Raw genomic sequence first — 72,089 nt, 5'->3', positions numbered from 1 at the left:
AAGAACCAAGGAGCAGGTCAACATGGCTCTTTACTCTACATGGAAGCTAGAAAAAAATGACTGCACGACCAAGGATCTTCATCCTGATTTGAGAATCTGGCACAAGATTCTGCTAAACTGCATAAATCAAAGGCCGAAGGGAAGCGCTCCAGATTACATTAACTTCACCCAGAAGGTGTTGCTCTTCTTTATCAAGGAGCATCGCAAAGTCTGCCTGCCCTACTTTCTCTTCTCCTATCTGAAGGAGTGCATCAAGAAGTCAAGAACCACTGCTTCACCCAAGTCTGGAATCAAATACATACCATTTGGTAGACTGCTTTCTGACTTCTTCATAGAGAGCAAACTGATAAGGACTCTGCAAAAATTAGGATGCACTGAAGACTTGACAACAATTACTGGGAATGTCTTCACTCCTACATCCATGAAGAGAATGGGCCTGATAAAAACAAAGGCTGAAGTTAAAATTGCTGATGCAAGACCAAGAAGAAGAACACATCTGAAGGACTACCCCCTCTGGTCCAAGACTGATGACCCAGAGGCAATCAGAATCTACCTTGATGATCTAAGGCAGCAAGGCTATGAGATTGATGTGGATGAATTCTTCGGGAATCTTCAAGATCCTCTAGACTTTGAGTCTCCCAGGAAGAGGAAGACTAAGAGAAAGCAAGTTGAAGCCTCTGAGTAGAATGATCCCTCTGATGGTGATGACAATGATGATGATGAACCACCGCCTCAGAAGAAGGCTAAGAAGGTCAGGATTGTGACTCAAGTCACTCATCTGCAACCAACTCAGGAGCTTGTTAGAACTGCACCTTCTACCAGAATCACAAGATCTGCAGCTAGAGCTTCAAGTAAGTTTGTTATTCTTTCAGATGATGATTTAAATTTGCTTGATGCAATTCATGATGAAACCAATCCTGAACCCACACCAATCAATCAACCAACTTCTCATCCTTTACCCCCTAGGGCCTCATGCTTCCAACCTTCCATTGAGGAAGAACCCCTCTGGAAAATGCTCCAAGCTAACAAACCCTCTGCTTCCAACTCACCCATTATTCTTCCATACAATCCACAACCCTCTGAACTAATAATTTCTGAAACACTAGCTCAAGAGGTACCAAACCCTGAAAAATCCAACTCTGAGCCTCAACCGTCTGATCATTCAGATGAGGAACACTCTGAAAAAGAAGATCTCTCTCCTTGTCCAACTATTTCCAATCGTACCAATGTTCTTTTTTCTTCTCCTTCCAATAAATCTGAAGCTTCTAGACGATTCTTTCAACTTGTCAGAGAAAGAGTTTCAGAAATTCCTGAACATATTCTAAATGTTCCAAGTCCAAACCGCTCCTCTGGACCCAAGCCAAAACCTCTGGTTGCTCCGGATTCCCCAATCCAAGCGGTCCCTCTAACTTCAATGCCTCCTCCACCACCTCCTCCTTATTCTCCTCTTCCAGAGAATGATGAGTCAGTCTCAAACCATTCCCCAGACAAATCACCAAACCCTGAGACTGAAACCTCTCATTAAAACCCTGAGACCAATATATCTGCACATCAGACTCTACAGATTGGCTCTCCCTCTGAGGTTGGAAGTAGCAATCACTCTTCATCACCTGAACCAAACCTCTCTCTTGTTCCCTACACCTACTCTGGACCAAACACCCTCCTTGATTGCATCAACTCATTTAATCATGAAGCATCTTTAAGGGTTCGCAATGTGCATGGTCGTACTGACCTAAGTGAGCATCCAGACATGGTTGTTGAGGACTGGGATCATCTATATTCTTGGATGGTTGTTCAAGTTCCAGTGATGGTTGGTTTCTAAATGCTGAAAAGAATAAGGATGTTGAAGCTGCAAATCAACGCCTCAGAAGAAGAAAAGCTTTGAATGAACAGCTTGTGAGAGAACAGCTCTATACTGTTATTGAAGAAACCAGAAAGAAGAAGGAACAAGAAGAAGAAGCTGCAAGGATTGAAGCAAAACAACGTGAAGCTGCAAGGTTGCAAGCTCTGTAACAAGCAGCTAAATTACAAGCTGAGGCTGAGGCACTTATAAATCAAGCACTTAGAATTGTTCCAGCTACTAATCTTGCCTCACATCTGCTCAAGTTCCTCACTCTGATCAAGCTACAACGTCTGCTCAACCTCAGTCAGATTCAAGGATTGAGATCATTGAACAAAGGCTTGATTCTCATGAAGTTCTTCTTAGAGTTTGAAAGAAATGTGCTCAGAACTTGTAAGGAGGACACCTAAACCCTAGCTTTAGGAACTCTCTTTTCTTCTGTTTTTCCTTACTATGCTTAATTGTTTTCTTCTTGAACTATGTTTCTTTATCTATGTTTATTTGTTTGCTTTTTGAACTATGTTCCTTTATCTATTTTCTATTTATTCAATTATCGTTTTCATTATGTGTTGCATAATACTTGTTCATCATAAAATTAATTTTCACTCATAAACATTAACTAACAAGCAAACTTTTTATTCATTAATAAGAAACTACATACAATGCATTAATACACTTAAAAGGGAGGATTTTTCCTCAATTTTCTACATTGCCTACGCATTGCTGCTTTCTCAAGCTCCAAACGATACTGCCTATGCTCTAAGAGGACTAAAGCTCTGGCGCAGCTCCTGCCTCTCAGGACCCACCGCCACTGTCTCCAGAGCCGCCTCTGTTGCTCTGATTTCCTCATACAGCTCCAGCTCCTTCTGGAAGCAGACTTGCATTTCCTCCACGAATCTGAGGAAGCTTCTGAGGACGTCGTCCATTTCTGGACTCAAGCTCATGCTTAACAGCTGGTTTGTCAGGCCATAGACGCTTGGTTCCTCTGGATGGCGAACATTGATGAAGAGATCTTCATCAAAGGCCTTCTTCCTCAACTGCTCGATGCATGCTATGAAGGTTGCCATTGCAATTTTAAGTTCAAGAGAAAATGAGATGTGAAGACTGATATGGTTTAGCCGCTATTTATAAGCTAAGTTCAGTCTATAGAAGTTAATGCTGAAGTAGTTTCTCGAGGATTATTTATTGGTAACAGATGTTTACTTTAACTCCTTGGCCAGTGGTAAACGTTCAACCTTTTCATTTAATCTTCTGCATATGCATTAATTAAACACGTTTTTCTTTAAATCTTTTCTTAATTTCTTTTCCTTTTCTCCATCTTTTTACACTTAGACCTTTCCTCAAGGGGAGTACCCTGTACTTCAAGCTAACTTTTTCACACCCCGTGCTTTTTGCTTATGACAAAAAGGGGGAGTATAACCCAGTTTTTTGATGTGTAAGCTATGCAAGTGTGATTTCTTTTTCTTTTGGAGAATTTAAGAGTTCCACTCTTATGACCATAGATATGTCACTGGGCAAATACAAGGAATACATTTTCACTGCCTCCGAAGTGATACTAGTTGACTCTGATACCTTTACTCTGCTCATGACTCTGAATACTTATGCGCTCTGATTATTTCATTTTATCTATGTCATAAATTCCTATTCATAACCCTTTTATTAGGCTATAGGCTTAAATAACCTTTTGGTCCTTGAAATTGTAAAGGGAATCAAATCTGGTCCTTATAAAATTTCCGCATCAAATTGGGTCCCTAAAATTATTTTTTTAATCTAATTAACTCCTTTTGCTCAATTTTGACCGGTCAACAGTCCAGTGGCAAGCCTAGTCAGCTAAGGACGGCCACGTGGATTTTTTCACATCAATTTTAGTCCCTTAAAAAGTATTTTAATCAATTTTAGTTTCTGTTCTTCCACCTTCATGTTCTTCCACTTTCACCTTCTTCCTCTTCCTCCATAACTCAAATCACATAAATTCAAAAGGAAGAACAAGGTGAATGTGATAAACATATAGTTTTTTTTAGGGTTTTGAATTTCTAGGTTTAAGGATTTGAGTTATGGAGGAAGAGGAAGAAGGTGGAAGAGGAAGGTGGAAGAACAAGGACTAAAATTGATTAAAATAATTTTTAAGGGACTAAAATTGATGTGAAAAAAGTGCATGTGGCCATCCTTAGCTGACTAGGCTTTCCACTGGACCATTGACTAGTCAAAATTGAGCAAAAGAACTTAATTAGATTAAAAAAACAATTTCAGGGACCAAATTTGATGTGAAAATTTTACAGGGATCAAATTTGATTCCCTTTACAATTTCAAGGACCAAAAGATTATTTAAGCCCTTTTATTATTTAGCTCAAAATCTAGATATTACTAATATTTTCATTAAGTCCTAGATTCACGAGTGAATTCAGTTTATTGTTTAAGAATTGTTCATCAAAATACTTGGTTTTGTCATCATCAAAAAGGGGGAGATTGTAAGATCAAGTTTTGATCTAGTAGTACAACTCTATGTTTTGATGATTACAAGTTAACTATTAAGTATGAACAATTATGGTACTCTAACGTTGTTTTCTGAGTATTCAAATGAGAGGCCAAGACTCTGGTTCTACTTCACATGATTCAAAAGCACAATGTTCAAAGAGTAACCTCTGCAACGCTTTCGCACGTACTATGTTCAATCTGAACAGTAGATCAAGCTTCAGAAGATCTGAAGATCATAAAGCTCTGATACGGATTCAGCTCACTAGAAGCTCTGAAGGATCAGACGCTCTAAAGGATCAGAAGCTGTGTAGTGAAGATTCTGAAGTCCAAGAGTAAGCTTGCTCTGAAGACCAAGTACTTCTCCTCTGAGTCCAGAAGCAGAAGGTACAAATGTCAGAGGATCCAAGCTTCCCTCTGACTCTGATCATCAAGCTTCACAAGTTCCAAGATGAAGCATCACTCTGATCAGAAGTCAACAAGGATAAAGGTCATGTCGTTATCCAAAGTACAAAAGCAATTGTACCATTCCTGACGACCTTACCTAACTGATTTAGCCACAGCAGAACCTAGAAATTCCAGATCTGCCCTCCAACGGTAGCATTTCCATGCAATGTTCAAACCCTAATCCTTGGAGTATATAAAGAGGCTGAAGATTGAAAGATGCCTCCTAAGAAACTTGTTCACGCGCAATCAAAATTCAAATATCTTCTTAGCAATCTTTCTTCAAATAGAACTAAGTGTGTTTACTATTAGCTTTCTAAAAAGCATTTATTTGTAAACCCAAAACCTTCAAACAGTTGTTTGATTTACCTTTAGGAGATCAAGGTTGATCGGATCCTAGAGAAGACTAAGAGAGTGAATCTTAGTGTTAGCTAAGTCAGTGTATTGTTAGTCACTTTGCAGGTAGCAAGTGCAGTTGTAACAAAACTCTGATTAGTGGATTGCCTTCATTCTAAGAAGGAAGAAATCAACTTAACGGGTGGACTGGATTAGCTTGAGGGATTCATCAAGTGAACCAGGATAAAATCATTTGTGTGCTTTCCTTATCTCTTATCTTTGCACTTTTATCATTGGTGATTGAAGAGATTTATTTAAATCTCAAGTGGGTTGAGCTTTTAGTTTTAAAACGCTATTCAAACCCCCCTTTCTATCGTTTTTCATACCTTCAATAATATGTCTTTTTACTTTTACTTCTGATTTAAGCAACCATTGCTTTTGTAAATCGATTCTTCCCCAATCTCTGTGGTTCAACAATCTTTTATATTACTTCGGGCATTCTGTACACTTGCAGAACACGTATCAGTATTCTTTGCCCTTGTGTCTCTAGGAAAATGAGTATTATTTTAGAACTACCTCTCCAGGCATTGAGTATTCTTTGACCTTGTGTCTCCAGGAAAATGAGTATTATTTCAGAACTACCTCTCCAGACATTGAGTATTCTTTGCCCCTGGCTCTCCAGGTAAATGAGTATTTTTTCCCTGCCTCTCCAAGAAAAATAGGTATTCTTTATCCCTGTCTCTCCAAGAAAATGAGTCTTGATCTTTATAGGACCTAGTATTACCCAGGCATGGACATCTAGCATTGCAAATACACATTGGCAATGGTCTAAAACCATCAATTTCCTCCCATAAAGTCTTCAATTCAGTGAAAAAATCAGTAACAGTTGAAGATCCTTGCCTCAAATTATAAATTTTACTTTGCAATTCTGAAATCCTAATCAAATCTACTTGTGAAAAACGTTCTTTCAACTCATTCCAGACATCAATAAAATTCTCAATGTAAACCATATTCTGCGCAATTGAATATGTAACAAAATTTATAATGCTTCCATCGACGAACCAGAACTTGTTCTTGGAACTCAACGCCCTTCGCATCAAACGCATCCATGTCTGGTAATTTGCGCTTGTCAGCTTTGGTGTAACGGAAACTGTAGAAGGTCCATCTCCTGAATGAACAAAATACGGACTTAGAGGATCAAGTGAAGGATCAAGAACTCCATTTTTGATACCACAAGATTCTGCTTGTCCATTATTTCTCTTCCTCGCCATTGATGAATCAGAGTGAATCGCAGCAGAGATCTACGCTCGAATAGCGTAGAGCTCTAATACCATCAGAAATTTCAGAGAAAAGATATGGACAAAAGAGAAATTCTATTAATTGAATGAAAAAGTGAATACAAAGTGTTTGCGAAATATATTTATACTATCCACAAATAAGCACACTATAACTATCCTATAACCCTGCTACACTCTATACTAATCCCAAATCAGTTGGCCATAAACGCCTCCATAACCGCCTCTTGCTAAGCTGACACTACTGAGCTGTCCAATGATTGTAACTGCATTGTTGGCAGATGCTGCAGGTTGTGAGTGTGTGTTGAGTCTTCGAATTGTGCATTTAATAGAATGCCCTAAAGTCGTGTGATGTTAATAAAGCTTCGGGGCCCTACAGTTTCAACATAAATATCTTCAAAAAAATTGGCCAGTTGTAAAAGGGGATGTAATCAAGCTTTTCAATATCTTTCATGCTTCTGAAAAACTCGTCAAAGGGCTGAATGACACCATCATAGCCGTAATCTCGAAGCATATTAGACCTCAATCTCGAGAATGCTAGGAGAATAGTACGGGTGCCTTGGATGATGATCTGTCATTCCTAGAATGGTGGAGGTCGTGCATTGGGGTTCCTGTGATGGAAAAATAAAGCCCTCCTTTTGAAGTGGGCTTGGCGGTTTGGTGTTGAAGGAAGGGGACTCTAACGCAAAGTGATAACGAAGAAGTATGGAATGGATGGAAGATTATTATTCATTCATTTGGCTGCAATTGAGAGGAAAAACTGGTCTTACATTATTAAAGATATTGTAAGCTTGATCCAAGAAGACAATATGCTATCAAAAGGGTTGAAATAAGGACTTATAGAAAGGGTGGGTGAAGCGAAAGATATAAGGTTTTGGCTAGACCCTTTGGCTGATTTTGAACTGCTTCATATAAAATTCCCCATCATTTTTGCAGTTAAGGTCCAACAAATCAGCAATTATTGATGACATAAGGTTATTCTCTCAAGGCAAGTGGATTTGAGATTTGGGGTTCGAGAGAAAATTCTTTGATTGGGAACTGCAGATCTTTTTTTTTATAGGCAAATGTTATTGTTAGAACTAGAGATCTATGCATACTTTCTTAATACAAGCAATGCTCTTTTTCCATCTCCGAATTAAGTTGACACCATTTTCTAGTGCCTTGATGACTAAGGAATTTTCTCTATCAAAGCCCTATGCAATTGGGCATAAAATAAGGTGTTTGAAGGGGAAAATTATTTCATTCCACCTAAAGTTGGACTCCTTTTCTGGAAAGCTTGCAATAACAAAATTGCTTCTAAAAATAATCTTTTGAGAAGAGGGGTTGTTTTCGATGATGGTGCGGTATGTTTGTTGTGCGTAAAAATAAGCTTGCAATAACACTTGTTCTTACATTGTGCTCATTCTTGGAAGTTGTGGTGTGATGTGCTATTCCGGAAAGGCTTTGACTGGGTAATCCCTACTTCTTTACATGACTTGTCATTGAAATGGAGCTCTCGGGTAGTGCAATCAGATGTGTTGGGTTATTTGGACTGATTCCCTATGGCCTTTCTTGGTCTCTATGGTTGGGGAGGAATGTTGGGATCTTTAAAAGGGAAGTTTTTTCCAGCCAAGAGGTTTTGGATATGCATTTGTTGAGAATCAGCTGGTAGATTAAAGCGGTTTGGAAAGAATGCCCTTATAGCTCTAATTAATTGTGCTAGAATCTCTGACTTATCAAGTTAAAGAAATAGGTTCCAAGGCAAAGACTAGCATTTTCTCACCACCGTATTCTGAAATTTGATGTTGACGGTGCTTTGCACGGTAATCCGGGACAGTGCGGGGTAAGAGGCGCCTTAAAAGACTCAAGTATTCAGGAGTGTTAGATGAAAACAAGAAGTTTTAAGAATGAATACCATCTATATAAATGAATGAATGAATGTGTATTTATAGGCTGGACGTACACGTAGTGGTTATTCCAAAATGGATCGCTCAGCTCAAGTATTTAGGCGAACCTTTTGTAAAGTTCAAACGCTGCATACATCGTCTATCATGTTTTGAATGATAACAATTTCAAGAGAACCTAACCAAATTGAAATACTCAAACACTAAATGTGGTTTTCTTTTAAGGAAATATCTTTCATGGAATCACATCCTCATCGTCTGATGACAAAGCACAAAGACTATAAGCATCGTCAAATCAAGTCAAAATGCAAAGGAGGTCAAAGCAACACAAGACCAATACAGACAAATGTGTGGATCGTTCGGACGATAGAAGATAGAGTAGGAGCATCGTATGAAAAAAGGATAGAATAGAAGACAAGAATGACCAAGACGTCAACGACGAAAGATCGAGAAGATAATAAGAGACAAAGCATCAGAAACAGAAGGTGAAGAAACTTCAGAGCGTCAAGATGAGCTGTGCAAAGAAGATCGAAGTAAATGGATTGTTTGAGAAGATTACAGTCAAACGAAGATCAGCGTCGTCTGTCTCATGTGAATTTGAAGAAGTTGTCAGAAGAAGGAGCAGCATTTTCAAATTCTAATCCTCTGATGATCAAGAAGAGAAAGTATGTGCAAGTAATCACGTGACCTCTCAGAAAGCACATTCACCTAGGAAATGATAACAACGTTGTCAACATCAGCTTCCTCTTTCTCTCTTACAAGGACTGGAACAAGGCTCGAGGAGCTACCTACTGCTGATACAGATACACATTGTTGCAACCAGTATTATCAAAGAAGTAAAAGGCATTAAATGCACCTGATGAGATGACTGTTTGATCCAATGACTAGCTTTCAAGTTGCTCTACACGCTCCAACGACTCTCAACGCATCCATGAATTACTTGAAGTATAAAAGGACGACTTGAAGATATCCATACTTGAGAAAATAAGCTATAACTTTTCATCTGAATTATTTTCTTCTAGAAAGCTCAAGAGTCAAATCATTTCCATCATCCAAGAGACAAGAACATCAGAGTCAAATCATCTACCCAAATTCTCTCTAGAGTTAGAACACAAAGTAGTGCCTAGAGTCAGATCTCAATGAAATACTTTGTTGTTCACTACACTGTAAAAGTCTACAATCCCCCTTTTGAGAAGAGAACCCTATAGAGCCAGACGCTCTGTAAGACCCAAGTTTTTAAGCTTGGAATAAGTGGAAGAGACTTCCATTCACGATTAGGCTTGACGTATCGTGAAGGAAAACCTGAACAAGAGTTTATCGAATGGAATAAATTTATGAAAGAGAAAGTTCAGGAAAAGTCTAAGGATTGTATCGAAGTCGATTTAAGTTATAGCACGACTAATATCCGTTTTAAAACCTAGGACAAGAACCTTAGGAAATCAAACTATGTTCCACCCTTGGAACACTGTAGGAATTTAGTCCAAAAATCTTCAGAGAAATGTTAGAACTTTTCTTTTTCCATGTATCACAATCGTTTCGAGGCGAAACTCTAGGATCTACGAACGTCCGATTCCAATCCTCGGAAGTTTGCCGAAACCGAAACCCTGGTATTTCAAAACCCTAGAATCAACCGACAATGAAGACTTTTTCTATTCAGAGCTTCAAATGAAGATTCCACACGCGTACACCCATTTCTCTTGATGATTTCAATCTTTCTTCAGAAGGAAGTTTTCTATTCCGACATTCAATGCAAAAAGTAACTTATCGGGTAAAATAGTTTTACACCGACTTTGCATTAGTCACCTAAAATACCAGGAAACCTCTGTTGAGTTTTGGATTTATGTCGCCAAAACCTATCTTAGAATTCACGGAGAATGAAGCCGGAAAAATCAGATTCGCGAAACTTTCATTTTCCCGCATTTTTTCAACCTCTATATATAGCATTAAAAACAAGCCTCGAAAACCAAAAATCATACTGATATTTCTTTGAAGAATTAGAAGATTCAGCGGGGATAATATCGTGTCTAAAATACGTTGGAATCAGTAGGAAGAAATCGGAATCACTCTTATATTCTTTTTTTAACTCTATGAGTTAAATCCTCCGATATCTAAACAAATCTGTACTGATTTACAAAATATTTTCTCAAAATATCTTTGATAAATATCTATTCATCCTTATCCGATCTTTGATAAATATCTACTCATTTCTTGGTTCATGGATCATTTTAATTTGTTCAAAGTGATCATAATTTATATTTTACTATTTCATAAAGTTCCTCATAATTTTTAGTATAGTTATATATCCATTATCTATTTTTCTCTTAATTCTGTGAGCTAAATTCTTCAGTGTCTAAATCAATTTATACCAGTTTACAAAATATCTCCCTAAAATATATATCCATCCTTATCCCTCCACCAATCCGTTCCCATCCTCATTCTGTCGACATCTCTCTCATTACACTTTTTTTTTCATTTTCTTCCTTGACCCATTTCCTACTTCTTCTTTTATATATATATTATGTCCTCTTCTCCTTTCTTTCCATTTTCAATTCTTTCTTTTGCTGCAGCAGACCCATTTCATTTTCTTCATTCTTCCTTTCTCTTCTCCAAGCGTGGCAACACAAGCCACCACCGCCCCTCCTCCTCACCATGGCTGTTATGTCCAGCCAAGAGGCCACCATAATCACGTTCTTCTTCTCCTTTCCACCATGAAAACCATCACCACAAACATGTTCTTGTTCTGCCCCTCCTTCTTCACGCAAGAAAGCCACCATGGCAGCCACCACGTTCCTTTTCTTTCTCTCCATGGCCACCACAAGAAGGCCAGCACCACAAGGAGACACCATCATCATTTTCCTCTCCTTTGCTGTACACGCACACCATGTTTCTTCTTCCTCTATCAACCATGGCAGCACCCCATCATCAACATGTTCTTCTTCTTCTTTCTTCCTCACGAAGCCACCACCGATGGCCACCCACAACACCATCATGGACACACCACATGAACCACCACCATGGGTCTCTCTTTCCAACCGAGAGCACCACCTCCATGGCCACGAAGCAAGCAAAGAGAAACGACAAAGGAACCATGAAAGAAAACAGGGGAGAACGACGTGAAAACGCCACCGCCGCCGGCGTCGCAAACTTCGACCTTCGATTCCGGTGTACTCGGACCTCCGTTCACAGCGAGGTTAGTACCGTTGGAACCCTTGCGGCGTCCACAACAAAACCCATATTCCGGATCGTCGTTTTGCCGCCGTCGACCGCCGTCGCTGCCGCCTTCGGGAGCTCTTTCCGGTCAACTCCGGCGACCGATGGAAAAACAGAGGATACTGCTACGATCCTTGCCGTGAGGAGAGCAAAACCCTATCTTCAATTTCGTATTTGGGTCATTTTATTCGACGACCCCGATAACCACCGTCAACATTCGGCTGAACTTTCTGGGCAAACCGTCGACTCTTTGGGGAAACGGACAGCGCCGTTGAGTTTCTGGCCGCGAAAGGATGAAGGAACAACCTTCCTTTGTGTCTCCGGCGACAGTTCCTCTGTCAACCCCGTGAGCCGCAACTTTCTCTGGCGACTCTTCGCCGACAAGTTTCAAAAACTTGATTTTCGTACGATGAACGGAAGCACCTTGCATCGAAGCTACACAATGGGAGGAATCGAGCAAACATATGCAAATAAAGATGTAATCGGATCGGAGTTGCACCTTAGTATGGAAATTGGCTAAGGTGAGGGCTTCTCACTGAATCTCTAGTTAATGCTTAGGGTCGATGCTTTCGACATTGTTTACTGTTTATGCACTGGATTGTGTGTGATTGGAAAATGTTTTCTGAGGCTTCGGCTGACAATGTAGATGATGAATCTACTGAATGTTTTTGAGATTGACTTATATGCTATGTGCTATGTGGGTAATCTAGGATGTGTGGTACATGCCTTATATGCTAAGTGCTAGGTGGTTATTGCTTAATATGTTGATATATGACATGTTGATTGACTGTGATGATCTAATTATGCTTTTGCAAAGAAATCTGAGATTCTGTATAGTGAGAATAGCGGGCAGGTCATGCCGATTTTATTTTGAGAGTTTTGAGAAAGTTTGATAGGACGAATGAGATTCGGGCCTTGTTATGATGTTTATGGATCGAGACATTCTCTGGAGTCATTTGGGGATTTGGAGATCCCGAGAACTTATAGGATTTACGATAAGACTAAAAAGGATATTATTTTGAAAAGAAAAACTCATAAGACATTAAACAACCTCTAAATCTTCAATTAAAGATAATAAACTCGAAAGGAAGCTTCGGATGCAAATCTTAGTTTTTGGAAAACGAGAAGTGTCGTCGGATCCAAGTGTCGAGGAAGTTGAGGAGTGTTGAGTATGTTGATGCTCTTGTGCTGTTGGAGCAGCTATGTGTTGTTGGGCTATCCTGGGGATAAGTCCGGGAAACCGTTAGTTTTCGAGAGTGTGATACTCTGTGCTCGTTGAGCAGTTGTGACCATCGGATTGAGATGAGTCGGATGATTTGGAAATCATCATGAGTACCCTGTTGATGTGAAGAAGTGTCTTTTGTCGCAGAATCGACTTTACCTTAGGGTAAGCTTTTAGAGACATTAATCTAGCTAGAACACGTGGCGACGTGTCGAGTGAGGTCGGAGACGTTGTTTGGCTAATCACTGCATTGCATGCACTCATTAAGTGGTTTAAACACGGCGAGATACCGGACCACGGCGGATTCCAAAATTGGTTATAAGACCAGGATTTCCGCGTAAGAGCACTGCTAGGTGACTCTTAGTAGCAGACCGAAATGGCAGACCTACGGGTTATGGCTGATCTGGCTACCTTGGTTTGGTGTAAGAGACACGCGGGCAGAATGGTCCCACCGTTGCTGGTGCTAGGATTGATCCGGTTTATGTCCATCCCAGAGGCACGCGAGCAGAATGGTCCCACCGTTGCTGGTGCTAGGATTGACTCGCTTGATGTCCATACCTATGTTTGGTGTAAGAGGCACGCGGGCAGAATGGTCCCACCGTTGCTGGTGCTAGGATTGATCCGTTTGATGTCCATCCGTTTCCGGAATGCATTTGGTTAACTGGGTTAACCGCCATATCATCTCATGCAACATGCATTCTGACTTATATGATGAGTGTGTTTGATACTTGTTAGTTCTACTTGATGCATGTTAACTGTGATTTACAGTCGTTATATTCTTTGTGGAATAATGCAACCCTAGGATGTTATCCCTAGTTATAAGCCTAAGTGGCTAATCTTTTATCGGTATCTATTGGTGGTATTATTTATATAATTCTTTGGAGTTGACCCTCGCGTCTTCTGTGTGTGCTTTGGCGAACAAACGCCCTTTGTCAGATGTCTTCGGCGGGCTGATTCATGATGGTTCATCCTTCGGGAGGAACTAGGGTTGAGATGCGGGAACTGGAGCGTATCGCGGTTGCGAGAGGAGGACGGATGGTGTACATAGACTAGGTCGATCTGGATTTCGAATTCGGACGATGATCATGCTAGCATGTAGGTTTTAGTGCTGGTGTGAGCTCCTCGAGATGGGATTAGTGTAGGAGTAGAGTCTTAGCTCTGAACATCATTTGTTTTCTTTGGGAACAGGGTAGTTTCCCACCTATAGCTTTTTGTGTGGTTTCTTTACGGGAATCACAGAGAGTTGGTTGGACATAGGAGATCTTGTTTCAGGCCGATGGGCCAGCTCATTCTCAGTTTTGAGGGATGGTGTTGCGGACACTTCACCCTTTTCATTTGGTTTGTATATATTGCCTACGGGCGTTACACTCTCTTACCCGTCACTGGAGGTTTACTCGTGACGTGGCTAGCTATTTACAGCGGGGGCCGTCATATATATTGCATATTAGCTTTATTGCTTTTCGCATTTGGGTTTTATCTAATTCAGTCTTGTCTTAGTTATTATCGAAAGAAAAAAAATATTCACGTTTTTCCGCATTAAGTTTATTTTGGTTACTAAAGTGACGCCACCGAAATCGGGGTGTTACATTGTGGTATCAGAGCACGGTCGAGTCTTTCGGGAGTTGTTGGGGAATAGGTCTTCTATGCTAGGTTGTGTGACTCTGCAAAGAGTGAAAATTGAATGTCTGCAAGCGATTTTTCGCTTAGAATTGATTGAAGTTATTGCTTAATCATATTGTATAGCATGTTAGATGCTATCTTATGATGAGTACTAACTGTTTGATTGACTTAACAGAACCTAGATGTTATCCTAGGAATGGATTGGTTGTCTCACTATCATTGTCTTTTGGACGAACAAAAGCAAAGGAGCAAGTGGTCGAGCCGGACAGCATAGAGCTGAAAGATGATATGTTTGTTGAGACGCCGTCGGTCAACATTGAGACTAGAAGAGTGAAACAATCGAGGGGAAAGCAGAGTGCTTTAGTAAAAGTTATTTGGAACGAAGACACGGACGGTGCTATATGGGACTTAGAGGAGAAGATCAAGGAATAATATCCGGAGCTTTTACTGAACCCTAAGTTTCGAGGACGAAACTTTCTTTTTGGAGGGTAGTAATGTAAGACCCAAGTTTTTAAGCTTGGAATAAGTGGAAGAGACTTCCATTCACGATTAGGCTTGACATATCGTGAAGGAAAACCTGAACAAGAGTTTATCGAATGGAATAAATTTATGAAAGAGAAAGTTCAGGAAAAGTCTAAGGATTGTATCGAAGTCGATTTAAGTTATAGCACGACTAATATCCGTTTTAAAACCTAGGACAAGAACCTTAGGAAATCAAACTATGTTCCACCCTTGGAACACTGTAGGAATTTAGTCCAAAAATCTTCAGAGAAATGTTAGAACTTTTCTTTTTCCATGTATCACAATCGTTTCGAGGCGAAACTCTAGGATCTACGAACGTCCGATTCCAATCCTCGGAAGTTTGCCGAAACCGAAACCCTGGTATTTCAAAACCCTAGAATCAACCGACAATGAAGACTTTTTCTATTCAGAGCTTCAAATGAAGATTCCACACGCGTACACCCATTTCTCTTGATGATTTCAATCTTTCTTCAGAAGGAAGTTTTCTATTCCGACATTCAATGCAAAAAGTAACTTATCGGGTAAAATAGTTTTACACCGACTTTGCATTAGTCACCTAAAATACCAGGAAACCTCTGTTGAGTTTTGGATTTATGTCGCCAAAACCTATCTTAGAATTCACGAAGAATGAAGCCGGAAAAATCAGATTCGCGAAACTTTCATTTTCCCGCGTTTTTTCAACCTCTATATATAGCATTAAAAACAAGCCTCGAAAACCAAAAATCATACTGATATTTCTTTGAAGAATTAGAAGATTCAGCGGGGATAATATCGTGTCTAAAATACGTTGGAATCAGTAGGAAGAAATCGGAATCACTCTTATATTCTTTTTTTAACTCTATGAGTTAAATCCTCCGATATCTAAACAAATCTGTACTGATTTACAAAATATTTTCTCAAAATATCTTTGATAAATATCTATTCATCCTTATCCGATCTTTGATAAATATCTACTCATTTCTTGGTTCATGGATCATTTTAATTTGTTCAAAGTGATCATAATTTATATTTTACTATTTCATAAAGTTCCTCATAATTTTTAGTATAGTTATATATCCATTATCTATTTTTCTCTTAACTCTGTGAGCTAAATTCTTCAGTGTCTAAATCAATTTATACCAGTTTACAAAATATCTCCCTAAAATATATATCCATCCTTATCCCTCCACCAATCCGTTCCCATCCTCATTCTGTCCACATCTCTCTCATTACACTTTTTTCTTCATTTTCTTCCTTGACCCATTTCCTACTTCTTCTTTTATATATACTAGGTTGGTGCCCGTGCGATGCACGACACATTTTTTTTTTCATAAATTAACAAATCTTAAATTATTATCATGACAGAAAAAAATATTATATGATTATTGCAATATTAAATATTATTCTATTGCTATATGTTAATATTACGATGTTATTTTTATTACTCTAACATTGTTAAAAATTTAACACAATGATACAATTACGTATTTTTAAATTCGATGTCCCCCACCTACTACCAACTGAGTTATCTCGCGAACACATAACATAAGAAATAATATCAAATATCATTGTTTTCAAAAAAAATATCAAATATCATTTATTGATCTACGTCGTAATTATTATTTACTAACAACTTATTTAATATTAAATAAAAAATATTTAATACCAGCTTTATTCTTGTATCTAGATTATATTCCATCACATCCTCTCCATAATATTTTTATTCTAAATCCTCTCTATAAGATTTAATTCGATTACAAATAGAGAAACGAAGTTTTCTGATGTATAAAAAAACATAGAAAAATGAAGTTATTTCAGTATGTATATTAAGATAAATAATTCTTAAATTTATGAGTTTCATATTTTATTAAAGATAAGAATGCTAGCGATTGCAAATAATCAAGAAGTAATTATAAAACATGTGTATTGAAAGAGAAAAAAACACAAAAATTGGCAGGCACTCAATTATGTTAATCAAATAATAAATAATATAAATCAATCAATTTTGCAGATATTTATTTAATTTTAGGTGAATCAATTAAATATTTTTAGCTCAACCACATTAGGAACCAGAAGATGGGCCCTAGATTGGGCCAACAAAACAATTTTCAACGATTGCAGGACCCAAAAAAGATAGATATTTAAAACTAAAAACCTAATCACGTCAGAATCACCCAATCTGTCTATCGCCCCTAACCTCACTCCTCCTGAGCTGCTTTCAGCCGCAACAGTACGCCTTCACCCCATGTTTGCCGCTTCTAATTCTCCTCTACAATCAACAATGAAGTACATTTTCATATTCTTCTGATCCGATTTCACAAAACTCTGAATGTTATGTTCTTAAAACCAGTGACCAATTGAATTCAGTAAACAAATTACAATTCAGGTTTTCATCCCAATTCCCAAAACAATATGTTTCCTCCTTAACTGTACAGGGTTTAAGCATTATGGAGGGTTCTTAATTCCCTCGTATTTGTGATTTGCCAAAAATGACTTAACCCTTTACTGCTTGGATTTACATAACAACCATTGTTTCAGAAGAACAACGTACCTTTCTTTTTCTTTTACATAACACATATGTTGTTCACGTCAATCATTGGTATGTCTGTCATTCTTATTTTAGAAATTCAAGCTCTATATAGTGTTATTAATCCAAGTTATGTCATTCTAATGGTTAACCAACATAAATTACAAATTTTCATGAAACCTTTAAGGTCATAATGGGGAATCTAACTTCTTCCTTTTCATCTGTAGCCCAGAAGATTTATTGCTGAAGGGCCATGAAGTCAACAGTTTCAGATTTTCTCCAAGTATTATCCCTGCATATTCAAGATAACATCAGTATTTTTGGTTCTTATCTCCTACAAATATTAATGTCCAAATACGGTGCTAATTGGTTTTCATGTAAGGTTCCTAGAGTGATAATTTCTTTTGCACACGCTGGTACTTACTAAAACACATAACATTTCACTACTACTATTTCTTCCTCAGGTTTTAAAACTGTTCCTTACATATAAGATTATATTACCACATTTTGTTCCATATTTATTTCATTAACTCTCTTACACAAGCTTACTGCCCAATACTAAAATATGTTGTCACCATTTATATAGTAATGTTTAACTAAAATCTTTTCCACATACCACTAACCTTTAATTCCATGTCGATCATCCCAAATTCTTAAATACCTCCTTGTACACGACATTCTTTGTATGCTTCGATGGTGAATTTCCGGTTTCATCAACGTACAGTTTTAAACCATCCCTACATTTAACTCTTGAAATAGCAACGTACAATTGACCATGCGAGAACACAGGTCTAGGCAAGAAAACCCCAACTTGAGCTAATGTTTGACCCTGGCTCTTGTTAATGGTCATTGCAAAGCAAACGCAAACTGGAAATTGCCTTCGTTGAATCTTCACAGGTAACCCGCTTTCAGATGGGATGATACTCATACGTGGTATGCAAACTTTCTTCCCAACTTTGTTCCCATTTAATACTCTTGCATATATTAGCTTAGGTCTGAGATCTACAACAATCAACCTAGTCCCATTACACAACCCACTTGCAACATCCATGTTTCGCATCAACATAATAGGCACTCCAACCTTCAAACATAACTTATGATCAGGTAGACCAGAACCCTTAATGCCGTTTAGAAATTCCATGGTAATCCAACTTGCATCCATCCCAACATCTTCATCCAATTTCACTATGCTATCACAACTCAAATAAACTGTTTCCTTACCAGGTGCTAACGACAAAACAAATTGGTTAATAGTTTCAACAATTTCTAATGTAGGAGCAAGAATTGCCTTGTCAATAAAGTAATCATCTTGAAAATAATTTCTTTCAATATCAGGATAAGTTGACATCACTATACTTGAAATTGGATCCCCTTTAACCTCAACCAATAAATCTTCAGGAACTTCTATGTCACATTCCCCATCATTGTAATCACCTACCTTACCATCACCAACATCAAGTATCCATTGGATAAAACTTGCCAATTGTTTAATGTTTTCTACAACACCGGGTTGTTTCAAACGCATATTTTCTTCTAGTTTCAAAACCTTACAAAATTTCCAAAGCCTGGATGAGTTAATCGTGGCCATCACAATTTCTTCACGATTTGCTTTTGGAATAATGGGAAGGGTCTGCCTAAAATCTCCACCTAAAACAACCACTTTACCACCAAAAGGTTTATGTGCTGCAGATGGACTTCCAAATTTCATAATATCACGTAAAGTTCTGTCCAAGGCTTCAAATGCCCACCTATTCACCATCGGCGCCTCATCCCATATAATTAAACTTGTGTGCTTTAGCAAATCCGCCTTATTACTACCTTGCCTAATATTGCAACAAGTATCATCATTTAACACAAGTGGAATACCAAATAAAGAGTGTGCAGTCCTACCACCAGGAAGTAAGAGAGAAGCTATACCACTGGATGCAACATTCAATACAACTTTCCGCTCTCCTCTTAACCTATATGTTAAGGTCTTCCACAAGAAAGTTTTACCAGTGCCACCCGAACCATACACAAAAAAGAAACCTCCTTTGGAATCCTTCACTGCATCCAAAACCTCATCATATACAATCTTTTGGTCTTTATTTAACTTAATAACATGATCATCGTGCTTCTTCACCATATCATCAACATCAAACATTAACTCATTGAATAATAAAACATTATCAAATTGGGGCACTTCATTTGACAAAGGATATGGCATTGTTGGGAAATCCTTTAGACTTTTTCCATTCCTTACTAAAGCCTTCTCTATTTCAACTAAACAAAGGGTTTTCAACATTTCATCACCCAAACGAAGCTCTGAAATACATAGAAAGTCAAATCAAATTTTGATAATTCAACATCAAGGACATTAAGACAACTCAAAAAAATATAAGGGTTTCCTTACTTAGGTTTAATCTAAATGGATAAAAAGTAGAGTTCATACATAAATACCTGGTTGGCAAAGCAATTTCCTTCTTTGATAAAGAATTCCATCAGCAAGGAGATTCCATATTTCCTCAAAGACTTCACCAGGTTTTACAATAGAGTTCGATTGTAGCAAGAAGACAAAGAGTTCCCTCACAGATTTACCCGCAGACAATTCTGCACAATCAATTATAGCATCTACGAATTCCTTGTCATTCTCAAGCAACCCCAAGGCTACGCAAGCATCTCGAAAGTTTAATTGAAGAATACCATCAACAGTTCGCAAGTCATCAAAACTTGTGCATCCAGATTGCAAGTTCAACAATAATCGGAGATAATAAACCTCACCACAACCCAACGGTATAAAGTTGATCCTTCCTATAGAAAGACCTCTTTTCCTAGGCCGCCACTCAATCTTCTTATCATCATACACAAAATATTGAGGATATTGTGCATAAGTTAGATGCCTACCTTCTTCATATTTCAAGTTAGCTGCCATCCATGCAGTAAACATAGTCTCTCGCTTTTCTGAACGTTCAACCACTGAATCAATTGGTTCATGATCACCAAATAAAATTACTTGTTGCTTTGGTAGATGGAATGACAATCTTTTAACAGGTGGCCAATGTTCATGAATATCAAAAGAAAATGACCGCCAGGCAGATTCACAAGGTGATAAATAGCGACAATCATAATATTGTTGTATCTCATCAACCTCTACAACATCTTGATTTTGCTCACCAGCATTATTCATCGAAACTGTTACCCGATCAACCCCTTTATTTATATATTTAAACAAATATTTGATGCAATTCGATTTGTTGCAATATTCAATATTAATATGGGCTTGATACTTCATTAGTAGCTTAGGATTATAAGGCACAACGTAACCATTATCCAACTTAACACCTCTTCTCTCCACAACAATCCCTGTATTCCTTCTCCGATAAATGGGATAGCCATCAACATCAAACGAAGTCTTGCCAACATATTTTTTGGGAAAAAACTTCGAACACCGACCATTCACCATGCATGGGGACTTCTTTCTACTAATACCACATGGGCCATGAACCATGTATACCGTCACAACATCAAATAACTTTGGACACAGAATTGGATCTGGCAACTCAGCACATATAACCGAATCAATTGAATCAGGTGTTGTTAACTTTGACCCAGCAGCTAACCATATAAGTATATGCGCATGTGGCAAACCACGCTTCTGAAACTCAATAGTATACATCCCTACAAAATACATCATTTCGAATTTTATCCTGCTAACAAACTCTAACTCAAACATTATCCATATTCAACACTCAACAAACATAAAAAATAAAAATCATACCTGCACTAACTTTGCCGAAAATTTCACCTTTCTTCAAATCACCCATTATCTCATCAACTTTCATGCGAAATACCCTACATGTTATGTCCGGGCGATCATTTGCACTCAACCCCCTTTCAGAAACATGTCGTTGGATTTCAGGCCACTTCGGATTACATGTTACTGTAATAAATAGATCTGGATAACCAACATGTTTGCATATGGCCATAGCATCTTGACAATTGTTGAACATATATCTTTTACCCCCAGTAAATGAAGCCGGCAAAACTATCCGAGTGCCAACCGATCCTGGATGAACATCACCTCTATCGACAGATTCTTGCAATCCAGATAAAAAATCTCGTCGAATAGTTTGTTGATTGGCCTTGACATAAGATAATCTTTGAGCTTCAACCATAGAGTAGCAATCCACAAGAAATTGTTGAAACAATCTTCTACTTCGCAAAATCAATGAATCCTCATTCTTCCTTTCATGAATTCTAAAAGCCAAAAATTCACGCATTGATATTCGAACTCTTTTTTTAAATACTCGACGATCACCATCATCACGAAACGAAATATCTTCTCTGTATCCATCCTCTCCATTCGGGAAAAGAAGTGGATATTGTAATGGTAGAAAAGATGTGTGTGTCTCAGGAATGCGTCTAAGAGTCCCATCAAGATCACTTATGACAATATCTCTCTCACAATCAGAAGAATCAAAGTCTCCAACAATAAGTGCAGCTACTTCATCTACAGTAGGTAAATTATAAACTCTTGGATCTTTAGGCCTATCCCTAAACAATCGCAGAGAAATTCGACTCCTTGGATGAGTTTCAATGAAATCCCTAGCCATTCTAAAGGATTTCACCAAACTGTTGAACTCATCAACCATAGCTAATAACTCTTCAATTAGGGATTCTTTTATTTTACTACTCCCATCCAAATTCCTAAAAAAAATCACATCAACAATTTTTTTTTAATAAATATTCCCACACAATAAAAAAACACTCAACATAGGTTGTAAGACCTGGATTTGCCGAACAAGTTAATTTCCGACTCACGCGTAGAATCAGTGTAAGCGTGACAGGAGTTTGATATTTGAGGAAGATTAATGAAGAAGAAAGTTCAGGAATTGCTTGAGGAATGTTGCGTAGTCGTTTTCGGAGTTAGTGCGAGTCGTCTGCACACTTGCCTTAGGGCGAGCGTGTCCAGAATAGGCTATTTCGTTCTTAAAGCAACGTTTTGAGTGAGATTTCGAACTCTCGGAAAATTTAAAGTTTCTCTTTATTTTTCCATCGACCAGCGTTTCATTTCGGAACTCTGGACTGTACGCACGATAGGTTTCACTTTTCGGATGTCCGCCGACGCTAATTTCTTTGCTTCGAAACCCTATTTTCGAGCAATGGATGAAGACTTTTTCTATTCGGGACTTCTAACGAAGATTCCGTCCGCGTTGCCAGATTTGTTTCGACGTTTCCAATCTTTCTTCTGTTGGAAGTTTTGTCGTTTGAGCATCAAAGCAAAAAGTAGTTTTTCGGGGCAGATTAACCGACACCGCTTTTGAGTTTTTCGATATCGTTTTTCCCAAATCTTAGATGTTTGTTTTGAGTTCTGGAATTCTGACGCTAGAATCTCTCTTAGAATTCCACGGTGATCGTGCTGCAAAAATCGGAATCGCGAAATTTTCATTTTCCCGCGATTTCGCCCGCCTATAAATAGGCGAAAAAGCTAATATCCTCTTCATTTTCACCATTTTGGCCGAGAATTGTAGAGAGAGAGGGAGAGGAGAGATTTTCGTGAAATCTTGACCAATCTTCGTGCAGTTCGTCCCTACTTCTAGGTATCAAGGTAACTAACCCGATTCCTACCTCTGATTGTTGTTTCTGTTGCGTTTCTGAAGCCGTTTCTGTGCTCTAAGTTTTGAGCTTTTTCTAAAATTGTCTGATTTCTCTGATTTCTCGCTTGGGTTATGTTCCTTATGTTCCCCTGAGTCTAAAACCTCTGTCAGTAAACTCTGATTGCGATTCAGTTGTCCAGGATCTGAAAAATTGACTCAAAACTCTTTTTGTCTCACATTTCGAAACTTTATTGTCGTAAAGCTATAATCTGACTTCGTGCCTTTAGGATTTGTTGTCACGGATGTCATGAGGATCGTTGCTGTCAAATCTGTTTTCAGAACTGATAACTTTGAAGTTTTGAGCCTTTATTTTGGACCAAAATGCCCCTGGATAGTCGTATTTCGGCCCGATTGTCCGAAAATTGTTCTAACAGTTTCTTTGCCTTAGTTTTACCCTAAAACTACCTTGTAAACTGATTTGATCGAAGAAAAAGAGCCGAAGCTCTTTTCTCCTTATGGCCGTGGGCTATTTCCTAAGGGGGGGGGGGGGAGTTTTTCGTTTTCGAAAACTTGTCCTTTCGTACCCGTTTGTCGTATTCTGAAGCTTTAATGCTTTGTCTATCGTTTATGTATTGTTTTGCGATCGAACTAATCGATTTTGTTTGGATTCTGCTTGGTTTTTCTCCGAGGTTCAGTTGAAGGAACTTTGGAATATTCAGAGCAACTGTTTGAGGAGAACCTTGATTTCGAAGCTGGAACAGCTCGAGGTTAGGGCAACTTACATATATATTAGCTATGAATGCATGATAGGCGTCGATCAATTCGACTTATGCTTTACTTTGATGTTGATTATGTTGATGAACTGATGTTGTGATGTTGTGCTTTGTTGGATTGTGCGTTTTGACGCGACTTCGGAGTGGAGATTCATTGATCTGGTGATCTTTGATGTTTCGGGTTGGATGAACAACCCTAGGCAAGTTCAAACGAGGGGTTTGAGACTTAGCCACTTGCTGGTATTTGTTGGAATTCTTAGACTTTCCCCGAGAAACTTCTTTTGGGTGGTTGGTTTTCGGAAAACCTAGAATGAATAGAATTTTGTAAACTAAAGACTTGGGAAACCTAGATTTTGAGAAATAAACTCATAACCTGACTAATTCAATTCGAAACGTTTTTACTAAATGAATAGTTATAGGAGAACTAAAGGGGAAAACATTTACGAAAGACGGGGAAAAGTCGACCTTTGTTGTGGGTTGGGAGAGTTATCGGAATTGGGGAAAGCCACTAAGGTGAGCTATGGTGATGATTGAAAGTCATCGAGTACTCTAGTACTCTTGGGGAGTGTTGTGGAGCCGTGTTGTATTGACCGACACCTAGTGCTCTTGTTGTTTGGGCTGTGTTGTATTGACCGACACTAGACCCTTGTGTATTTTTGTTGGTGGAGCTGTGTTGTATTGACCGACACTTACTCCGAGTTGTGTTGTATTGACCGACACTAACTCATTGGGTTTGGTTGAGATTGGGTTGTGAGCTAGACACTTTCGTGGTAAGGACGATTCGTTGTTTGGCTAACCACGTTGCATTCAATCGGGTGAATAACGGGAATGGTTCACCTGTGCATATCATGGTGAATAACGGGAATGGTTCACCTTGCATTAATGATGAATAACGGGAATGGTTCATCATTCGGTGAATAACGGGAATGGTTCACCAAGGATGAATAACGGGAATGGTTCATCCAGGATGGATTTCATCCAGGATGGATAACGGGAATGGTCCATCCATAGTGAAAATGCTTCACTTGTGGCGAACGGGAACGCGTCACAAATCCGGATACATATTGTGCATTTCACGCATACATTCATGCTGACTGAGATTGTGTGCTGTTTGTTTATTGAAGCAATGTTAGAGCCATAACATGCTAGGATTGTTTATATGTATATATATCAACATATATCTATACCCCATATCACATGTTGAGTGTATATCTACTTATTGCTGTGAGTTGACCCTAGCGCCTTGGCTTTGTTTGTATGTTTGTGTTTGGGCGGTCGGCCTGCTGCCAGATGTCGATGGTCGACTGGTTCTCGACGGTCTCTCCCTCGGGGGGGATCAGATATGAGCTGCTGGATCGGGATGCCCCACCGCTTGGGTGATCGATGTAGCTGGTCACCGGGCGACGTATCGGGGAAGGGTCATGGAGGACCGGACTGACGAGCGTGGACGTCTGACGAAAGGAGTTCTATGGCGCATAGAGTTGAGCTTCAACTTGCCGACTTCAGATCGTTGTGGGTTTGGCACTGGGAGGTTAGGTTCGGGCAGGCGTCATGTTTTGTGTAGAGCTCTGATTCGTTTTGCTTTTGGGATCGGGTAGGTTTCCGACGCATGACTTTTCATGTGGTTCTCTTACTGAGGGATCACAGTGAGTCAGTTGGACCATAGGGGTCTTTGCTTAGGCCATATTGAGGCCGACTTTCTCCTAGTGGTTTGTAATTATAATTTTCTCACTTACACTTCTGGGTCTGTATATATTTGCCTAAGGGCACACTACTTGGGAGTCACTGCGGGTTCGCGTGACGTGGAGTGCAGCTGAGGCTGTACATGTGTATATATTGTATATCAGTTAGTTTAGTTGTTGGGTTTTGTCTTTACTTCCTTATCGTTTTGATTTAAAGGAAAGAAAACGGAAAAAAAAAAATTACCTGTTTTCCGCGTAAAGTTTATTTTTGGTTACTAAAGTGACACCTGGAAATCGGGGTGTTACATTGTGGTATCAGAGCTTAGTCGAGTCTTTTGGGAGTCTTTGGGGAATAGGTCTTCTGTGCTAGGTTGTGTGACTCTGCAAAGAGTGAAAATTGATTGTCTGCAGAGCGATTTTCGCTCTAATTGCTTGCGTTACTACTCAATCGGATTGAGTGGTTTGTCTAGTGCTACCGTATGGTTAGTACTAATCGGACGTTCGATGGGATATAGGATGGTGGATCTTAACCGGATGGCGGAGGCTACACGTGAGCATCATCAACGACTGATGGCGACAGCAATGTATCAACAAAGAGGAATGAACCGAACAGGAGCTGGGGGACCAATAAGGTCAGGATCTCAAGGCTACAACAGAAGGGAGAGCTACCATCAGTGGGGACCGTATCAGCGTTTCAAGGGAAGAGATCTTATCTCAAGAGTGTACAAACCAACGACTGCTGATAATGGAGGGAAACCAGTTGGTGACAAAGTTGTGATATGTTTTCGTTGCGGAAAGTTTGGGCATTTTGCTAACAAGTGCTCAGTGATTGGACGGAGATGCTTCAAGTGTAACCGAGAGGGGCATCTAGCTGTGAACTGCAAGACCAAAGAAAGTCTATGCTTCAATTGCAACCAACCGGGACATTTCTCCCAAGATTGCAAGGCACTCAAGGGCGAATCATCAGGGAATGTTGGGAAAGGAAAACAACTTGCTCCAGAGGAAAGGATTCATGCCAAGGAGGGCAAGAGCTGAGGAGTGGAACGAGGAAGAACGTGGGAACGATGGTAATATTTTAACTGTTCTTTTATTCTAGAATAACTTACTCTTTTCTCTTCGAAGCGAGTGTGACGCGCCTAACTTGTATTTACTACTTAGACTATGATCTTATGATTATTATCCCTAGTAGGACCTTATTCGAAGTTGCTCGTGTTTTAACTATAGGAGTTACACGAGGTTGGGAATAGCACACTAAGTCTAGAAAGTAGCCTTCCACCGATGCGACTATGAGGAAGCTAGTAGCTGAAGAACGAATCTTAGGGAGATTCCGTATGGGTAGTATACGTGTCATGTTGAGGGTGTGTAGTTCCGTAGCGGGATCATTAAAGGATTTAGTATCAGGATATTTGTGACTACTGGAGGATAGGAACTCATTGACTGTTCCAGTGGGTTTTTCTAAATTTCCACCTTCGATGTATTAGGCCTGATCAACCTAATATTGAGGGGGTGATATTCGGAATCACAGCTGGTTATGGACTTTGATAGAAGGACGGGTAAGATGAATTTGAATTGATTGAGGATTAGTCGGATTTGGGAGGAAAGTTCGTGTTAAGAATTTGATTGTAAAAGATTAAGATTTGAATCTGTGGAAGTCGATGAGTGTCGTATAGACATTGATTGGTTAGTTCGTGTGATTACTCCAAGTAGAGGTAGACTAAGCCAATAGAATTGATGTTGGAAAATCTTTAAGTATTTTCTCGGAAGTTATGAAGTCATAGGTTATGTGATTTCTGACGTGGGATTATTAGAGATTAGATAGGTTGGATTTAATATCAGGTTTTAGATGATAGCTTGATGGTAGCGAGATTGAGAAGAATTAGCTCTGAACTAGATTGTTATAGTCGAGTTCGAGGAATAAGTTTTGCTAAGCGTTTGATTAATATGTGGAGACATTATAGTCTTAAGAGATGAATTTTCGCTTGAAAAGTGTTGAATTAATGATTAAGTTGGAGACAGAAAGTTTTAGCATAAGTTGAATACTCGAGGTTGTTGATATGGATTTCAAAGAAATATGCTAGGATTACTAAGTGAGATTTACTAAGTTGGATTGAAATCTTAGGGTTAAGATTGAATCTTGAGAGTCGAGAATCACGTACGAGTAGGAGATCTTATGGTTGTAGGTGTGACAATAGGAGTTGAATCTTAGAAGATTGAAGACCTGAAGGTGAGTTTCGGGTTAAGACCATTGAGGTGTAGTATAAGAGAGATCTTGAAGTAAGGGAATTCTGGGTTGTGTGGAGTGTTAAGGTCGGTGATCGATTGATGTTGATTATGAGATTGCGGACATAATGACCATGTGATAAGATTTGAATGATGTTAGCATAATAAGTTATGATTATGGATAGCAGGACCAAGTGGTGAGTGTGGAAGCATGACGACACTTATCAGGTCGTTTGGGTAAGTGAAGGAGTTATAGTTTTTAAGAAACTGATATTCATTTAAGAAGTATTGAAGGATTAAAGGTCATTAGAGGACCAAACTTGGGGAAGGTTTAGGTTTTAAATCTATGAATGTCTGTCTAAGGTGTGTAGGACTTGAAGTTTGTCAGAATTTGATTGAGAAATTAAGAAGTTGATTGACGAGATGGTGATGGAGTCACAAAAAGGAAGGTGTTAGTATTAAGACGAATATCTGAGGTTGTTATATTTTGACGAGTTTCGTAGAGTTTAAGAGTCAATGGCTAGTTAAGTCCCTTGAGGTATAGTTATGATGTAATCTTCTAGAGGATAAGTCTCGATTTGTGCGAAGGGTTAGGGATTTCAGTGAGTGTAAATAGGTTTGAGTGAGGGAAGTTTCGAGGAAGAAGACGGTAAAAACGGATTGTTAGATATTAAGAGGAGGATTATCTTATAAGTTGTTGATAAATTGATGTTGAAGGGGGATAAGATTAGTGAAGGACAAGGAATAAGGACATAAGTCGAGTTTTAATTCGAATAGTGACTAAGTAGAAGTTTGATTACTTGGTGTGTGTAAAAATAGTTACGAAGTTAGAGGTGTTTTAATGGACTAGCGGTTTCCAAGGGGGAGGATTCGTCTAGAAGTTATCGAACGAACAAGTGGAGTTTTGGACTGTAGATAAAGATCACGAGGACAAGTTGGGTATCTACTTTGAGATGACAGAGAGGCACCGAGTTTAAGAAGAATTTCGGACGACCGAAAGTAAAGAAGTAAGTGGCTAAGATTGTGCGACTGCACGGAGTGCCAACCGGTATCATTTCAAGCAGAGATCCGACGCAAGTGATCGAGTCAGACGACATGAAGTTGAATGATGGTTTGTCTTTTGAGACGCCGACAGTTAGCAGTGGGGATAGAAGAGTGAAACAGTTAAGGGGAAAACAGATTGCTTAAGTAAAGGTTATGAGGAACAATGACACGGGAAATGCTACATGGGAATTGGAGGATAAGATCAAGGAACTGTACCCCGGACTTTTTGCTGAACTCTGAGTTTCGAGGACGAAACTTTCTTTTTGGAGGGGAGTATTGTAAGACCTGGATTTGCCGAACAAGTTAATTTCCGACTCACGCGTAGAATCAGTGTAAGCGTGACAGGAGTTTGATATTTGAGGAAGATTAATGAAGAAGAAAGTTCAGGAATTGCTTGAGGAATGTTGCGTAGTCGTTTTCGGAGTTAGTGCGAGTCGTCTGCACACTTGCCTTAGGGCGAGCGTGTCCAGAATAGGCTATTTCGTTCTTAAAGCAACGTTTTGAGTGAGATTTCGAACTCTCGGAAAATTTAAAGTTTCTCTTTATTTTTCCATCGACCAGCGTTTCATTTCGGAACTCTGGACTGTACGCACGATAGGTTTCACTTTTCGGATGTCCGCCGACGCTAATTTCTTTGCTTCGAAACCCTATTTTCGAGCAATGGATGAAGACTTTTTCTATTCGGGACTTCTAACGAAGATTCCGTCCGCGTTGCCAGATTTGTTTCGACGTTTCCAATCTTTCTTCTGTTGGAAGTTTTGTCGTTTGAGCATCACAGCAAAAAGTAGTTTTTCGGGGCAGATTAACCGACACCGCTTTTGAGTTTTTCGATATCGTTTTTCCCAAATCTTAGATGTTTGTTTTGAGTTCTGGAATTCTGACGCTAGAATCTCTCTTAGAATTCCACGGTGATCGTGCTGCAAAAATCGGAATCGCGAAATTTTCATTTTCCCGCGATTTCGCCCGCCTATAAATAGGCGAAAAAGCTAATATCCTCTTCATTTTCACCATTTTGGCCGAGAATTGTAGAGAGAGAGGGAGAGGAGAGATTTTCGTGAAATCTTGACCAATCTTCGTGCAGTTCGTCCCTACTTCTAGGTATCAAGGTAACTAACCCGATTCCTACCTCTGATTGTTGTTTCTGTTGCGTTTCTGAAGCCGTTTCTGTGCTCTAAGTTTTGAGCTTTTTCTAAAATTGTCTGATTTCTCTGATTTCTCGCTTGGGTTATGTTCCTTATGTTCCCCTGAGTCTAAAACCTCTGTCAGTAAACTCTGATTGCGATTCAGTTGTCCAGGATCTGAAAAATTGACTCAAAACTCTTTTTGTCTCACATTTCGAAACTTTATTGTCGTAAAGCTATAATCTGACTTCGTGCCTTTAGGATTTGTTGTCACGGATGTCATGAGGATCGTTGCTGTCAAATCTGTTTTCAGAACTGATAACTTTGAAGTTTTGAGCCTTTATTTTGGACCAAAATGCCCCTGGATAGTCGTATTTCGGCCCGATTGTCCGAAAATTGTTCTAACAGTTTCTTTGCCTTAGTTTTACCCTAAAACTACCTTGTAAACTGATTTGATCGAAGAAAAAGAGCCGAAGCTCTTTTCTCCTTATGGCCGTGGGCTATTTCCTAAGGGGGGGGAGTTTTTCGTTTTCGAAAACTTGTCCTTTCGTACCCGTTTGTCGTATTCTGAAGCTTTAATGCTTTGTCTATCGTTTATGTATTGTTTTGCGATCGAACTAATCGATTTTGTTTGGATTCTGCTTGGTTTTTCTCCGAGGTTCAGTTGAAGGAACTTTGGAATATTCAGAGCAACTGTTTGAGGAGAACCTTGATTTCGAAGCTGGAACAGCTCGAGGTTAGGGCAACTTACATATATATTAGCTATGAATGCATGATAGGCGTCGATCAATTCGACTTATGCTTTACTTTGATGTTGATTATGTTGATGAACTGATGTTGTGATGTTGTGCTTTGTTGGATTGTGCGTTTTGACGCGACTTCGGAGTGGAGATTCATTGATCTGGTGATCTTTGATGTTTCGGGTTGGATGAACAACCCTAGGCAAGTTCAAACGAGGGGTTTGAGACTTAGCCACTTGCTGGTATTTGTTGGAATTCTTAGACTTTCCCCGAGAAACTTCTTTTGGGTGGTTGGTTTTCGGAAAACCTAGAATGAATAGAATTTTGTAAACTAAAGACTTGGGAAACCTAGATTTTGAGAAATAAACTCATAACCTGACTAATTCAATTCGAAACGTTTTTACTAAATGAATAGTTATAGGAGAACTAAAGGGGAAAACATTTACGAAAGACGGGGAAAAGTCGACCTTTGTTGTGGGTTGGGAGAGTTATCGGAATTGGGGAAAGCCACTAAGGTGAGCTATGGTGATGATTGAAAGTCATCGAGTACTCTAGTACTCTTGGGGAGTGTTGTGGAGCCGTGTTGTATTGACCGACACCTAGTGCTCTTGTTGTTTGGGCTGTGTTGTATTGACCGACACTAGACCCTTGTGTATTTTTGTTGGTGGAGCTGTGTTGTATTGACCGACACTTACTCCGAGTTGTGTTGTATTGACCGACACTAACTCATTGGGTTTGGTTGAGATTGGGTTGTGAGCTAGACACTTTCGTGGTAAGGACGATTCGTTGTTTGGCTAACCACGTTGCATTCAATCGGGTGAATAACGAGAATGGTTCACCTGTGCATATCATGGTGAATAACGGGAATGGTTCACCTTGCCTTAATGATGAATAACGGGAATGGTTCATCATTCGGTGAATAACGGGAATGGTTCACCAAGGATGAATAACGGGAATGGTTCATCCAGGATGGATTTCATCCAGGATGGATAACGGGAATGGTCCATCCATAGTGAAAATGCTTCACTTGTGGCGAACGGGAACGCGTCACAAATCCGGATACATATTGTGCATTTCACGCATACATTCATGCTGACTGAGATTGTGTGCTGTTTGTTTATTGAAGCAATGTTAGAGCCATAACATGCTAGGATTGTTTATATGTATATATATCAACATATATCTATACCCCATATCACATGTTGAGTGTATATCTACTTATTGCTGTGAGTTGACCCTAGCGCCTTGGCTTTGTTTGTATGTTTGTGTTTGGGCGGTCGGCCTGCTGCCAGATGTCGATGGTCGACTGGTTCTCGACGGTCTCTCCCTCGGGGGGGATCAGATATGAGCTGCTGGATCGGGATGCCCCACCGCTTGGGTGATCGATGTAGCTGGTCACCGGGCGACGTATCGGGGAAGGGTCATGAAGGACCGGACTGACGAGCGTGGACGTCTGACGAAAGGAGTTCTATGGCGCATAGAGTTGAGCTTCAACTTGCCGACTTCAGATCGTTGTGGGTTTGGCACTGGGAGGTTAGGTTCGGGCAGGCGTCATGTTTTGTGTAGAGCTCTGATTCGTTTTGCTTTTGGGATCGGGTAGGTTTCCGACGCATGACTTTTCATGTGGTTCTCTTACTGAGGGATCACAGTGAGTCAGTTGGACCATAGGGGTCTTTGCTTAGGCCATATTGAGGCCGACTTTCTCCTAGTGGTTTGTAATTATAATTTTCTCACTTACACTTCTGGGTCTGTATATATTTGCCTAAGGGCACACTACTTGGGAGTCACTGCGGGTTCGCGTGACGTGGAGTGCAGCTGAGGCTGTACATGTGTATATATTGTATATCAGTTAGTTTAGTTGTTGGGTTTTGTCTTTACTTCCTTATCGTTTTGATTTAAAGGAAAGAAAACGGAAAAAAAAAATACCTGTTTTCCGCGTAAAGTTTATTTTTGGTTACTAAAGTGACACCTGGAAATCGGGGTGTTACATAGGTAATCATAGAATAACATACAATACCTGCAGTGTAACTTTCTGTTCTGCACTTCATTTTGGGTGTCATAAATGTATAACTGCGCAAACTTTGGAATCTCACCCTGATTAGGTATCAAACTCCCAATACGATGATAATTTTGACCACTAATAATAAATTGCGGTGGACCACCCCCATCATTCAATCCAGTTTCGATTTTTCCTCCAAATGATGTGAACGCAAATACACTATTATAAGTTCTAATATTTTCAACAAAATTGGGACTGTTAATATGCCGCCCCATTAATAGATCCCATAATAAAGTAGGTGGTTTCTTGAACAACGGGAGCAAAACCTTTCCTTTCAAACAACATAAGGAAAATTTTGTCGGGTTTTTTTTTCTTCCTTTTCTCAACTCTTTCTCCAAACCAATGGAGAGCACCACAATATTGGCATGTGTATTTCATATCTCCAATATCAGAATATTCTACAAATTTAATAACAGTATGTCATCACAAACAAAAACCATGAATTCTTTTAACAAAAAATAACTAATAATCTACAACTTACCTTCAAACTCATTAGAAGTTATAGCATATGCTGTCTCATTCTCATCTTCACTCATAAAGTCATTACTTTCATCATTGCTTCCATACGAAAGTAGTTCAAAATCATCCTCTACATGAAAAATATTTTAAAAGTCAAATTTAAATAAAAATTTTTAAAAATCAACTACTAATAAAAACATAATTAATACACTAAATACATGAACAATAAAATGGCTTATAAAAAAAACATGAAGAATAAAATAATTAAAAATAAATTCACGTTACTACAACATGGTGACTTTACATAAATGATTTTCCAAGTACTTTGACTTCTAAAATATAGGTTGATCTTATTAAATCTAAAATCTTCCACTACATAAGAAATCAAATTTCATTATTACCACCCAAATTAAATCAAATGATTGTCAAACTTTAATGCATAACAAAATATAATGTGTTTCTTATAAATTCCAAGGTACTATTAAATTATGGAATCTAAGAGCCTTTCCAATTTTTTGGGGTGGAAAGTTTTGTTCAAACATTGAAAACCTAAGAATACTGGTCAACTTAAGATATTCATAATTCCAACAGCAATCTTAAATCTCACCTTAAATAAGCTATCTATTTAATATCAGTTTCTGTACTATTTAGCTATGTGATATAACTTCATTTTTTTTTTTCAAAAGAAGGATCCCTTTTCAGCAACCCCAAAAAATGATCATCAATCTCACTAACTAACAGAAAATATGTTTTCTGCTTTAACAAAATTTGGCAAATAAAATGGAAACTTATTTTAGTCATTATATTTAGACCAAAATACAACTTATGAACCTTCAACAAAGTGTATACAGAAATACATGAAAACACCATGAATTCTGCATAAGAATTACTTCCTAAAATCTGAATAACTAAGGACACGCTAATAATGTCTTATTTCAACATATTATCAATTGCTAAACATATTATATAAACAACCTAAATTGATAATATATCTATCTACTGGATGATGCACTGTTATTATACACAACTAACATGATATAAACCATACCAAGCATATCAATAATCGATGTGGATGAAAACTCAGCAGATGACTTCTTAGGCTTAACTTCCAATTTCGGCGGGTGTACTACAACATAGATATATATTCATATGGATTATCAACCACCAAAAGAACAAAACAAATGAAAATCAGAACCTCAATAGTCTCATCTTAATTTAAAACCAAAAATCTTACCTCCAGCCACAGCCTTGCGTCCTCGGCAGGTTCCATTTAATTTTCATTTCTTCCTAGCATGTTGAAGTTGCGTAAGGTAACCAATATCCTCATCACCTACTTACAATGGTTTCCCATCAGTACAACATAATGAAATTTACCAAGACAAAACTTAATAAAAAAATACTTACAACCACCTCTAGACTGGCTCCCAGATGCATACAAGGACTTCGAATGCTTATTCATTTCTTCCATAATAAAAGTCTTAACCCAAACTGACCACCATTAGTTTATCCATCATCACTCACCCCATCCATATTCCAACCAACGTTAAAATGATATACACCAGCAACAAATATCTACCGTTTATCCTGTAACATTACCAACTTTTATGGGTCTCAACTATAGAGGGATACAAATCAGTAACACAAAACACAATGGAACAGAACCCTTTATATATACTGCCCTCAAAACGATAGATTCATCCATTTCTACTTTATTACCATCAAAAAAAAGTAAATCAACTGTACATACTAAAGAGGCCAGCAGATTAATCAAACTACTACTTTTATATTTAAAACAAAGCTTATTTCATTTAACTTAGATAATACCTTTCATATTGGACAGACCTAAATGATTTTTCTCGCAAAAGATTTATCAAGTACGCAAAATTTCACAAAAGTCAATCACAATACTATAAATCACTTTAATGTTTCACCTATTAAACCAATTTGGTTCAGGCATTAATTACTCATTTTATTTAAAACAAGTTATTAATTTCTTTATATAACTTTAACTGACTCAAAAAGCTTTTCCCTTCATATAGAGGTTTAAATTTGGTCGACGAAATTCAACAGAAATATGATAACAATCTAAACATATGTAAGCCAATAAATAAATTTGGAACTTCCATTGATCAAACTAAAGACTGGAACACTTACATAAATTAACCAAGGATTCTATTTAATCCTGTCATTAGCTAATGACTACACAGCCAAAATATCCACCAAAAAAATCACTGCTTCTATCTTACTATAGAAACCCCACCTAGAATAACCTCCAAGGGATCTTTACACTAATGTATGGTTTACAAAAAGACATACCCATACTAACAAAATATGAACATCCCATTTGTTGCCTAAGTAACCACAGCAATCCCTATCAACTAATCTGACTCAAACTTTCGATCCTTCAACTTAAAATCATATGAATCAAACTCCTCATCAAATTCTTCCTCCAGCTTTCTCTTGTAGGATTTAGAACAACTCCCATGTTCAGTTTTACTCCTTTCATATCCAGGCTTAACACAATCAGGAACCCCAAGCTCAATACAGGTTGTCAGTAAATCAATATCCATATCAATGTCATAGTCATCCACATTCAAAACAGAAAATGCACCAGTAAACTTTGCCTGCATTTCAAATACAAACTAAAATCAGTAGTGAAACCACTAAATAAATCTTTCAAACAACAAACACAGTTAAGCAAAAAAAAAAAGTTAAAATTAACAAACCAAAATAGGAGTCTCAGCAGATGAATTGGACATGTAAGCCTTTATAATATCTGAATCATCACAAACACGTTTCACATGATATGGCTCCTCATAGTTATATAAATTTACCACTTTCTTCTCAACCTTAAACAACAAATCTCTTCCCACCAATGTGTCTTCAATAGTAGGTGCAACTTCAAAGGCATTTGGGTCCTACACATGGCACCATACCAAAACAAAATTCATCAGTATCTTATATCATCCCTAAGGATAAAAATCTACACAAAACTAATTTACCTTGACTTCATTAAGTATATCCATACAAGACTTGTTGATCAGATTTTCAGCTATTAAGTCAGGCATCACAAATTCAGCTAAATCATCCCCATCAGAAACTTGTATCTTTATTCTAAACCTATTAAATATTCAACAACAATTCAAATACTATAACAATAACTTCAGTATTTTTTTTTCAGATATTCAACACTTAGAACTACAACTTTTCATAATTACCAAAAATACCTTGGAGCAACATAATTCACGCGCCTAAAACATCCACTGCAGTAATGATGACCATCTTCAACAATTACAGCACGATGGCACTTGCATGCTAGGTACCACCAATTGTCATCTTGTAGGAGAGACATTATTTTAGCCCTAACAATAAACTCCCCATCCTGCCAAAGACACACAAAAAATATGCAATTAAATTCACCATCCAATCATTAAGATTTCACTTGATTCACACTAAATATATACCTCCATAGTCTCATTCAAAGATCGAACAGACTTCTGTGGGTGATTCTTTATAAAATCATCAAATAATGAAACCACCCCTATGTCAATAACATCAACTCCGAGTTGCTGATTACCATCACAGCCATGCAAAGCAATCCTACTAACAATGAAGTGTACTAATTATTACAAACAGGATAGTTTAACTTCATTCATATTCATGACAAATAAAATTTTCACATTGCATTACCCATTCCAAAATTCCAAAACCTCTGGTATTTGGGGATTAAAACTGAGCCTCGATGCACCAGTCACACCTTGAAGAACAGTTTTACCTATACACCCAAAATATATGTTCAAAAACTAATATTTATCTCAAACAAATAATCCACAAATGCATACACAGATACTCAGTCATACCTCTAAATGTTTTAATTTTGGCAAACTGGAATACCAATATTGCTTCTTCAGTTGAATGCATAGACAGATACTCAGTTACAAATCTTGCATGCTCATCAAACAATACACATTCAATCTTACCCCTGATAAAAAAGTACATCTATTAACAAATAAAGATACCTCACAAAACATTAAAATGAAATCCACACCTAATTAAACAACCAAAACAAAAAAAAAAATCACTATACTTGTCATCAGCAAGCTCAATTATCATCATCTTAGAGGTTGTTGACTTCTTCACACATGTCCTTTCTTCAATAACTGATGTCAACAATCCTATGAAATTTGCAAGGCACAGCACAAACTATAATAAAACCAATCAATCAAACCAATCTAATCTCAAAAAAATTTGGTAACCAGACAAAATAGCATGTTTTTAATTTTCTAATTGAGTCCATTACAAAGTAGACAAATAACTGCAAACAAAAAGAATACTTGGATAAATATTGAAATAAATACCAACTAAATGATCAGCTTGCCCAGAAACAGCTCTAACTTGATCAGAATTCTTCAGTGACAATCCCCACATTGGAATTTCGGTGTTCTCACATTGAACCACAGTAGTATTGTCAATGAAAAAAATCTTGTATGGGTGTTCAGTTGCACGGTAACCTCCCATATTTGGAATTAGTCTTCCAAAGGTTATCTTGTAAACATTCCCCTCAATAAATTTATCCCCCCATTTCAAAAACATATCTTTCCTTAAAGAGCATTGGATCTTCCCACCCTTTATATAATTAACAACAAAAAAAATTTGGTTAACACATCCTATATAATACATTTAACCAGTACAACTACATAATTATTAAATCAAGTCCAATATAAAGAAATAAACCAAAAACAAAACTCTCATGAAAAATAAAATATCATTCACAACTTCACACCATTAACTATTACTAAAGTGGAGAAAACATACAACATTAACAAAAAGTTCATTAGCACAGAAGTTTGGATCAGTCGTGTATCAAATGATTTTATTCACTACAAAGTCAACATTACACAAAACAAAAGAGAAATGAACTTCGAAACCTCTAATATACAGCATATTTTCCTAGCCTTGCCACTTCTAAACACATTCCAAAATGAAAGAAGAACAAACGAATTCAACAAATTAAACACACACTTTTGAAACATATATTCATGTACTTCAATATAAAAAATTAAGAAGTTGACTTACAGCTTCTGTTAAAAACTTACATTAAGTTTGCAACAATGAAAAATAACACCAAAATATAGAAACCAATCAAGATTTCAATAAAAATTAACAAAGCACACAAACTTCATACGTAACTACTTAAATTTTCACTTTAAGTTCAGGTTCAATAACAACTACACATACATAATGATCCATGAAAACCATCTCCAATGATTGTGGTAATCCACTTCCATTTCTAGAATAAACAGTCCAGCAACGAATCACCCTAACTATTACTCTCCATATTTGAGATGGAGGGCACAATCCATTCACTACACCCATTGAAACAGAACTATCCATGACACAGAAAATAACACTCTAACAGATATCCAGAAAATACAAGTTTTCCTAATGAAAAGTTTCACTATGGAACTCCGCGTACCAATGTCTTAAATAAGCCTCATTTAGGCGGGATGCCAAATTTTTTGAAATCACAAAGTGCTTACAAAATTTAAAAACCTCACTCTTGACTTTTATTGGTTGTTAACACATTTTGTCAAACAGATGACATGCTTCACAGTGAATCAGGTCCAATTTGAGTTTTAAGTAACAAACAACAAATACACATAGTCAAGGTAACTAAGATGTTTAAACTTAACTAACCGACTTAGAAGTCTAAACCTTTACTACAAGTACAAAGTTATAAATAAGTTCACATGTGTTCAGTAGGTTTATGAAAAGCACCAAAAAGTAAAATGAAAAACATCGAATCCAAGTTCGGGAGATAACAAAACAAGAATACCCTTTCCTCATGAATCCCCACAAACAAATAGTATCATTCACCAAAGTACCTATGAAATGACACATGTTGCAGACGGTGCGCAACTGCAGGTTAATCGGCTGCCCCTATGCAAATCACAGCTTAAGAAACACAAAAGTGACAGCACCTCCTTGCAAAACCTGGCCAAATTGATCCTTCCACCTCTAAAGCCGGACATATCGCCGCTTAAATGTCACTCACCACATAGTTTATCACCCACCTTCAGAACATCATCATCTCACGTGATTTGGAACCAGATAACTATTCCTAGTTTACATCTCCCCCACGTGTATCCTTTGAACAGCAGCATCCTCAACTAATACCTAGTCCACCGATTGAACCCCAATTGGGTTTTTTATTTTACTGTTTACCTACGATCCTACAAACCAATATGAGAACCCAAAAAACAGTACCGACTCAACTTCTTTTTTTTTATTCAATATAAAATATTCCACAAAAAAACCTTATACATTAATTAATTCTTTGAAATTCAAACAAATTTCACAAAATCATCCCATTTTTCCAGTAAACCCAAATAAATACCTAAATTATCCGCCGCAATTAATTATTCACTCAACCAAAAAAAATAATATTAGTAACAGGTAATGAAACAATTTTTTAAGGCATATTGACCTATTTTTTTAAGGCATATTGACCTCGCACACACTCCACTATTTAACTCTCTTTGATTCTATTTACCACACACATTTACATTATAAGGACAAGGAAATATATAAACAATGCCAAAACTTACTTTGTTAAATCTCTAATAGCCATATTTAATTCTTTCATAATGACAAATGAAAAGCAAAAATCTTTGAAAAATAATACTTACAAAATGTCCACAATAGCTTTCTGGGTCCAAATAAATTCATCCTATATTCTACTCAATTAAAATGAAACCCCAAATAACTCAACAATATTTCTTACAATGCAACTTCTCAAACGAATATCAACACTCTTGAATTAGATTCATCATTGGTATGCATAGTAAAACCAAATACTATTAAGTATTAACAAACACCATTATGTCCTTCGTAATAAACCACGTAGGCTTCTTAATTTAATTCAGTAGATTACAACTTATGCAAGATAAGCTATTAATAGCATAAAAAAATGGAAATAGTTAGACCCTCGCAATTTAATCTCAAGTCTCCACAGGATCAATACCCAACACCTAATCTTCCAAATCAACATAACCAAGCCTTTTCAGGGATTCTTAAAATTTGCACTGACTCGACACACCATCTGGATCATGGAAATGAAGAAGGACATCAGCCACCTCATCAAGTTCCACAATTGCTGGGGTAGCAAAATACTTGGACTACAAAGAAAATAATGAACTCATTATACTTCAAAGAACTGGCTCAACAAAAAAAAGGGATTCTTAGTCAGTCCTAAGAAAAAATTACCATCATATAACTCTGAAAAAATGAGGAGGATTCATATAGCTCCATCATATCGCTTTCTTCATATAACATCTCAACATCACATGCACTCATCATATCCGCAAAACATCCATCATCAGCATAATCAATAACAGGTTCTCCCCTAAATCGTTGGTACACACTAACTTCAAAATCTACATACTTCAAATCCTGCACATCAATTTACCTCAAAAATATTTGTTCACACAATTCAATATGAAACCATTTAATGACACAAATACAGGAGAAAACCCATATGAGCATTTAACCAAACTACTAACCACAGAAGGATATACAATTTTAACATCATCAATCATTGGATAAGCAAAATCGAAGAAATCAATATCACCAACATGACCTTCAATTTCCCTACTGTGTCCATTCATCCTGCACAACAATATATAGAAAATCAGCAACACAAAAGGCTTTAGCTTTCTACAATTATTACAACACAAAATATTTTTCATTTCACCAAAGTCCATCTACAAAAATATATATCCTCACCTCTTCCTAAAGGCTTTAGCTTCCTCAAATTCTTGATTAAGATGTATAGTAGACACAGGAATTAAGGTATGCAACAAATTCTTCCCTGCAAAACCAAGAAAACTAAAGATCAACTAACTAAATCTCAACAAAGTTCCTATATCTATAGGAAGTATATAACTATACCTTCAAATTTCTTTATCTTGGCATACTGCACAACCACAAGAGGTTTCTCCTTTGAATGTGAAGATAGATAATCACTTACAACACTTACACAATCACCAAGAACAACAAATGACATCGAACCACTGTAAATTATAAAAACACTTGATCAACGTAAATCAATTACTTTTCCTCAAATTAAAAATAAAATTACACTCCTTATACTACTCCAATGTTATTTAAAAATTCTAACTTCTCATCATATAACTCCATCATCATAATCTTCACATGGCTGGATCCTTTTACATCAATTCTAACAGGGGACACCGCAGTTAAAAATCCAACAACATCTGTATCAAACAACAACATAAGAAACATTAATAAAATTATCATCCTAACTAACGGCTACACTTTTCAATTAAACATAAACAACGATACTTATGCATACCAAAACGAAATTTCAAAGTCATTCAATCCTTATGAACTTACCAACTAAATGATCAGAAGGGTCTGCAATGGTTTCCAGCTGTAACGGGGTTACCAACGATAACCCCAACCTTGGTATACTCTCACACTCTAATGGAACAACCTTTGTCTTACCACTAAATAAAATCCTATAGGCATGATTAGCTGCACGGTAAGATCCCTTCGCAGGCATTACATTGAAAAAGAATATCTCATAAACATTTCCCTCAACAAATTTGTCAGCCCATTTACGGAACATTGCTTTCCCCAAAGAGGCTTGGATTTTACCCTCCTATAACAATCAAAGTTCACAATAGCAAACCAATGTTAGTGTACTGCAGCAAAAAACAATTTTATATGCCTCATGCATAAAAACCTTTAAATACCGTACTTGTTCATCCATGAAAACCATTTCCAACGAAATAGATGCATCATTCAAATTCAAAGCTGGTAAAATCCACCTTCGGACTACTCTCACTCGGATTCCCCAATTGAATTTAGGTGGGCAAAGATCCTTTACATTATCCATTGAATGCACAGAAAATACAAAATAGCTTGTGATGGAGTCACACAAAAGAAACATACATAATAAGAGGTTTGCAAGTAAATCCAAATTCTATAAACACATTATATAGACCAACTTCCCAGTTCTTCTGCAAAAGTAAAACTCATAAGTTTTTTCAAGGTCTTGTCAACAAAACACACTTACTTTTAACTGCTAAAAAGCAACCGGAAATACTTTAAAGAATTCCTATCACTAACTAAAGTCAAAAACCAAACTTATTATCTTAATAAATTGCTCATATCTACAAAATTATACAAACAAAATATCAACAAATACATGCTTATCTCATTATATTGTTACAAAATTAAGATTTGAAAAGGATTATTCTCAATATACAAAATTTAATTCATAACTAACCTTTTGCCAATATTAAACATAAAACCCCTCAATGCTATCCCAGTGCTAAATAACCACAAAAAGAAACGTCATCTTAAATATGACCCCAAAACAGGCACGACAAACCTGATGATGATCTCTAATAGGGCGGAACTTCATGACTTCCTACGACAATTGCACATCTTCGGCAAACCACGACGAAAACAACATAGCCAGAAAACACACCCAAACTCTGGAAAAGCTTAGAGGTAGAGACTATACAAAAGAAAAACATACCCACTGCACTTCTCCAAATCACATCCACAAGTAATAACTACAACCAAACCTTGCCGTTGTATCCAACCAAATAAAGATGATGTTTAGGTCATTTCAACTCTAAGTGGCATTCCTTTGCTCCATAAACAATAAAAAATAAAAATAACTCTTATTCTCTATTTAATATATCACTCCTTAGTTTAAAATGTCTTTAACTTCTAATCTTCAGAATATGAAATTTTTATTTTGGAAACTTTTATCTAACAACAAACAAACATAAAATTCACATAATCTAAACATTTTATGTATATTTTTTTTCTTCTGTTTTTTAAAAAATATCCTCTATTAGTACTGAGATAAAATAAATTCCATAAAATAAAAGCAACTTTTGCACTCCATTACGTTTGTAACACAGATAGTTACTCTTAAAATTATATCTGGCTTACAAATTTTAAAATTATTAATTAAAAAAATAGAAACATTACCCAGTAGAAAAAATAACACTCTCCAATTGAATTTGAAGTCATATCACGCATCTTTATCTAAAACAATACTGTAAAAAACACAAATTCAAAAGACAAAATAAATTTGAGTTCTACCTTACTTTACACAAATATTATAATAATGCAACTTTCATTAATTATAGAACTTCAAAGATTACAAAGTCAGCATACAGAAATATAAGAAAGACATAACAAAAGTAACCTTTAAACTTAATGCTTAAAACAACAGTGCAGAAAACTTCTACCAAACATTGACCAGTGCATCACAAGGATCACCACCATACTATATACTACTTATTTTACAAAAGGTTGCAAATTCCAAATATCCAGGATGCATAAGATCAACAACAACAAAAACACTGCTTCAATGAGGACATCAGGACTACTTCTTCTCAACTTTAACTTGCTTCAACTTCAACTTGGGCATGGCAGAAACTTTCTTCAAATCATCATCTACCTTCCTCTTGAAAATATTCCCAGAGCAGCCAACATAAGAAGGGCCAGCTGATAGAGAAGGTGTTAAAACCTCAGGAGATGATATCTCAGATGCTTCAGACACACCCTGTGAGCCATCTCCATCTTCAGCCAACTTCACAGAGGTAAAGGGCGCAGCAAATGTAGCCTGAAAACAACACAAAGTCAAATCATCTCAAACATTTTAACCAACTAAATAAAACAATTCATATACATCAAATCAATGCCCCTACAAAGTAACATTCATCAATTACCAGCTCTGGTGTATGATCAGCTCCACCAGCTTTAAAGGCTTCAATTATGGAAGGTTCATCACAAATACGCTTGATACGGTATGAATCATCAAACTGGAACACAGTGTTAGACTTCTTCTCCACTTTAAACAACAATTCTCTACCAACCAACATCTGCTCCATTAATGGAGAGCACTCCCTAGATTTTGGATCCTTTTTAAACATAATAACAAAATCATCAAGACTTATTACCATCTGAGTGGGAACCTAACAATGCATTTGAATCTATCATAAAGGAGGTAAACCAAATATAAGGGTACCTTAGCTTCTGCCAACATTTCCTTGCATGTCTTGTTGATCAGATAATTAGCATCGGAATCAAACATTAGAAAATTGGCAGAATCAGATGAATCTTCAACCTACACCTTAATTCTATACCTACAATAAATTCAACACAAGTAAAACAATTGCATAAACCATCAAACCCTTATTCTTATTAAATAAAAAACTCCACTTAAACCACAAACCTTGGAGTAACATCCATCACATGCCTAAAACAACCAGCACAATAGTATAATCCATCATCAAATGTCACAGCCTTGTGACACTTACAGGCAAAATACCACCACTGGTCATCTTGCAGCAGCCCAACCACCCTAGCAAGGACAATAAAAAAACCTTCCTGCAAAACACAAACATAGGAATTTTAAAATACATCCATGGAAAACAATGATACTAAATCAAAGACAATAAAATACCTCAGTGGTTTCATTTAGTTCCTTAATCAATTTTCTAGGATGGTTACTGATAAAATCTTCAAACAGTGGAACAGCAGGATTGGAAGTAATCATCCGGCCGATAGGTAGATTAACTTGTAGATCCACAAGGGATATGCTACATAGTAAAAAAACACTTAGTAACAACTTAGAAAGAAATTTACTCCCCTCATAATAAACACATTTAACTATTGAAGACTCACCGCTCCATCAAAGAAACTGCCTCAGCAATCTCAGGATTGAATAGAATCCTAGAAGCTTTCATAACATTCTGAAGTACATTCTTACCTGCAAAATCTATAACATACAATTCATACTTCAGATTTTGCATACCAATATTATGGAGTACAACAATACAACATGCAATAATCAATAGTGACTAATACCTCTAAAAGTCTTAAGTTTAGCAAGCTGAAAAACCACTATCGGTTTCCCATTCGTGTTACCAGCAAGAAAATCAGAAACAATCTGCACATAATCCCCAAACAAAGCACATTCTACAGTCCCCCTATAACACAAATTAAATCTTTCATCATATGCAAATAAAAAACAAATTAAAACAACCAAAGAAACAACAGACAACACATGACACAATGTGAAAATCACTAAAGATACTTCTCATCACTAATTTCCAACAGCATCAGCTTAGTCACAATTCCATCCTTCACATATGTCCTCTCCTCAGAAGTTGCAGTCAGTATACCCAACATATCTGCTTCCAAATAATTAGGAAAATCAAATTTCTGTTAAGAAAAACAATATTAAAACAACAAAACAACAATCTACCAACATACCAACTAAAAACTCTGACTGCGCCCCATCATCATTGAGTTCTTCAGCATTCTTCAACGAAAACCCCCACCTGGGAATTAAACTGCTCTCAGCTGGGTGAACATTTGTTTTGGTGTTGAACAAAATCCTAAATGGGTGTTGAGTAGGACGGTATGATCCAATATTCCCAATCAAATGGAAAAAGGAAATCACGTAGACATTTCCTTCAACAAATAACTCAGCCCATTTACGGAACATAATCTTCCTCACTGTTGCCTGAATCTTCCCACCCTGAGACAAACAAAAAAAAAATACATCAAGAAATAATATTCATAAATAAAACCCAATAAAATAAACATACAATGCATTCCTACTACACATATCAATTTTGAAAAGACAAAAAAATTACATACAATTTTGATCAAACTTACATATTGATCCATCAAAATCAACTCGAGGGTAGCGGGTTTGCTCTCACCCCCAAATGAATCCGCAATCCACTTATGAACAACCCTCACTTTAATCCTCCAATGGTGTTTTGGAGGACAAATTGAAGAAACAGCGTCAATTGGAGCAGCAGATGCCATCAAGAAAATCTTCACAAAATAGAATCTCAAAAGTTTAAGTAATACACCAAACAAACTTCAGACTCGAATGGCATAACTCCACCAAACGAAATCCTTATATAGGCATCTAATGGCCGGGAAAATAAATTGTCAGACAAGATACAAAAAGCACCCAAAAGTAAACAAAAAAGTGAACAACCTCAGTAAACACAGATAAAGGCCCTTCTTTGCAAACCAGACTACATTACCCATCCACCATCAAAACACGGAAACGTTGCCACATCAATAGCAAAAACAAACACAAACAAAACTACGTGTCCCTCTTTTTATTATCAGCTTTTTATATATAATTACACTTATATTATTATTACTAATCTGCAACATAAAATACAGTCAGGGTTTAAATTAGGCTTTCAAGTTAACGAAAATCCGTAACTACATGAAAAAAATTAATTTACTTAACTAAAATATTTTTTTCAACAAAAAAAAAGGCATTAATTTAACAACCTCAAACTCAATCTACAAGTAACAATATAATGCCCCAAAATAAAAAAGGCATTATCAAATTTTACAAAATTATATTGTTTTTTGAGTTAAAGTTTCTACAAAACAGAAAGTGTACACAAAAGTAGGGAAAAGCAGGAAAACCATAACATGAAAATACCCTCGTATTAAGACATATTTACTTGCCGATGAACAGTAAAATTTTAGCTATTCCCTTTGTAGTGTTTATAGATATTATGTCCTCTTCTCCTTTCTTTCCATTTTCAATTCTTTCTTTTGCTGCAGCAGACCCATTTCATTTTCTTCATTCTTCCTTTCTCTTCTCCAAGCGTGGCAACACAAGCCACCACCGCCCCTCCTCTTCACCATGGCTGTTATGTCCAGCCAAGAGGCCACCATAATCACGTTCTTCTTCTCCTTTCCACCATGAAAACCATCACCACAAACATGTTCTTGTTCTGCCCCTCCTTCTTCACGCAAGAAAGCCACCATGGCAGCCACCACGTTCCTTTTCTTTCTCTCCATGGCCACCACAAGAAGGCCAACACCACAAGGAGACACCATCATCATTTTCCTCTCCTTTGCTGTACACGCACACCATGTTTCTTCTTCCTCTATCAACCATGGCAGCACCCCATCATCAACATGTTCTTCTTCTTCTTTCTTCCTCACGAAGCCACCACCGATGGCCACCCACAACACCATCATGGACACACCACATGAACCACCACCATGGGTCTCTCTTTCCAGCCGAGAGCACCACCTCCATGGCCACGAAGCAAGCAAAGAGAAACGACAAAGGAACCATGAAAGAAAACAGGGGAGAACGACGTGAAAACGCCACCGCCGCCGGCGTCGCAAACTTCGACCTTCGATTCCGGTGTACTCGGACCTCCGTTCATAGCGAGGTTAGTACCGTTGGAACTCTTGCGGCGTCCACAACAAAACCCATATTCCGGATCGTCGTTTCGCCGCCGTCGACCGCCGTCGCTGCCGCCTTCGGGAGCTCTTTCCGGTCAACTCCGGCGACCGATGGAAAAACAGAGGATACTGCTACGATCCTTGCCGTGAGGAGAGCAAAACCCTATCTTCAATTTCGTATTTGGGTCATTTTATTCGACGACCCCGATAACCACCGTCAACATTCGGCTGAACTTTCTGGGCAAACCGTCGACTCTTTGGGGAAACGGACAGCGCCGTTGAGTTTCTGGCCGCGAAAGGATGAAGGAACAACCTTCCTTTGTGTCTCCGGCGACAGTTCCTCTGTCAACCCCGTGAGCCGCAACTTTCTCTGGCGACTCTTCGCCGACAAGTTTCAAAAACTTGATTTTCGTACGATGAACGGAAGCACCTTGCATCGAAGCTACACAATGGGAGGAATCGAGCAAACATATGCAAATAAAGATGTAATCGGATCGGAGTTGCACCTTAGTATGGAAATTGGCTAAGGTGAGGGCTTCTCACTGAATCTCTAGTTAATGCTTAGGGTCGATGCTTTCGACATTGTTTACTGTTTATGCACTGGATTGTGTGTGATTGGAAAATGTTTTCTGAGGCTTCGGCTGACAATGTAGATGATGAATCTACTGAATGTTTTTGAGATTGACTTATATGCTATGTGCTATGTGGGTAATCTAGGATGTGTGGTACATGCCTTATATGCTAAGTGCTAGGTGGTTATTGCTTAATATGTTGATATATGACATGTTGATTGACTGTGATGATCTAATTATGCTTTTGCAAAGAAATCTGAGATTCTGTATAGTGAGAATAGCGGGCAGGTCATGCCGATTTTATTTTGAGAGTTTTGAGAAAGTTTGATAGGACGAATGAGATTCGGGCCTTGTTATGATGTTTATGGATCGAGACATTCTCTGGAGTCATTTGGGGATTTGGAGATCCCGAGAACTTATAGGATTTGCGATAAGACTAAAAAGGATATTATTTTGAAAAGAAAAACTCATAAGACATTAAACAACCTCTAAATCTTCAATTAAAGATAATAAACTCGAAAGGAAGCTTCGGATGCAAATCTTAGTTTTTGGAAAACGAGAAGTGTCGTCGGATCCAAGTGTCGAGGAAGTTGAGGAGTGTTGAGTATGTTGATGCTCTTGTGCTGTTGGAGCAGCTATGTGTTGTTGGGCTATCCTGGGGATAAGTCCGGGAAACCGTTAGTTTTCGAGAGTGTGATACTCTGTGCTCGTTGAGCAGTTGTGACCATCGGATTGAGATGAGTCGGATGATTTGGAAATCATCATGAGTACCCTGTTGATGTGAAGAAGTGTCTTTTGTCGCAGAATCGACTTTACCTTAGGGTAAGCTTTTAGAGACATTAATCTAGCTAGAACACGTGGCGACGTGTCGAGTGAGGTCGGAGACGTTGTTTGGCTAATCACTGCATTGCATGCACTCATTAAGTGGTTTAAACACGGCGAGATACCGGACCACGGCGGATTCCAAAATTGGTTATAAGACCAGGATTTCCGCGTAAGAGCACTGCTAGGTGACTCTTAGTAGCAGACCGAAATGGCAGACCTACGGGTTATGGCTGATCTGGCTACCTTGGTTTGGTGTAAGAGACACGCGGGCAGAATGGTCCCACCGTTGCTGGTGCTAGGATTGATCCGGTTTATGTCCATCCCAGAGGCACGCGAGCAGAATGGTCCCACCGTTGCTGGTGCTAGGATTGACTCGGTTGATGTCCATACCTATGTTTGGTGTAAGAGGCACGCGGGCAGAATGGTCCCACCGTTGCTGGTGCTAGGATTGATCCGTTTGATGTCCATCCGTTTCCGGAATGCATTTGGTTAACTGGGTTAACCGCCATATCATCTCATGCAACATGCATTCTGACTTAGTTGATGAGTGTGTTTGATACTTGTTAGTTCTACTTGATGCATGTTAACTGTGATTTACAGTCGTTATATTCTTTGTGGAATAATGCAACCCTAGGATGTTATCCCTAGTTATAAGCCTAAGTGGCTAATCTTTTATCGGTATCTATTGGTGGTATTATTTATATAATTCTTTGGAGTTGACCCTCGCGTCTTCTGTGTGTGCTTTGGCGAACAAACGCCCTTTGTCAGATGTCTTCGGCGGGCTGATTCATGATGGTTCATCCTTCGGGAGGAACTAGGGTTGAGATGCGGGAACTGGAGCGTATCGCGGTTGCGAGAGGAGGACGGATGGTGTACATAGACTAGGTCGATCTGGATTTCGAATTCGGACGACGATCATGCTAGCATGTAGGTTTTAGTGCTGGTGTGAGCTCCTCGAGATAGGATTAGTGTAGGAGTAGAGTCTTAGCTCTGAACATCATTTGTTTTCTTTGGGAACAGGGTAGTTTCCCACCTATAGCTTTTTGTGTGGTTTCTTTACGGGAATCACAGAGAGTTGGTTGGACATAGGAGATCTTGTTTCAGGCCGATGGGCCAGCTCATTCTCAGTTTTGAGGGATGGTGTTGCGGACACTTCACCCTTTTCATTTGGTTTGTATATATTGCCTACGGGCGTTACACTCTCTTACCCGTCACTGGAGGTTTACTCGTGACGTGGCTAGCTATTTACAACGGGGGCCGTCATATATATTGCATATTAGCTTTATTGCTTTTCGCATTTGGGTTTTATCTAATTCAGTCTTGTCTTAGTTATTATCGAAAGAAAAAAAATATTCACGTTTTTCCGCATTAAGTTTATTTTGGTTACTAAAGTGACGCCACCGAAATCGGGGTGTTACATTGTGGTATCAGAGCACGGTCGAGTCTTTCGGGAGTTGTTGGGGAATAGGTCTTCTATGCTAGGTTGTGTGACTCTGCAAAGAGTGAAAATTGATTGTCTGCAAGCGATTTTTCGCTTAGAATTGATTGAAGTTATTGCTTAATCATATTGTATAGCATGTTAGATGCTATCTTATGATGAGTACTAACTGTTTGATTGACTTAACAGAACCTAGATGTTATCCTAGGAATGGATTGGTTGTCTCACTATCATTGTCTTTTGGACGAACAAAAGCAAAGGAGCAAGTGGTCGAGCCGGACAGCATAGAGCTGAAAGATGATATGTTTGTTGAGACGTCGTCGGTCAACATTGAGACCAGAAGAGTGAAACAATCGAGGGGAAAGCAGAGTGCTTTAGTAAAAGTTATTTGGAACGAAGACACGGACGGTGCTATATGGGACTTAGAGGAGAAGATCAAGGAATAATATCCGGAGCTTTTACTGAACCCTAAGTTTCGAGGACGAAACTTTCTTTTTGGAGGGTAGTAATGTAAGACCCAAGTTTTTAAGCTTGGAATAAGTGGAAGAGACTTCCATTCACGATTAGGCTTGACGTATCGTGAAGGAAAACCTGAACAAGAGTTTATCGAATGGAATAAATTTATGAAAGAGAAAGTTCAGGAAAAGTCTAAGGATTGTATCGAAGTCGATTTAAGTTATAGCACGACTAATATCCGTTTTAAAACCTAGGACAAGAACCTTAGGAAATCAAACTATGTTCCACCCTTGGAACACTGTAGGAATTTAGTCCAAAAATCTTCAGAGAAATGTTAGAACTTTTCTTTTTCCATGTATCACAATCGTTTCGAGGCGAAACTCTAGGATCTACGAACGTCCGATTCCAATCATCGGAAGTTTGCCGAAACCGAAACCCTGGTATTTCAAAACCCTAGAATCAACCGACAATGAAGACTTTTTCTATTCAGAGCTTCAAATGAAGATTCCACACGCGTACACTCATTTCTTTTGATGATTTCAATCTTTCTTCAGAAGGAAGTTTTCTATTCCGACATTCAATGCAAAAAGTAACTTTTCGGGTAAAATAGTTTTACACCGACTTTGCATTAGTCACCTAAAATATCAGGAAACCTCTGTTGAGTTTTGGATTTATGTCGCCAAAACCTATCTTAGAATTCACGAAGAATGAAGTCGGAAAAATCAGATTCGCGAAACTTTCATTTTCCCACGTTTTTTCAACCTCTATATATAGCATTAAAAACAAGCCTCGAAAACCAAAAATCATACTGATATTTCTTTGAAGAATTAGAAGATTCAGCGGGGATAATATCGTGTCTAAAATACGTTGGAATCAGTAGGAAGAAATCGGAATCACTCTTATATTCTTTTTTTAACTCTATGAGTTAAATCCTCCGATATCTAAACAAATCTGTACTGATTTACAAAATATCTTCTCAAAATATCTTTGATAAATATCTATTCATCCTTATCCGATCTTTGATAAATATCTACTCATTTCTTGGTTCATGGATCATTTTAATTTGTTCAAAGTGATCATAATTTATATTTTACTATTTCATAAAGTTCCTCATAATTTTTAGTATAGTTATATATCCATTATCTATTTTTCTCTTAACTCTGTGAGCTAAATTCTTCAGTGTCTAAATCAATTTATACCAGTTTACAAAATATCTCCCTAAAATATATATCCATCCTTATCCCTCCACCAATCCGTTCCCATCCTCATTCTGTCGACATCTCTCTCATTACACTTTTTTCTTCATTTTCTTCCTTGACCCATTTCCTACTTCTTCTTTTATATATATATTATGTCCTCTTCTCCTTTCTTTCCATTTTCAATTCTTTCTTTTGCTGCAGCAGACCCATTTCATTTTCTTCATTCTTCCTTTCTCTTCTCCAAGCGTGGCAACACAAGCCACCACCGCCCCTCCTCCTCACCATGGCTGTTATGTCCAGCCAAGAGGCCACCATAATCACGTTCTTCTTCTCCTTTCCACCATGAAAACCATCACCACAAACATGTTCTTGTTCTGCCCCTCCTTCTTCACGCAAGAAAGCCACCATGGCAGCCACCACGTTCCTTTTCTTTCTCTCCATGGCCACCACAAGAAGGCCAGCACCACAAGGAGACACCATCATCATTTTCCTCTCCTTTGCTGTACACGCACACCATGTTTCTTCTTCCTCTATCAACCATGGCAGCACCCCATCATCAACATGTTCTTCTTCTTCTTTCTTCCTCACGAAGCCACCACCGATGGCCACCCACAACACCATCATGGACACACCACATGAACCACCACCATGGGTCTCTCTTTCCAGCCGAGAGCACCACCTCCATGGCCACGAAGCAAGCAAAGAGAAACGACAAAGGAACCATGAAAGAAAACAGGGGAGAACGACGTGAAAACGCCACCGCCGCCGGCGTCGCAAACTTCGACCTTCGATTCCGGTGTACTCGGACCTCCGTTCATAGCGAGGTTAGTACCGTTGGAACCCTTGCGGCGTCCACAACAAAACCCATATTCCGGATCGTCGTTTCGCCGCCGTCGACCGCCGTCGCTGCCGCCTTCGGGAGCTCTTTCCGGTCAACTCCGGCGACCGATGGAAAAACAGAGGATACTGCTACGATCCTTGCCGTGAGGAGAGCAAAACCCTATCTTCAATTTCGTATTTGGGTCATTTTATTCGACGACCCCGATAACCACCGTCAACATTCGGCTGAACTTTCTGGGCAAACCGTCGACTCTTTGGGGAAACGGACAGCGCCGTTGAGTTTCTGGCCGCGAAAGGATGAAGGAACAACCTTCCTTTGTGTCTCCGGCGACAGTTCTTCTGTCAACCCCGTGAGCCGCAACTTTCTCTGGCGACTCTTCGCCGACAAGTTTCAGAAACTTGATTTTCGTACGATGAACGGAAGCACCTTGCATCGAAGCTACACAATGGGAGGAATCGAGCAAACATATGCAAATAAAGATGTAATCGGATCGGAGTTGCACCTTAGTATGGAAATTGGCTAAGGTGAGGGCTTCTCACTGAATCTCTAGTTAATGCTTAGGGTCGATGCTTTCGACATTGTTTACTGTTTATGCACTGGATTGTGTGTGATTGGAAAATGTTTTCTGAGGCTTCGGCTGACAATGTAGATGATGAATCTACTGAATGTTTTTGAGATTGACTTATATGCTATGTGCTATGTGGGTAATCTAGGATGTGTGGTACATGCCTTATATGCTAAGTGCTAGGTGGTTATTGCTTAATATGTTGATATATGACATGTTGATTGACTGTGACGATCTAATTATGCTTTTGCAAAGAAATCTGAGATTCTGTATAGTGAGAATAGCGGGCAGGTCATGCCGATTTTATTTTGAGAGTTTTGAGAAAGTTTGATAGGACGAATGAGATTCGGGCCTTGTTATGATGTTTATGGATCGAGACATTCTCTGGAGTCATTTGGGGATTTGGAGATCCCGAGAACTTATAGGATTTGCGATAAGACTAAAAAGGATATTATTTTGAAAAGAAAAACTCATAAGACATTAAACAACCTCTAAATCTTCAATTAAAGATAATAAACTCGAAAGGAAGCTTCGGATGCAAATCTTAGTTTTTAGAAAACGAGAAGTGTCGTCGGATCCAAGTGTCGAGGAAGTTGAGGAGTGTTGAGTATGTTGATGCTCTTGTGCTGTTGGAGCAGCTATGTGTTGTTGGGCTATCCTGGGGATAAGTCCGGGAAACCGTTAGTTTCCGAGAGTGTGATACTCTGTGCTCGTTGAGCAGTTGTGACCATCGGATTCAGATGAGTCGGATGATTTGGAAATCATCATGAGTACCCTGTTGATGTGAAGAAGTGTCTTTTGTCGCAGAATCGACTTTACCTTAGGGTAAGCTTTTAGAGACATTAATCTAGCTAGAACACGTGGCGACGTGTCGAGTGAGGTCGGAGACGTTGTTTGGCTAATCACTGCATTGCATGCACTCATTAAGTGGTTTAAACACGGCGAGATACCGGACCACGGCGGATTCCAAAATTGGTTATAAGACCAGGATTTCCGCGTAAGAGCACTGCTAGGTGACTCTTAGTAGCAGACCGAAATGTTTCTTTGTTGTCAATAGTTGGAATCTTGGATGCTTCTTCCCAATCTTTTTGCTCACTAAATGATTTAATGTGATTTATCTTGAGCGTTGTTTCTTAAATATTGTTTGTATGAACAAGGAGTGTGTGCTTGAATGATGCAATTGTCAAAATTAGCGAATGTCAAAGATAAGATAGAAGATTACACAGAGGCTTAACAACTTAATGTGATCAACCCTTAGGCAGAATCGCTTAAAGCGGAAAAATTTCTTAACCTTTGTTTCAACGCCTTACCTCGTGTTGGTGGAAGGAATGAGGAGGTTTGGTTGCGGTTGGGGAACGAGAGGGAATGAGAGCGGAATATGGGTGCAGTGGAGGGGAGGTGATGGAAGGTGGAGGAAAGTTGTGGAGATGGGACGGTGGCTTGGTGGTGGCTTTGCAGGTTGCCTAATTGTTGGGTGGAGGGAACAATCATGATGACAAATTTGAAGCACCAAAACGTGATGTAAAAAGATTGGTTAATGTTTATCCTTTACTTTCTTTTACAATTCATTTCCATTCAATTTTTCTTTCCGTCTCTCTGTTGTTCTATCAAATGATATATCATTATTACTTATTTATCTCTCCTCATTCCAATGTATCTCTAATGATTTGTATGGTTGTAGAGCTGAAAATTATTTGAAAATATAAGAGTAAAGAAAACAAAAGGAATGAATATAAGAGGAAAATGAGATGACTTTTAAGTTGTTTGGATTGAGAGAAAAAAAAGTGTGAATGAAATGAAAAGTAAAAGTAATAAAATATATTTGATAGAGATTTTCTATTTTATTTTCACATATATAATCATATCTCATCATTATTACAATTTTTAAATGTTTTCTAAAATTATTGAACAATAAAATTTTACTTTTAATGCTCAAATTATTATTATTATTAATATATATATATATATATATATATATATAAAATCCTACTTTGGTGTCATTTTCAATAAAATTGATTAAAACGAATTAATCTATATTAATTTAATCGAAGGATTGTTTCTGCTTTTTAAAAAATGTAGCCTTGGACCTTATAAGTATTCCATTTTCTCTTCCTCTTTGAAAGAATTCAAACACATTAAGATTCCATTTCCCCTTCCATCTAGATTCTCCTGCCATCAATTTTTCACACAAACAAACACAGTATAAAGGTGTAGAGGTGGAATGTGTGTTCATATATTAATTCTTGTAAAAAGTATACATGAACATTTAATAATGCATAGGTTTCACAGGGACTAAAACTTATGAAAATATGTTGCAAGGATCAATAACCATACATAGCAGGAACCTAAATCATATTTAATCCCTAAGGTTAATTAGTTGAAACAAACAAAGTATGAAGAGAACGAAATACTGGTAAAATAAAAAAATAGAAATTAAAGGGGATAATGTAAAGTCCATTATTCATTTAGCATTAGAGCGAAAAGTTACTTCTCTTATTCATTACTACAGTCACTTCCCATGGTGCTTCTTTTTTAGTGTGATACCATGAATCTTTTTGTAACATGCTTGTTTAGTAGCAGGAAATTTTTCATCACTTTTCCACACAGGCAAGACAATAACTACATATGTAGCCATTGATGTAGCCACAACATACAACACAACAATATTTCGGACCAGCTTCAACACACTCACCAAGAAGACCCATCTGTGTAACTTTATCTGCAAAATGTGAAATTATATAATCATGCACAACTTGTAAATATATTCAAAACTTAAAAAAAATATTCAAATGAATTAAAATAAAAATACTAAAAATATCTCAAGATATTATATGATATCTGTGTAAAAAAGTATAATTTTATTGGCTCACATAAATTAAACCCATAATGTAATCGATCACGTATATAGCTTAAATGATGTTTATCTCCATATTTTGATTAACATTATATAATGGTTAATGTAACACCCCAGATTTTACATCTAAGTAATTATAATTATTTATAGTGTTTTCATTTTTAAAAATAAGTTAGGAGGTGGTGAGGAATTTAAGGAATGATTATTTAATGGAAGTTAGAGGGTTAAACCCTAATTTTAGGAAGTTTGAGAATGAAATGCAATATATGGAAGCATGAACGAGGGGTATTGTAGTAATTAACCTTATGAGATTTAATTAGAAACCCTAATCCTCCAACTGATACATACATACGGTTTAGAAGAAAAATAAGAGAGAGGAGAAGTCATTTTCGGCCATAGACATACCAGCCCCAGTAAATTATCGTTTATGGATTCGCTCACAGCTGGATTGAGCTCAAGCTTGGACACAAGCTTTGGGACACATAGACCTTCATTATCACTGTTCGAATCGTCTACAAAATATCCAGAACTGGAGATATTAACCTCGAACTGTAGCCGTTTTTTTTTTGAAGAAAGAGAAAGGAAGAGGATTAATGAGATCAATGGAAAATCTTCTAAGGAGGAACCGGATCATGAGGAGCTTGGGAACTTGATAACCTCTTTCTCAAGAGGGTTAAGGTAACAATAGAACCCCTAAAACCTCCTTTTGTGAGTGTGGTTTTCTTGATTTTAATGGATATGAATGTTAGGGCTTTTAGAATGAAAACTCGGCAGAAATTTACGAACTCTAGAACCCTTTTTCGAGCTGTGTTAATGACCGAATTCATACAAGTTGTCTTCATAAGAATTGTAGCCCTTTCGGTTAACGAAAGTTTCCCGTTGGTTTCATATCATTTGAACAAGTATAGCTCTAGTTATGCCCAATTTAGTGACCAAAAATCAAGTTGTTAAATGAATTCCGTTTCCCTACAAAGATCAGATCGGTTAGGCCTTAAAAAGTTGCAACTGGAAAATATGTATCTGATATGAAATTTTCTCATAGATGTAATGAAACGTTTGGAACTAGTATCACATTATTTCGATCTATTTTGGTTGAGTTATGACTAATTTACTTAGTAGATGTCAGCATAGGAAATTCAGCAAAATCTAGTTTGCATTAAAGATTTAGTCCCGCCCATGAGGTGTTGACTTAAGTTCTAAGTGAGATACATAAATGAAACTCTTTCTTAGATTTCTAGGAGGATAGGTATCATCCAATTAGGTTTAGTTTAACTCAACTCATGTCATGAGGAAAAAGATAGGTAAGTCAAATATTTGAGTTGAGTTTGTGAATTGATTGAGTTATATGTGTTAATATGCCTGTTGTCTCATAACCTTACTGGATGACTTGGGTAATGATAATATATTCATGATATGGATGTTTGGTAAGATTGAGTGAGTCATATTGTATATTACTATGATATGCATGATCATATAATTATCTTGTATAAGTAATTTATACGTTTGATTAAAACCGTACATGAGTGATTGTTGTATGTTATGCGTGTTAAGATTCACACATGAAGGAAATGACTATACTTGTATGTCAAATGTTAAGGCATGACTTATGACAAGTAAAAGTAAAGAAAGATATGCTGCATAAGCAAAGAAAGACTATAACATTGCAGGGCAAACCTAGCAATTTTTAGTCGGATAGTTTAAAGACGAAACCTAAAAGTAGGGACTATAACATTGTAGGGCAAACCTAGTGACATCAAGAGCTAGTATAAAGACGAATCTTGAATGTAGAGACCATAACATTGCAGGGAAAACCTAGTAACCTTAAGAAGGCTAGTATAAAGGCAAATTCTTAATGTAGAGTAAAAAGTGAAAAGAAAGATTACAACACTACGGGGCAAACCTGGTGACTTTAAGGGGGCCAGTAAAAAGACAAATCCTGAGTGTTAAGTTAAAATGTGATAACCAAGATACGAATAAGAACTTTTGAAATGTGATATAGATAATTGTAATAGTGTATGCATGTGTTGTATGTGTTTGAAAGATGATTTTTCATAACTTCCACACGGGTATGTTGGAATGTCATTGTTGTAAATGTTTTTACTATTGTCACTGAGTTTTAATCACTATGCTTTGGGGTTATGACATTCCAGATTCTACAGAGGAGGTTAGATCACAGTTCAAGTTAAGTAGTCGGATCATGGTAACAATGCGGGTCTGCACACTTTATGGAGTTTAAGTACTTATATTTTCAAGGGGTTTAATGTATTATAATTGTATTTGGCACAACTTTCAAATGATGTAAATATTTGAAATAGAAGGGTTTACGTGTAAAGTTTTTATTCCGCAAAGTTTTATAAACTCTGTTTTCGATAGAAAAGTAATCTTCTTATAAAATAAAGTATTATTTCAGTACTTTAAAGTTAGGGTGTTACAGCTAACATGGCAATCACAAAAGAAAAACAAATAAAGGCTTAGTCCACCATGGTCACTTCTATACAATGATTCAGACAATATTTCAGACTATGGATCATATATATACGATACAAACTCTTGAATTAGTTTAACTATTATAATTGTGTTAATTTAATATAAATTATATAGTGTATGTTCGAATTTTGTATTTAAAATTTCATTATAAACAGTAATACAATCATAAATTATACTATCTTTGTCCTACATAAGATAACAAACAAACTCTTAAATTAGTTTGAGAATTGTTATTCAGACCCACGCGGCTATTCAGACTCCTGAAAAAGTACAAAAATACTTAAATACCCTTAATGAAAAAAAATATAAAAAAAACCCGACCCCCTCCTCACTCCTTAGCTCTTTTCTCTTACTCTCACCCACCACCACCACCGCCACCCCTATGGCCGCCGCCAACACTACCACCGCCACCACCACCACGACCACAAACTCTATCTTATGTCGTTTTTCAAAATTTTCAACTGTAGGGAGTTGTTACTGTTGTTTTTATTTATTTTCTGCAAATAAATGCACGACTTTAAAAGTGCGTCGTTAACGCACGTGCAAAGTGCGAAGTAAACGCACTTTTAAATGGCGAATTGCTGTAAATTTGTACAGAACTAATGTCAGATGATTTTTAAAAATTATGACATTCCATAGTAAATCAAGTTAGCATATTTGGAGATTTATGGTGGGATAAAAAATGTTTGAAATTCAAAATAAAATATCAGATGAAGGAATTTGGTTAAATTACACAAATCTTAGAACCTTCAAAGAAGGTGTTTGAAGGTGCTAAGTTACGATCGTTAGATTTTTCTCTTCAACTTTGCAGTTGGTCGACTTCGCATCCGAGACAAAAAATTCTCAAACTTTCCAAACCGCACCGCTCCTGATTTTAAAGCGACTACTAGAAGGTGTAAGAATTTGGAGATTCTGACTGCATATTTGAGCTCAGAATGGTCCTATTAACTTTAACAAGAAGTGTCAGTCCCAAATTTCTTCCGGATATTAAACAGGAAAAAAAAAAAGAAATCAGTGCGTTTCGCTTGCGTTGTGAAAGTGCGACCAAAACGCACGTTGAACGTGCGTGATGGACACACCTTCAAAGTGCGTTCAAAGAAATCAAGTGCGTTTTGGTCGCACTTTCACAGTGCGAGCGAAAAAAATTTATAAAGAGTTTTTTCGAATTTTACGAATTTAACAGGGTGTAAATAGCTGTCGGGGGGTCCGAATAACAATTCTCAATTAGTTTTAGTCATGCTTAGTGTCTAACAGCCCGACTTCATGTGTCTATCTCTTGGGCCTTGCATGAATAGATGGTGTAGACCTTGTTTCCGTGCAGGATCCATTTGAATAAATACAACGAAACACTCGGAAAAAAAACATTACTTTTTTTTAACCACAAGTGTTTAATTTGTGGTATCTTGTTTAACCCGATTGTGGTAAAGACTAATTTTTTTTTTTTGAAAACAAAGACTACAGATATTATCAAGAGTCATTTTTTTTAAGGATTGAATTCTCAATCTCAGGGGTTTAAATAATATCTTTCAACTATTGGGACCGATTATTTAGATGTATTTTTTTAAGTCACTTATCTCATAAATTTATTAGTTTCTACAAAACTAGTTAACTTTTCATATAATAACTTTTTAAGAGTGACTTAAACATCATATTATAAAACATGCATTATTATTAGTATTTCTTGTTGTCAATAACAATATAAAATTCTTAGGTGCTTCAACAAGCTATAGCATATTTTGATTGAGCGGAAATTATCTAAAACTAATAAAAGATCAATCCAGTTCTGTTCTCCAATCCAATTCTGTTATCCTAATAATTAACATGAAAAATGAAATAAAAAGGTAAAATTGAACTCATAACAATAATAAATAATGGTGAAAATTAAAACTTGTCTTGACAAACTTACCATGGTTTTTTATGTGTTCGGGTGCAACCCTAGCTGAGATAAGAAGACTAGAAGCCAAGAACATAACTAGAAAGAGGAATGCTTTGGAATTCATTTCTTCAGTAAGTTTGTCAATGAAAGAAAGTGGCTAAATGTTCGTTATTTATATAAGGGGGGAATAAATGAAACCATTTAATTTTTTATTTGTCATTTGGAGTTGTCTAAATTTCATCCAATTCCTAATCATAAAGCACGGTAATAAAGAGCAATTGCCAACATGGCTTGGTAATTTTAAAGCTTTAAAAATTTAAAATTCTGAGCGCCTCGTCACGCTCCCCCGGCGACTTGAGTCCACAAGCGAGCTTGTGGCGATGAGGCTGGATTTGCTCGCCCCACCGTAGTCGCGCACGTGCCTTGAATCGTAACTTTTTGACATGTGCCAAGCCTGCGCCTCACGTGGTGCTCTGAGGTGACATAAAGGTCAGCGAATCCAGGGAGTCTCAACCACTATCTTTGAAACGTCCCTTCAAATCGTGGTAAATCCTGACAGTTTGAAATCAAACCAATAATGAGGCACACTCCTTCATTTAATGTGACCATTCATTTAATGTGCTGCCTTCGTTTCCCGAAATCCGCGTCACACTCCTTTAAGTGATCATTCCACCTCTACCATGATGAGGCACGACTTCCCAACTGTTGCTTACCCCAACTTTTAAAACCCCCTTCCCTTACTCATTCACCACTTCCGGAATTCCCACAATCTTTTGAAATTGACAAACTAGCACCCCCTTTCTTTCTCACCCTTATCCTTCCTCTCAGCAAGATGACTTCCCAACGCCGCATCAAAGGATCCTCTCGATCCCGCAGCACTGCTCCCGCATCTACTCCTATGGTTAACCTTCCCCCCCCCCCCCGGGGATTTCCTCTTTCGGAAAATGAAAAGAACGCTTTCTGGCATCAAATCTTCGCCACCTTGCCCCCGTCCACAACTCAAGAGCCCACTCAGGAGGCCATCTGCCAACCTTCTGAGCAATCCACCGATAAGTCCATTGCCGAGTCAGCCCGCCAGGCCGGTGGGCTTTGCCGCGAGAAATCCTTCGAGGATATCCTCATCACCGGCCGGGGCTTGGAGGTCCGCCGTCCCTGGCAGTGCCTCTACCCTTACAAGAGCAACGTCAAGAAGGGACCTGGGCGCCGGTACTTCCGCATACTCGTACATCCCTCCTACCCTGAAGCTTTCACTCGCCGGGACGGGACTGCTCTGTTTCCCTTCTATTGGACTGAGAGTCCTCGCGATGTCCCGGCGTCGTCCGACACATCGCTGAGTGATGAAGATAAAGCCATCCTTGGCTTTTTCGCTGTGCTTCCCATCCTTGAGTGTTCACAGCTGCTTGAAGCCGTTCGCAAAAACACCCTCCGCTCCTTTCTAGGAGGGTTGAACTTTACTGAAGTCGCGCTCAAGCGCGCCCTAGGTGCCGACTCGCTTGAGTTTCCTCCCACTTTTAGTACTTATAGGATTAAAAGGAAACGCGCTGTCGCGGATGCTGATGTCGAGGTCGCCGTTTCCTCTCTAAAGAAACGAACCAGAAAATCTGGTGCAGCCCCTCCTGAAACGACCGTGGCGGACACAAACGTCGTTGCTACGGGGTCTGGAGAGCCAACACCAGACTCCATCCCTGGCAAGCCCGTACCGGGTTCCATCCCTCCACCGGATATGGGCAAAACGGCTCCAATGTCCACCAGTGAGGCTGAGCAACCTTCCCCATCAAGAAAACACCAAAAATCCAAAAAGGTCGCCCCTGGCGTAGGCGGAAAATCAAGGGTAGCGCCTTCCTCGCCTCCGAAGTCGAAAAAGAAGAAAGAGAAAACCAAGAGACTCAGGGTTGGCGAGACATATGCGCCTCGCCAAGACCTGGTGGGCGGAGAAAAGCTAAATCCTGCAGGCGATGGGGAGCCCTTGTCCTTTTCTGAGGAAGTCATCGCCGATCAAAATGCTCCTGAAGATATTCCCTCTCGTGCTCCTCAAACGACCCTTTCTCCCGATCATTCATGTCATCAAATCGGGGCAAGCCCACCTAGGGCCTCCCCTGATCCCACCATGAGTCCCGGCAGTGGAGACCAAACCCCCGCTGCCCTGCTTCTGCTTCAACGTTCTTCCTCTGCCGCTGGCCATCCGATTGTTAACGAGCATATGTGCCCTTCTCCAAGTCAGCGGCCCTCCCCTGTCGACTTCATGTTATCCGATCCGTTCCTCGCCAATATGAGAGGAACCAAGGATCCTGATCTTGACGGTGTGGCGCGAGAAGCCATTTCAAGCCTTTTGCGTGCGGGTGTCTCTTCGCCAAGCTGTTACAGGACTCAGCCCCAGCCGCTGAAGTTAAAGAGCTTCGCCAAAGGGCTGAGGGTTATCGCCACGCTACACTTAAAGCACATGGCTAGCGTGACAAGTTGCTGACTCAGGTAGCGGGTCAAGTGACCAAATTGAACAATTTGGGTAACGAGATGAGTTATCGCGAGGATGACTTGTCCGCTGTTGAAGGTAGAGCGGAGGAACTGGAGGACGAGCGGGACGTTTTGCAGCAGAAACTGAGGGAAAAGGTCGAGGCGATAGCCGCGTGTAGCGCTGCTTGCCTCATAAAGGACAAAGAGATTGGTTTCCTTCAAAGTGAGTTGGGGTCGGCGAACGAATCCCTCGCTGAGGCTAGATCTTAATTGGAAGTAAAGGCCAAAGCTATTGCGGATGCGGAACACTGTTCGGATTCTGCGGCCAAGACTCTCCGGGTAAGGTTGGCGGCCAAGGCTGCTGCCGAGGCCGTGGAAGAGCGTGGTCGCAACTTCTTCCTTGCCAGAGCTCAAGTTCAATACCTTTATGAGGGGATTGACCATAGCGGGACGAGAGCTTTCAAGAAGGTCACTCCCCATGGATTGGTCGGCCCGGACAACCCCCCAGGCTTCAATGCTGCATATTTCGCGGCTGCTGAAAATGCAAGAGAAACAGAAGATGTTAATGTAATGTGAATATTTTGTACTGATTTATTTTACCCTTTTTTCCTTCTCTTTTTTTTTTGTAAGTATATCGCTCGACGTTATTTAGTGAAAATTTGCTGCCATTTTGTTTGTTTATTTCTTTCTTCGTTCGCGCCCTCGTGCCCTTCGGGCTTTGCATTTTGTGATCGTGTAGCGATTTTGAATGTGTGCTATCGAAACTAGGACTTTAGCTCAGCCTGGGGCTGAGGCTTTCTCCACGCACCGATATTTCCCGTAAGAGCAGGTGCGGCCTCGCCGGTTTTATCCCGACGAGGGCTTACGATTGCTAGGGACCCAATGGCCATATAGGTTTACCCAGACTTATGCCTAGTTTTTTTTTTCTCGCCCATATTTCGGGGAGGTCTCGTTTGCCCATATTTCGGGGAGACATTTTGGGATTGACTCTCCGCCCTTGAGCAAGGAGTCTATCCGCACACATCGCCAACGAGAGGTCAGCGATTCGCGCCGGACTTTCCAGAGCAATCCCCGGACAACAAGGTCGTGTTGGGATTGCCACCTTCAGGGAATTTTTCCCACCGGGCGAACGTGACATGTTAGTTGAATTGTTATCTGGGTAGCAGCGGTTCGCGTCAGACTTTCCCTGAGCGATCCCCAGACATCAAGATTGTGTTGGGATCGCCACCTTCGGGGAATTTTTCCCACCGAGCGACCATCGTATAGTAGTCCAGCTAGGAGTATTACTTGCGAATATCCTTTTGTATTTGATTTTGTAAAAATTTTACATAGGAGGGATGCCTCATTAAAAAACTCCCGTGGCGGAGAAAAAGAGTGCATCTTTATTTTTGGTCTTTAATTTTGGTTTTGTTCCGGTGTCCTCGTTCTTGCTTCTTGTGCCGCGTCCTTAGTCCTGCTTTCCACGCGCTTCCGCTCCCAGCCACTCTGGTCAAAGTATCATCCCCATCACCACATCTTTCGAGCCAGACGTGCTCGCTAGCCACTCATTGTTATTTCTGAGCTGACTTCCTTCCATGCCCGCCTCGTGGTGGTGAGGAACTTCTCCCATCTTGCCCTTCTGCCTGTCGTGCTTGGACATCTCTGGCTTAAAAACTACCGTACCCACAGGCTTCCAATATTTCGACTCTCTTCTTGCTTTTCCCCGACGACGACTCACCGGTTTCCTTCTCCTCGCCCTCTTTTTGTCCTTAGACCACTCGCGCGCCTCATCACCTCTTTTCTCGCCATTGACCTGCTGGGCGATGCGCCGGTCCATTTCTTGAATCATGATTCCCTTTCCCTTTTCCTCATATCGCCCCGAACTCGAGAGACTCGGTTTTCTGAACATCGGCAGCTCCCAGAATTCTGGGTCTTTTGAGCTCCAGCTGAAGAGGTCAAAGTTGTCCTCTACTAGCTTCTCTAAACGTCTCTCTTGACTAACCGTGAGCCTGGGCTCGATCGCCAACACCCCCTGCTGAATTTGTACGCTTCTAAGTCTGCGACCACACCTGCCCAACGCTCCTCTGCACGAGCGTCCGTAAACTGCCCGTCCTTACCCGTCCTGCCATATTCCCTGACCTATCCTGCGCCGCTCCATGGTCTTGCCATCCTCTTGTCGACCCCCTGCTTTGACCCCCATTGCCTGTTTTGATTTCCTTGGATGATCTCAACTTCATGACACTTGTGCCCCTCGCCAGCTCCTTTCTTTCCATACAAGCTGAGACAGTTGTTGTAGCATTCTCTCGCCCTCCTTTGGTCAACTACAATCTTTCCCACTTTTCCACTTATCAGCGGATATTTCACCGTCGAGATTACTGCGCAGAGGCGATTGAGTGTGTTCCTTCCAATAATGACGTTATAGGATGCCACAACCTGCAATACAAGTTACCTTACACGGAGTAGCTTGGCGTTATCGTCGATACCAAAGACTGTGTCCAAATCCACATATTCGCGTACCCAAACTTGCTCGCCCGAGAAGCCTACCAACGTTCCTGTATAGGGCATCAGGTCTTTGTCTGTCAATCCTAATTGATCAAAAGCATCCTCATAGATGATGTCAGCGGAGCTCCCTTGGTCCAAAAGAACCCGTCGCACGTTAAAGCTGTTGATCCTTATCATCACAACCACCGGATCGTCTTTGTGCGTCCTGATTCCTTCGAAATCGGCCGACGATATCATAATATCTGGATGCTGGAAATCGAATGGCGTTTCGTACTGTTGCACTAATGTCGCTGCTCTCACGTGCCTTGGCCTCGCCGACGCTGTATCTCCGCCCCCGCCGAATCCACCCGCAATTGTAATTATCGTACCAACTGGCGGCTCAAGGTCTTTATTAAAGGTTTCCTCCGCCCCCTTCTTCCTTGTGGCCAGTGTTTCCTTCTTGTCAGCGGTTGTCGTGCGTCGGCAGTCGTCTCGCCTGCAGTCATCCCGCTGACGACCCCTTCTGTACCGGTTCCCTTGCTGTCGCTCTCCATTCCACCGTTCGCCACGGTCATTCATCTGCGATCGTCCCGCTCGAATGAGCCTCTTAATCTCGTTCTTCAGGGTAAAGCAATCTCCAGTGTCGTGGTTGGCCGAGCGGTGGTACTCGCACCACTTTGTTTTATCCAACGCCACTCGGGGCGGGTTGGCCTCTTTCTCGCCTTCCTCAACTGCGTGAGTTGCCTTGTCCTCTCGAAGCAACTCCGTCAGATGGGCGTTAAGACTCTTTCCCGACTCTTCTCGCCGGTGAGGGTCAGCTTGATGCCACGGTCTGCGGTGCTCAAAGTTTTCTCTCCTAGGATATAATGGCTCCTTCGCAGTCTTTTCTCCTGTCCTTACCTTCCTCTCTCGCTTTTTGCTGCTCTCTCCCCTTTCCTTAGTCTGTTTTTCTTCCGGCGAAGCGTCCCCCAGCTCGCTGTCTTTCTCCTTTTTCGCGCGCCTTTGCTTGAAAGCATCATCTTCCTCGTCCAGGATGTAGGTGTTTGCTCGCGTCCGGATCTCCGCCGTGGACCGAGCCGGTTTGCGGCTCAATTTGCTGTTCAGCTTCCGCGGTTGCAACCCGTTCTTGAAGGCACGCGCACAGGCGTGCGGCTCTGACTCCTCATTTTTTGGTTGATGTTGCGCTGAATCGTTTTACATACTGCTTCAGAGTCTCGCCCTCAGATTGGCGAACGTTGTAGAGATCCTCGATCGTTACCTGCTTGGTTTTGCTGGCGGAAAATGGACGAGGAATTTTGATGAGAAGTCCCGAAAATTAGTGATGGATCCCCGGGGTAGCGTGGTAAACCAGGCCATGGCTTTGCCTTTGAACGTAGCTGGAAACATCCTGCACTTCACAACGTCCGAAGAGTAACTGATCACCATTTTTGTGTTGAAGTATAACAGGTGCTCTTTGGGATCAGCTTTCCCGTTGTATGTCTCAAGTACAATATTCTTCATGTTATCTGGCTCAAATTCAGCAACGACCTCCGCCTCGCGTTCCCCTTCATCCTGTTGCTCGGAACGATAATACTCTAGCTGTTCTTGCAAGTAATCATTCCTCTGTCGTATATCATCAACACTACGGATCAAGCGCCTCAAGTCGACGACGTGTTTCCATCGATCCTGAATAGTGAACCGAAAAACTTCGAGCGAAAACTAAAAACTAAAGAAAACTCACACGGAGAATTGAACTTCTTCAAACCCAACTACAATCCACGTAGTCTGGGAATCAAATTCTACCGTTCCCCAAAGACGGCGCCAAATGTTCCATCATGAACATTGAGATGAGGTATAGTACCTAAGATGCAAGGAACGTGATGCGGGATTTCTAGAGAGAAATGAGAGTGTAACCGCTTAGAGAGAGAAAGTAACTGAATTTCAAGCTTATTATTGCACAAATGAGCTAAGAGTCCTCTACAATTGGCATCCTTTCCCTATTTATAGTTGGGGAAGTTGGGCCTAGTGCCTCTAAATCATCCTAATGGGCCAGTTGGGCCTTCGAGACAAGGGCCCAAGTCCCTAGTGTAATTCCTGCCTTAAGCCAGCGCCCGTGGGCGAGGGACCCGGGGGTCTCGCCCAGTCCATAAACAAAAGCAACAAAGAAACCTGAGTTGTGCTAAAACCCACCACCAATCCACCGAATGACATGGTCGAAATCCCAAGAAGGAGTCTCATTAAAACCTTAATTGGAAAAACCCAATGGGATAAAAACCACGCAAAGAAAAAGAGTACCACAATCATGGGAAAGACATTCTGCACTAGTACATATAAGCACTCCAATGCTTGAAACAAAAAATTAGCACTAGCTCTTGAGAAAATATTTTTACTACTATGTTTTTCAAATAAAACACACATGTAGTATATTTAATAGTAAATATCTTCCAGAGACATTCATTTAATTTTGAAACTATTTTTCTAGATTGTTCATTAATAAATTTTATATTTACTACTATTTAATTTAAATTATTAATATTGTCTACATATAAATATGTTTCTTAATTTTTTTTCCCTCAATTTATGATTGATAGTTAATATTCTAACTATTTTTAAGTACTACGTAATAAATTTTTCTTTTGTATAAGAAAATGAAAAGTTGACAATTAATAATTAATAGTTGGCAAACTTGGGTTGTGAGGGTCATGATCCTATTTGGGTTCTGCTAGAAGAGAATAGGGAATTTTAAAAAATTGCTCAGGGTGTAAAGTTTAGTACTCCTAGTTCCTTACTTGTATTCTGCACTCAGTAGCTGGTTTTAGGAACCCCTTCATATGTAGGGATGGTTTCAATTTAGGCATAGCGCCCAGGTTCATCCTTGGACTGGGCGAGCCCCTAGGATCCCTCGCCCAGGCGCGCCAGCTTGGGGCGACGAGTGAACCAGGGAATTGGGCCTTCTCCTAGGAGGCCAACTGACCCATTAGGAGAAGTTAAGGGCGCCAAGCCCAAACCTTGAATCTATAAATAAGGAGCGGTTACCAATTGTAAGGGACTCTTAGCTCATTTGAGAAATACAAGCTTGAAATTCAGTTATTTTCTCTCTCTAAGCGGTTACGCTCTCACTCTCCCTAGATTCTCACATCACGATCCTCTCACTATGGGTACCGTCCCTCATCTCTATGTTCTTGGATAGAACATTTGGCGCCGTCTGTGGGGAGCGGTAGATTTCGATTCCCGGATACGTGGATTGTGATTTGGTTGAGATAAATTCGATTTTCCGTGCAATTTTCTTCGGTTTTCTGGAATTTTGGTCGAATTCTTAGTTCCCTGGTGAAGCTTAATGGAAGCACGTCATCGACAAAGGAAGGAAAGGCAGAGACACACAAGCGATTCATCATTGCGTCGTGCATACGGAAGGCGACACGATGAATCGGGAGATGAACTGTTGACATTCGAGACACCGAGCGCTCACAGAAATTGGAAATGGTTAATCCGCGACGTTAATCACTGCCTGGAGCAGCCGGATGGAGAATAATGGTGCGCTTACCACCGAACAATAGGCCACGATACAGAGGAATGTCGCGATTTGTTGCACGCGGTGGAGCGATTAATAGCGGTAGGGGAACCAATCAGACCTCAGAGAAATCGGGCCTTAACGACTAAGGAGGTGAGCACGATTGCGGGAGGATTTGGTGGAGGTGGAGTCACTAGTGCAGCGAGGAAGCGATACGCAAGGGCGGTGAACGCGGTCACGGAGACTCCTTTTGGTTTTTTACACCGGGACATTAGATTTTCACCTACGGACTTCTGCGGAGTAAAGCCACACCTGGATGATCCGATTTTGGTCCCACAACGTGTCAACCTACTCAATGTTCAGCGAGTGCTGCTGGATCAAGGAAGTTCGGCGGACATCATTTACGGTGATGCGTTTGAACGTTTTGGTTGGAAAGAAGAAGACCTCACTCCCTACGCGGGAACTCTTGTGGGGTTCGCAGGCGAGCAAGTATGGGTCAGGGGCGTTCTCGACCTTGATACTACATTTGGTGAATTTGAGAACGCCAAAACACTGAAGGTGAGATACCTAGTCCTGGGGGCGGTGGTATCTTACAACATGATAATCGGTCGGAACACCTTGAACCGTCTGTGCGCCGTGATCTCAACAGCACATCTGGCGGTCAAGTATCCGTTACCAAATGGGCAAATTGGAAGAGTTGTTGTGGACCAGAAGAGTGCAAGGGAATGCTATTGCAACGCGGTGGAACGGTATGGGAAAAAGAGTGCTACGACAGGTCACCGATGTAACGAAGTCGACGTGCCGGAGGAGGACCCAGATCCGAGAGGCGAGCGGCGAGTCAACAGGCCCACGCCGGTCGCAGAAACTAAGGAATTGAAGTTTGGCGAGAAAATCCTCAAAATTGGAACCAGGTTGACTGAGAGTCAAGAACAAAGGTTATCAAAAATATTAGGTGAAAATCTGGATCTTTTTGCTTGGAGTCACAAAGACATGCCTGGAATAGACCCAAACTTCATTTGCCACAGGCTGGCATTAAATCCCGGCGTCAAATCAATAACCCAGACGCGCTGCGAATGTGCGATGAAAAGGAAAAAGTGATTCAACAAGAGGTTAACAAATTGCTGGCGGCAGACTTTATTCGATAAATCAAATATCTGACATGGTTGGCGAACGTGGTGATGGTGAAAAAGGCAAATGGAAAATGGCGCATGTGTGTGGACTACACGGATCTGAACAAAGCGTGTCCTAATGAGCTGCTAAGTCTGATGGATGCCTATTCAGGGTATCACCAAATCAAGATGCACCCATCAGATGAGGACAAGAGAGCCTTCATGACCGCCAGAGTGAATTATTTTTATCAAACGATGCCTTTTGGATTAAAGAATGCCGAGGCGACGTACCAACGACTGATGGATAGAGTTTTTGAAGATCAAGTGGGAAGGAACATGGAGGTTTACGTCGATGACATGATCGTAAAGTCGGTTTTAAGAATCAATCATCATGAGGACTTGTTCAAAGCTTTTGGCAGACTCCGAAAGCATAACATGAGACTCAATCCGGAAAAATGTTCTTTTGGGATACAAGGTGGGAAGGTCTTAGGCTTTATGATAACATCAAGGGGTATTGAAATCAACCCGGATAAGTGCAAGGCAATTCAGGAAATGAAGAGCCCAACCAGTGTGATAGAGGTGCAGCGCCTGACGGGGCGGATCGCGACCCTTTCTAGGTTTCTCCCTCATTCGGGCGACAAGTCAGCCTCGTTCTTCAAATGTCTCAAGAAAAACACAGCTTTTGAGTGGAGTCCAGAATGCGAGGAAACCTTCAATCTCCCTAAAGAGATGTTGTCTGCACCGCCCGTTCTATCGAAGCCCATCCAAGGTTTCCCTTTACATTTGTAATCAGCTCAGCTCAGTAATTCTTCAAGAAATTAACGGTGAACAGAAAATAGTTTACTTTGTAAGCCATACGCTCCAGGGGGCGGAAATCAGATACCAAAAAATAGAGAAAGCGACGCTTGCCGTACTCGTTGCCGCCAGGCGCCTAAGGCCTTACTTCCAAAGCTTTCAGGTAAAGGTAAGAACTGATCTACCTTTGCGACAGGTGCTACAGAAACCGGACTTATCAGGAAGGCTCGTCGCGTGGTCGGTGGAACTGTCAGAGTATGGTTTGTAAACACGCAATGGACGTTGTTCGCTGATGGGTCATCAAATGAGAGCGGGAGTGGAGCAGGGGTCACGCTGTAAGGGCCTGGGGAGTTAATACTAGAGCAGTCTCTAAGGTTTCAGTTTAAAGCTAGTAATAATCAGGCAGAATATGAAGCTTTAATTGCAGGTTTGAAGTTGACTATCGAGGTTCAGATCGATAGTTTGCTGGTAAGGACAGATTCGATGTTGGTAGCAAACCAAGTGAATGAAGTATTCCAGGTGAAAGAGCCGGCCTTGATGAAGTATTTGGAGCGCGTTAGGCTCCTGGTGAGTCGATTGAAGAAGGTAGTGGTCGAGTTCGTGCCGAGAACAAAAAATCAAAGGGCAGACGCCCTAGCAAAACTGGCAAGCACTCGGAAGCCCAGAAATAATCGAAGTGTGATTCAGGAGACACTCGCCAATCCAAGCATAGAAGGAGAGCTCGTAGCCTCTGTTGACCACCAAAAGACTTGGATGGACCCCATCGTGGAGATCTTGGCGGGAGAGCCAAGTGGAGTAGTGAAGTATACAAAAGAGGAAAGGCGAGAAGTAGGGCATTACACACTGCTTGATGGGACGTTTTTTCGGCGGGGATTTAGCTCGCCCCTATTGAGGTGTCTCCCACACGGTAAAAATGAGAACGTTATGGCGGAGGTTCACGGAGGGGTTTGCGCCAGCCACATAGGAGGGAGATCCCTGGTGAGCAAGGTCCTTAGGGCGGGATTTTACTAGCCCGCGATAAGGAAAGATTGCGCGGAATTTGTAAAGAAATGCGAAAAGTGTCAAATGTTCGCAGGCTTACCCAAAGCCCCGCCAGAGCAGCTAGCCACGATCAGCTCGCCATGGCCTTTCGCCATGTGGGGAGTTGACCTCGTCGAGCCTTTCCCAACCGTCAGGTCACAGATGAAGTTCATCCTCGTGGCGGTGGACTATTTCACCAAGTGGGTAGAAGCCGAGCCCCTAGCAAGCATTACTGAAGCAAAGACCGTAAACTTTTACTAGAAGAGAATCGTGTGCCGGTTTGGGGTCCCGAGGGCGATTGTCTCAGATAATGGAACGCAGTTCGCAAGTAA

The 72,089-nt window shown here is 39.4% G+C and overlaps 3 protein-coding genes, 1 long non-coding RNA gene and 1 pseudogene across 9 annotated transcripts; all 5 read right to left on the bottom strand.

Moving 5' to 3' along the window:
- Positions 1-17,990: 17,990 nt before the first annotated feature.
- LOC130735231 (uncharacterized) lies at positions 17,991-34,492 on the bottom strand. Its single transcript, XM_057587306.1, has 8 exons — positions 34,429-34,492; positions 34,073-34,150; positions 33,047-33,154; positions 32,906-32,963; positions 32,524-32,760; positions 21,108-22,036; positions 19,790-21,007; positions 17,991-19,654 (listed from the first exon to the last, which is right to left on the bottom strand). The coding sequence occupies exons 1-8, from the start codon at positions 34,490-34,492 to the stop codon at positions 17,991-17,993; spliced, it is 4,356 nt and encodes a 1,451-aa protein (XP_057443289.1).
- Positions 34,493-35,120: 628 nt separating this feature from the next.
- LOC130737396 (replication protein A 70 kDa DNA-binding subunit E-like) lies at positions 35,121-39,257 on the bottom strand. 4 transcript variants are annotated; one of them, XM_057589148.1, is made up of 10 exons: positions 38,910-39,257; positions 37,383-37,650; positions 37,112-37,199; positions 36,885-37,006; positions 36,715-36,799; positions 36,489-36,627; positions 36,252-36,406; positions 36,027-36,144; positions 35,751-35,942; positions 35,121-35,648 (listed from the first exon to the last, which is right to left on the bottom strand). In XM_057589148.1, exons 2-10 carry the CDS (start codon positions 37,615-37,617, stop codon positions 35,403-35,405), a joined length of 1,380 nt encoding a protein of 459 aa, XP_057445131.1. In that variant the 5' UTR covers positions 37,618-37,650; positions 38,910-39,257; the 3' UTR covers positions 35,121-35,402. The 4 variants fall into 4 exon arrangements, with proteins under 4 accessions (XP_057445131.1, XP_057445132.1, XP_057445133.1 ...); XM_057589149.1 differs by having other exon boundaries at positions 36,489-36,624; XM_057589150.1 differs by lacking the exon at positions 37,383-37,650 and having other exon boundaries at positions 38,910-39,254.
- Positions 39,258-39,816: 559 nt separating this feature from the next.
- On the bottom strand, positions 39,817-42,710 carry LOC130737398 (uncharacterized). Of its 3 annotated transcripts, XM_057589152.1 has the most exons (9): positions 42,443-42,710; positions 41,807-41,929; positions 41,440-41,707; positions 41,204-41,300; positions 40,975-41,096; positions 40,810-40,894; positions 40,587-40,692; positions 40,291-40,476; positions 39,817-40,202 (listed from the first exon to the last, which is right to left on the bottom strand). In XM_057589152.1, exons 1-9 carry the CDS (start codon positions 42,473-42,475, stop codon positions 40,098-40,100), a joined length of 1,125 nt encoding a protein of 374 aa, XP_057445135.1. In that variant the 5' UTR covers positions 42,476-42,710; the 3' UTR covers positions 39,817-40,097. The 3 variants fall into 3 exon arrangements, with proteins under 3 accessions (XP_057445135.1, XP_057445136.1, XP_057445137.1); XM_057589153.1 differs by lacking the exon at positions 41,807-41,929 and having other exon boundaries at positions 42,443-42,708; XM_057589154.1 differs by lacking the exon at positions 41,807-41,929 and having other exon boundaries at positions 42,593-42,707.
- Positions 42,711-43,187: 477 nt separating this feature from the next.
- LOC130737395 (uncharacterized) lies at positions 43,188-46,208 on the bottom strand (annotated as a pseudogene).
- A 9,440-nt stretch (positions 46,209-55,648) lies between these two features.
- Positions 55,649-60,585, bottom strand: LOC130737394 (uncharacterized). The gene is made up of 2 exons (XR_009018671.1): positions 60,463-60,585; positions 55,649-55,934 (listed from the first exon to the last, which is right to left on the bottom strand). It is a non-coding gene; the product is annotated as an uncharacterized LOC130737394 (long non-coding RNA).
- Positions 60,586-72,089: the final 11,504 nt, after the last annotated feature.

Source organism: Lotus japonicus, chromosome 2 (genome assembly GCF_012489685.1).
Source record: "Lotus japonicus ecotype B-129 chromosome 2, LjGifu_v1.2".
Classification (NCBI taxonomy): Eukaryota; Viridiplantae; Streptophyta; class Magnoliopsida; order Fabales; family Fabaceae; genus Lotus; species Lotus japonicus.
Note: the sequence above shows the minus strand (reverse complement) of the source record. Positions and strands in the feature narration are given on the sequence as shown.

Excerpts from the sequence above, each read along its gene's own strand:
- LOC130735231 (XM_057587306.1), bottom strand. The coding sequence starts at position 34,492 with ATGGAAGAAATGAATAAGCATTCGAAGTCCTTGTATGCATCTGGGAGC. Across the intron at positions 34,151-34,428 it reads GAGCCAGTCTAGAGGTGGTT|TACACCCGCCGAAATTGGAA; the intron begins GTAAGTATTTTT and ends TCTATGTTGTAG. Across the intron at positions 33,155-34,072 it reads ATCGATTATTGATATGCTTG|AGGATGATTTTGAACTACTT; the intron begins GTATGGTTTATA and ends TTTTTCATGTAG.
- LOC130737396 (XM_057589148.1), bottom strand. The coding sequence starts at position 37,617 with ATGTTTTTGAAATGGGGGGATAAATTTATTGAGGGGAATGTTTACAAG. Across the intron at positions 36,628-36,714 it reads GTTTTGGAATTTTGGAATGG|TAGGATTGCTTTGCATGGCT; the intron begins GTAATGCAATGT and ends CTTCATTGTTAG. Across the intron at positions 35,943-36,026 it reads ATATACTTAATGAAGTCAAG|GACCCAAATGCCTTTGAAGT; the intron begins GTAAATTAGTTT and ends TGCCATGTGTAG.
- LOC130737398 (XM_057589152.1), bottom strand. The coding sequence starts at position 42,475 with ATGAAGTTCCGCCCTATTAGAGATCATCATCAG. Across the intron at positions 41,930-42,442 it reads CTATTAGAGATCATCATCAG|GATCTTTGCCCACCTAAATT; the intron begins GTTTGTCGTGCC and ends GATAATGTAAAG. Across the intron at positions 41,097-41,203 it reads ATGGAGTTATATGATGAGAA|TGGTTCGATGTCATTTGTTG; the intron begins GTTAGAATTTTT and ends TATAATTTACAG.